The sequence below is a fragment of the Neoarius graeffei genome, chromosome 2, assembly GCF_027579695.1.
Source record: "Neoarius graeffei isolate fNeoGra1 chromosome 2, fNeoGra1.pri, whole genome shotgun sequence".
Classification (NCBI taxonomy): Eukaryota; Metazoa; Chordata; class Actinopteri; order Siluriformes; family Ariidae; genus Neoarius; species Neoarius graeffei.
Window position 1 is genome coordinate 23,367,692 of NC_083570.1, and position 72,089 is coordinate 23,439,780.

General features: G+C 42.1%; 1 protein-coding gene across 1 annotated transcript; it reads right to left on the bottom strand.

Annotated features, from left to right (window-relative positions):
- Positions 1-5,437: 5,437 nt before the first annotated feature.
- On the bottom strand, positions 5,438-40,928 carry LOC132869164 (polymeric immunoglobulin receptor-like). The gene is made up of 5 exons (XM_060902498.1): positions 40,763-40,928; positions 34,912-35,217; positions 9,910-10,224; positions 9,277-9,798; positions 5,438-8,684 (listed from the first exon to the last, which is right to left on the bottom strand). Exons 1-4 carry the CDS (start codon positions 40,926-40,928, stop codon positions 9,659-9,661), a joined length of 927 nt encoding a protein of 308 aa, XP_060758481.1. The 3' UTR covers positions 5,438-8,684; positions 9,277-9,658.
- Between the last annotated feature and the right edge of the window lie 31,161 nt (positions 40,929-72,089).

A 72,089-nucleotide genomic window follows, 5' to 3' on the forward strand; every position in this document is an offset into this window, starting at 1 on the left:
CAAAGTTTCTGTAGCCTACAAATAGTCAGTCTTCTCCTGTGCAAGTTTCTATGACCCGCTGGGGTTCACTTCCTGTGTGACGTTCGCTGATTGAATGGAGAGAGCGGGAAGGTGGACTGCCATCACGTCTCCATTACTGAGTGTCTGAGCAAAGAAGAGCCTGAACATTGCAACCTCCCTATTGGCTGTTTGTAAAAATGTATCAGTTGTTGCCCTTCCCACGGGAATCATCGCGGGCTCGAGAGACGAGACCTGACGAGTTAGTTCGTTGGTAGCAGAACAAAATGTCTGGACACAAATCGGGTTTTCAGAAAAGGAAAGAAAATAAACGGAGGGTCGAAAATACAAAACGAGTTTTAAGGTAGGACAAATGGTTAGTTTTCTGAGGCAGCCCGCCGTGGCTGCAGGCTTTCAGTTGCGTCATTGAATGGTTACTTTTCTGAGGCAGCCCGCCGTGGCTGCCTGCAGGCTTATTGATTATAGCCCATTTAGTTAAAATAGTTGATATAAAATGTTTATAGTTATAGTTATGTGATGGTTGTCCTGATTTAGACTGGGTTTTTTTTTGGGGGGGGGGTTGCGCGATGTTGCACCCGGGTCCAGATTAGGGCAGAACCGGCCCTGGCTACATTTCAGCTGTAGTTTATGAATGTATGTACTTGCATGGATGTGTACTTCCAATATGGCGCCTAACAAAATCTCGCGGCGCGGTGACGTCATGCGGTAGCCCTCTATAGGGCCTGACTAGCCTTTGGTAACACACTAAACGAATTCTCTTTCATTTTTGGCACTTTTTCTGTTTGTGTAGATGGGAAGACATACTGAGAATCCAAATCACCAACATTTGAAATAATAATTGTTTTGAATTATTTCTTGTCTTATTTAATGAAGGTTGTAATAGAATTAGCCTACATTTGGCTTAAGCTGGATGAGACAGAGACATAATTTTATAGCCATTTGTTAAACAGCTGACAGGGAACGTAATTAACCGTTCCGGGAACGAAATTTTTTTTGTTCTAACCGGTTCGGGAACGTCTATTTAATGGTGGAACCCAAAACCGGAAACGTTAAAATTCCGTTTCTGTTCGGAACGAACCAATAGGAAAAAAATTCCGGTTCAAAGCCCTGATTATAAGGCATTGTTGACAGTTTTACATGACTAATAATTACCACAGTTTGATATTTTCGCATGTTCACAAAGCACAGAAATGCCTGTCATAACACAAGCAGAATTTGTTTTACGTCAGAAATAATGCAGCAGTAACCTATTACATTTTCGGCAGTGGAAGGCTTTATGGACGAAACTTAAGGGAAGCAGCCCCTGCTCACTCAGGATTCTGATGTTGGGTCAAGTGTGTGCAAAGTGTAGGTTATTTCATTGTCTGTGTCAAGCTCTATGCAGCCCGATTCATTAGCATGTGGTATTCTACACTCACATTCATTCGTACTGTATGTTATAACCACACCTCTGAGTGTTCAGGCCAAAACAGTGACGTGGCTGTAATCAAGCTGTATTCACTGTGTATTTATTTATTTATTTATTTATTTGGTGTGGAAGATCTTAAACATAGAATCAACTTGGCTGCAGAACACTGAATTTTGAAAAACCCTGCAGAATGATACACAAAGCTGCTTTCGCTTCATATAAGGCGTAAGGGTGTTATCAAATGGGCTCTCTAACAAATATTAATACATAGGGGTTACATAAGAGTATATTGATTTTTTTAAATTATTTTTCCTTTTTTTTAATGTCAATAGAAAATACGAGGCTTTAGAAATATACTCCAGCATACATGTACATGAAAATACCATCAGGGAAAATATGTAATTAACCATACACAATTTCTGTTGTGGGGCGGCACGGTGGTGTAGTGGTTAGCGCTGTCGCCTCACAGCAAGAGGGTCCGAATTCGAGCCCCGTGGCCGGCGAGGGCCTTTCTGTGCGGAGTTTGCATTTTCTCCCCGTGTCCGTGTGGGTTTCCTCCGGGTGCTCTGGTTTCCCCCACAGTCCAAAGACATGCAGGTTAGGCTAATTGGTGGCTCTAAATTGACCGTAGGTGTGAATGGTTGTCTGCGTCTATGTGTCAGCCCTGTGATGACCTGGTGACTTGTCCAGGGTGTACCCCGCCTTTCGCCCGTAGTCAGCTGGGATAGGCTCCAGCTTGCCTGCGACCCTGTAGAACAGGATAAAGCGTCTAGAGATAATGAGATGAGATGGGTACATAGCCAATTCTAAGGGAATAACTGATTATTTTTAGAAGAGGTTCAATTGCTTCTTGTACTATCTGTCTGAAGAGTCTCGAAAGTCAGGGATCTTGTATACAAGTTGAAGATTTTGATGTGGAAATTAATGAAGTTAGTTCAATTTCTGTAGACTCTGTAGAACAGGATAAAGCGGCTAGAGATAATGAGATGAGATGAGAATTTCTATTGTGATTGTAAAAATGGTCATGACTTTCAGGGGGTGAACAGTTATACTTGACTTGTAGTTCTGCTATAATTATTATACGTAGTTGTCGCCTATTTACGCTCTGAAAAGGCATTGTTCTGAATATAGTTTGTTACATTCAAAACTGCAATTTACAAGCCTGGTCTGTTGGTTCTGTGCGTATGAACAAGAATGCCACACAGGATATAAGGGTCATTAGGCAGCTGGTGAAATAACGACAGAATACAATAAGACTAAAGACACAAGGTTGATTCAAACCGGGACCATAACCTGAGGCACAAGGCTAAAGCAGCACTGGAGTGGTTTTCTAAATGTTCAAAAAATACTTGACTTTAAATTATGCTAGAATTATTATATACAGGCCTAGTCGTAGCCCTTAAGTTAAAGAAAAAACATGGTTTAGAATATATTTTAGATTAAATCCTGCAATTTACAAGCCAAGTCTGTTGGCTGTGTGTGTTTGAGCAAGAATGCCACACCAGTAGGTGGTGCTAAAGCTCCATGGTCCAATCAGGTTTCCTCACAAGGACAGAATGCAAATGCACAGGTTCATGGAGCCTCAGTTTTTTGTTTTCCACAGTGTGCCAGCACAAACTGACATGTTAACTCATCATTTAAATTGCGTGGTAACACGTAATCGTGTTAACAGAACACTATAATTGGTTTTGGCCCCAATGGCCTTCCATACACAAGCAGTAACTCGAAAAGACGCGGTCAGCTGACGTCATGTGCCTCGGCGGAAGCACGTGATGCCCTTCGCCCTCTCTGGTTGGTCGCTGTCGTGTGATAAGGGAGACCTGTGTGGTGGGTGGGAATTGGCCACATCTAAATTAGGAAGAAAATTGTGGGGAAAAAATGATCACAGTGTGAAAACTGCAACATCACACCCTTTGGAATAATAATAATAATAAAAGTCCGTAGTGCATTCACAGTGAGAGTTCAGGATTACAGGGTGCAGTCCTTGGGAGGAAGGCAGGGATTAGAAAGGAAAAGTCAGTGAATGGGTAGATGGAGGTAAACACATCATGGTTGCTCTGAGAGTCTAACCACCTGGGGGAAAAGCTGTTTATTTACCTGGTGGTTCTTGTACGGATGCTCCTGGACCTTTTTCCAGATTGCATGGAGGAAAACAGACTATAGGAAGGGTGGGAGGGATCACTGGGATTGCTGGAGGCTCTGCAAATGCAGCATTGGTGTTAAATCTCCAGCAAAGATGGAAGAGGGGCACCAATAATCTTTTCAGCTGTCTTCACTCTCCTGTATAGCTGTTGTTGTTCTCTTCTGCTGTTACCAAACCAGGAAGTGATACAGTATTTCAGTATGAAATGGTGCCTCGATTAAAACTGGTGTGGACTGGAGTAGTTTCCTCTGGAGTCTCCGGTTTCCTCCCACAGTCTGGAGGAATGCAGATTTGGTCAACTGGTGACTGAATTGGCCATGGTTGTGAATGTGAGTGTGAAATGCTGTCTGTTTCTGCCCTGTGATAGATTGGTGACCTGTCCAGGGTGAACTGCACCTCTCGCTCAATGTCAGCTGGGATTGAGTCCAGCTCATGCGAGACCAGCAATGGATAAATGGCATAGAAAATGAATGAATTAATGAATGAATATTTCTGTCACTTGTATACACGCCTTGTATCTCATTACTAATATGATAGACCTTTGCTAATTACAGTTATTTCAGTTGTGTGATATCATTTGGATCACAACCTCAAGAAAAAAATATGATTTATTGTTCATATTCCGCGGCGGCACGGTGGTGTAGTGGTTAGCACTGTTGCCTCACAACAAGAAGGTCCTGGGTTCGAGCCCAGCAGCCGACGAGGGCCTTCCTATGTGGAGTTTGCATGCTCTCCCCATGTCTGTGTTGGTGTGCTCTGGTTTCCCCCACAGTCCAAAGACATGCAGGTTAAGATAATTGGCGGTGCCAAATTGACCGTAGGTGTGAATGGTTGTCTATGTGTCAGCCCTGCGATGACCTGGCGACTTGTGCAGGGTGTACCCCGTCTCTCGCCCATAGTCAGTCAGCTGGGATGGGTTCCAGCTTGCCTGCGACCCTGTAGAACAGGATACATGGCTACAGATAATGGATGGATGTTTATGTTCCAAAAACATTTTGTGCTGAGGTACACATGTTGCTTGAATGTGGAATTTATTTCAAATACTGACATACAGTACTGTGCAAATGTCTTAGGCACCCTAATTTTTTTCATACAAACTTTGTAGATTTCTATTTTTTTTTTTTTACTTCTACATTATTGAGTCAGTTAAAAAAGTTCCAAACATTCATTTTTCAGCACAAAATTAAATGCTGCAGAATTTTTTTTTTTTTTTATCTGAGCAGCATATTACATAAGAGACCACTTTTCAGGTTTTAAAAAACATCATGAAGGCTCCTGGGTTTTGCTGCAAAATTAAGAAGCAAGTGTGACAAAGTGTCCAGAAGAACTGTGGCTGGTTTTGCAAGATGCTCAGTAAAATCTACAGCTCATTTCCTTATAAAACTGCACTAATTGTCCCTGAGACAATTTATTTTAAGCAAAGGGTCGTCTCACACCAAATTGACTTTGTTCCATTTATTATGGCTTACTTATAGTATTTTTTTAATGTTAAAAATTAATTTTTAAGCCATTTTTGGTCTACAGTATTTCTTGACATGTGCCTCAGACTTTTGCACAGTACTGTACAGTTCATCATGTTGTGACATGCACAGGAAGGTATCCAGGTGATTCTCACCACCGCTGGAATTTATCTTGTGTTCACAGAACCACAGTTGTGCACATAACTCATGTTCTCATGGCACTTCAGAGCTACTGTGAGACACTCTAGTCAGAGTAACCACACGACTGTGGCCATGGCAACATGGGGACTGGTGGAAGAATGGCTACTTCCTCTTTCTTACAGCATCAGTTCACCAACGTTGTGCCATACACACAGAATATTGTGTAATACTCCACACTCATCAAGCACACTGTCACATCCCTTACAATATTTTTATTTTTTACAGCAGGTGACATAGACTACATTTCTCATTACTGAATTCACTTTTTCAAAATTCTTCACTTTATCAACTGTTGTTTCAAAAAACAACAAAATTTATCAAATTCTTCACTTTATCATTACAGCAGTTAACCTCACATCAAAGATGCACAACACACCTCAAAATCACCTTATCTACCAGAACACTAGCAAAGACTCTCTCTCTCTCAACATGAACACCTTATCATTCAGAACACAATGATCAAAAAAACCCACTAATATCAGCTAACATTAACATCAGCAACTTTTCAGAGAAGGCCTTGCTTGTTTCAGCAAGACAATGCCAAAACGCATTCTGCAGGTATTACAACTGCATGGCTCCATAGTAAAGAAAAAAAAAAAAGTCTGGGCGCTAAACTGGCCTGCCTTCAGTCCATGCCAGTTGAGCAACCGCTGAACAACTGAAATTATATATCGGGCACCAATGGGACAAAATTTCACTTTCAAAACTACAGCAATTGGTCTCCTCAGTTCCCGAACATGTTATTAAAAGTAGAGGTGATACAATACAGTGGTAACCGTGCCTCTGTCCCAATTTTTTTGAAATGTGTTGTTGGCATCAAATTCAAAATGAGCAGATACTTTTCAAAAAAACAATAAAAATTCTCAATTTCAACATTTATGATGTCGTACTATTTTCAATGACATCTAGGGTTTCCATGACTTGCAGGTCATCACATTCTCTTTTTATTGAGGTTTCAGACAGCGTCCCAACTTTTTTGGAATTGGGGGTTGTAGAAACACTGGAATATAGTCCACTAAAACAAAAATACACAAATTTCAGAGGGAATGTTCAAAAACACATGAAACCATGTTAATTCCAAGAATGTGACAAAAAGTATAAATATATTCGCCACATACTGTACATCGACACACTATGCATGTAAGGTATCGATCAAGCACACTGAAAAAAAAAAAAGACTAAAAAAAGTTTCACACGAACATTTACATGAATGCCATTTGGCCATAAATGTAAATGACCGACAGAAGTGCTTACAGAAGTCTCTCAAAAACACATCCTCATGTTATTTCACTAGGACAGGGACTAAGGGTCTCATCAGATTAAACACAGTGTTGAGAGGTTCGTTCCTCATGAAAAAGACAATACAAGTATTTGCTAATTTAAGTCCTCGGTGAACAGGTAGGTCTTTACACACTGATTCACACTTTCAAAAATATTTTGTTTCATTTTGAACCTGTATTCAATAGTTTTGAAAGTATTTTGCAGATGGGAAAAATAAGTTGGAGAGACACAAAGTTTTGCTGGAGTTTAAGACTGAAAGAAGAATTCATGAAATTTGATTGATTTGAAGTCAGGAGCTGTCAAACTTTCCATGAAAGTCACAAACCAGAACATGTATAGGAGTCTTCTTACACAAAACAGGATTATGCTTCTAGAACTTTCATTTCTTAACCTGCTATAAGAATGGGACACAAAAGATCTAAAATGACATGTACACTCAAATCATAACTTGCAAGATTGTCCATCAGCAATTTTTAAATGATTAACAGACAGAGACAATGCAGAACAATTCTTCGTTTGCATGTGACATCATAGCTAATTATGCATGAGGCTTTGAACCGGAAGTGGGCCATGTTGGAGGATATACACAAACTCACGTGGCGCACATTTAAGATAGAAGATATGCTTGAGAGGTTGTTACGCTCAAGAATTCCTTTTGTTTCTTCACTATGCCTACTCTTTGTGCTGTAATTGGATGCGGGCACAACTCTATTCGAGACAAGAGGACTTGTAAGTTCTTTAGAATTCCAGCAATTTTAAATAATCAAGGAAACAAAACAGGAGAGTTCTCCACGGAGCACAGACGTCAATGGCTGTCCAACATAAACTGGGCTGATCTAAGTGATGAGAAAGCAAAAGCCACATTAGTCTGCAGTGAACATTTTATCAATGGTAAGTGCTACGAACTAGTTATGAATAAAAGATCACAATATATAAGAAATATTGGATCGTTTAATAGCCTGGTCGTGCAGAAACTTGCCGCTGTCAAACGTGACAAAGCTGTGATCATCGAGTGCGTGAGCCGACAATCAAAGGCTTCTACGATTATTTCATTTTAAAAAGAGCTATATTTTTGATGACGCTGCTTTTATTTTACTTTTTCTTTTCATTAGGGTAACCAGCTGATCTCTACAATTTTACAGATCCAGACTGGGCTCCAACACAAAATATGAGCCACAACAAAATCAAAGATGGTACTAAAGCAGTAGCTCGAAATGCTAGGCTTACAGAGTGCAGAAAGAAATGCAAAATTATTGAACAATCTTCCCAAACGATCACAGAGTCAATCGAACAAGATTCATGTTAATCCACTACCTCAGATACTGCACTGCAAAAAATTGAAAACTGAATTTGAGGAGCAAATTACTTCATACTAGTGAAATTATCTTGCTGCATGGACAGATATTTTTACTTGATAAGACATCTTAGAATAAGTTGATTGCAATCTAGAACTAGGTTTAATAATCCCAGAATTGGTGTCTTGTATTCTTCTAATAGGAAATGCTAGAGCATGTCAACTATTTTCAAGATATTTTCACATGCTAAGACATCATTTTTTGCAGTGTGCAGCCTCCTCGCCCAGTGAGTGCTCTTTTATAACTAAATGTGATATAGTGTGTGAGATACCTCTCTTTAGAAGCAGTCAAAATTATTGTTTTTAAAATAGATTTGAGAAATGACTACACGCTTCGAAATGTAACTCCTCTTTACCTTCTAGTCTGCACTCTTACCACTGTATGTCTTACCACTGTGTATAGATGTGTATATTGTAGATCCTCCAACATGGCGGTGGTCAATGACGCAAGCAGTTTTGGTCACATGGTTGCAAACGAAGAATACGCTTAGCTAACATAAGTAAAGGTAACGCAATACTCTGGAAACCCCGCCCCCATCCCCCAAATCACACACAGGCATGTCCGTGAATATGATTTCTAACAGCAAAATAATAATCACAAAACAGCCAATATTGTGAAGCTGGTGCTTGAACCTTGTGTGTATTTAATATACGTTTTCAGCATTATTGTACAATATCTGAGAATGGATCGATATTTACTGTGGATTAGTTTGTTATAATGCTGGCGTATTCAGTTTTCTCTCCAGCGTTGATCTGAACCCGCGCTGCTCCAGCTGTGTTAATGTGGGTTACAGTGGAGTAAGTAGCATCTGGTCCAGTCTGTAGAAAGACAGCACATGAAAATTAGACATAAAAACAGTTATTTCTTTTATTGTTGCCCTCAAAAACCCAACTTATATTTATCCATCTGAGCAGGTGAGAGTTAAGGGCAGCAGGAGATACTTTCCTATAACTCACTATTCAATGAGAGCATGTGTGGTTCATGTGTGTTACCTGCAGTGTCTCACAAATACAACTAAATCCAACTAAAGTGAGAAACAAATCTGCTATAACTGTTATTGTTGTAACCATGCGGAATTGAAACGAGATCAAATTAAGAATACAGTAGGACTCTGATTGACAATGAGATGAAATTTTTTTGTTCCTTTTCAAAGATTTAAAGATGCCACACTGCGCAAAATATCCCAGAATCCAGAGATGGTTTTGCCTGGATATTTCAAACTATGACCCATATATGATAAATCCATGTTGGGTTTCTCTCATCACGGCATGGTCAAAAAAAAACCTCCAGATATGAACCAGATTCTTTCAAAAAAAAAAAAAAAAAAAGATCTCTAGATTATTGGGGTTTTGGCACAGTGCCACATAATAATAAAAATGCAGCTGAGCTGACGCCTGCATGTACACTAACCTGATCCTTCTGCTTTCTCTTCCAGTCTGGACGTTCTTCAGTCATCCTGTTCTCTCCACATCTTCCTCCTAAAGAGAAAAAACCTTTAGTTTTCCTTATCCAGAGTGACTTACAGGAGTGCTGCTGGTTTGATAGCTTCTGGTTCAAAAGGCTTTCAGTTAATCAATCTCAGCGTGTATGCATGTGTGTGTGTGTGTGTGTGTGTGTGTGTGTGTGTGTGTGTGTGTGTGTGTGTGCGCGCGCGTACCTCTACGTCTCCAACAAATAAATGTCACTACACCAGGTATCACCAACAATAAAACCGCCAGAATGCCAAAAACTGTCATAAAACACAACAAAGTTAATAAACGTAATAGGGATGTTTTTTTTTTTTACCTTTTCATTATTGAATAAAATGAAAAGTTTTGGCACCTATAGGGAGGCTGCTGTGTGTTTGCTGTTTATCTTGTTCCAGTGTTGTTGGTTCTGATGGAGGTGTTGTGTCTGTTTTGCTTGAGTGTGTTGAAGTTTCTCTTCTTCTGACTGAAAAGAACGATAAAACTTAAACAGGAATTAGTTTTAATATCACTGTGAGTAATATGGCCCATGACACTGGAGTAAAGCATGCTCACAGTCATTAATGAACAAATGTACCTTTAACAGATAGTCTGATATCTCTGTGATCAGCCTGTACAGAACATCTGTACTCTCCCTGATCCTCTTCAGTCAGGTCTGATATGAGTAGAGAGAGGTTTCCTGGAGGGTTTTTACTGACCAGTTTGACTCTGTTCCTGTGATGTCCAGTCTGTTCAGGGTAAATTTTCTGATAATCTGTTCCAGATTCTCTTCTAAACTCCCATTTTACAGACTTTGGTTTGTCCTGTAGGTCAGTGCAGACGCAGGGCAGAACTACAGACTCTCCTGTGAACCCAGTCACCGCCTCTAACCCTGCCTTCACCAGCTCACAGCCTGTAAACATCACATTTACAGTTAATAACAGAAGCACAGCAATTATTAATATTCCCTGCTTGTAAATCACATTTTTAAAAAGATGTACAAAAATTTGATTTTCACAAGGTATGAGGATGAAGGGGATTAATCATAACTTGTGCAAATGCTGTTTTGCTTTTCTTGTTTTCTGCTTATTTATTCATTGTTTGTTTACATGTTCGAAATAAACTATCACCACCATGAGCCAATCACCTGTTTAAATTCTCGATATGAATCCAATCTCAGGACTCTGATACCCAATACTGAACCACTACTGGCTTATTTTTATTTTAATAACTACTAAACCTTTAATAATCTTTCATATCAGTTTTAATTGAGTTCAACAAGTGATGCTCTTCCAATGGGAAATAATAATCCCAATTAAAGGTTCTGACTGCAAAGTTGAATTCTGGGTAAAATGTTCTGTGTCTACAGCTGCTGGAGTTTTGAGATGTTGTGATGCTGCACACACTGTGCACCCTGTGTGTCGCTGTTTCGTCGAGATAAAATGCGTCCTGCATTTTACGATTCCAAAAATGGCCAAAGCAAGCCAGCAACAATATCACGTGACCACCGTGGGCTGTGTTTGACCTACTTTTCACCAAAACAAGTCAGCGTGGGCAAACATGGTGGACTTTGCTCTCCCACGAACTAAAAGCCAGTGGAAAAGAAAAGGAAAGCCTGCCTCGTGAGTGCAACTGCAAGACAGAGCAAGGTTAGATGACGTCACTTTTCTGGACAGAGAACTAAATCATTCTAGCTAGCGCTTGGCTATCTTAGCCTTAGAATGCATGGGCTCGACTCTACAGTAGCGAGTATGGCGTTATCAGGGCCTTTCATGTGACATCATCTTAATTGTGGATTTGTTTATCCGGCCAAGCTTTGTGTTCAACGACCGGCACAAGTGCACACAAGTGACTGTAAGCCCAATTCAGTACATCTACAGATAAACTTGCAGAAGTTTCATCTAAAAGAACAATGCCAGAGACCTGTCGTGCTTTTGGATAACAGACATGGAGATAAGCTGGTTTAGCTTTTCACCACTTCCAAGCGAACCCAGAAAGCTGAGAAAAATGGCAAGCTGCAGTTAAACAGGAAGACAAAAACATGCCCGTGTGTGTGGAGAACATTTTATGTCAGATTAGTGCGAAAGCTCTGTGCAACGTTAAAATGTATATCTGGATGTGGGCTTTGGACACGATATATTTTATTAAACTTGATGCTTGGCGAGACGAGCAGCATGTTTGTTATGTCCTGATAATGTAGACGAGGCTAAACACCATAAAATATCTTAGATCTATACCCTGGCTTGTTTATTACTATTACAAGTCTACAATTGAGCTTACCTTTGTCACAATAAGGTATTTTTCTTTCTCGAGAATTTCCCATAACATTCTGGCACGAATCCTGCCTCAACATATTGGTAGGCATCTGTACTTTTGTAAACCTTTAGCATCTCTGGTGTATTTAGAAATCCCAAATACTAAATAGTTCAGGATGTTGTAGTGTCCCAAATCCGGTAGCTAGTTTGCTGAACACATTTCAAGTGGAATAAATAGATTTGTGGGAAAATTAAGAAGCTTTCATTTTTGTCATGTGTAAACTCAAGCGCAGCGAAATTCCTCCTTTGCATTTAAACCATCTGGAGCTGTGCACGTGCGCAGACACACACACAGACAGCAAGAGCACACCCACGAGAGAGAGTACAGTGAGAAGAATAAATAAATACATTTGTGGGTAAATTAAATGGATCTGTGATGCCTGCATCTTTCAGCTTTTCGAACTGCTGATAAAATATACATTTTTAATTGGCATGATGTTTTCTGTGCATCGCCATCTTGGTGTGACACAGGGCCATTCCATAGTTATGCTAATTAGTTAAAGCTCCTCACGGTTTAAAAAAAAAAAGGCAAGCTCCTCGCGTTCGCCTATTTCCTTAGGGACATACTGCTTACCTCAAAAGGTAGGAACACGGACCCAAAATGGAGAAAAGCACATCAAAATGATCACGTCTCATCTGCATCATATTGTTCTTGCAAGACATAGCAAAATGCCATGCAGAATAACAAATTTTGAAAATTTCAGATGACTTTGCAGTCAGCACCTTTCAGATACTTCACCTGGCATACAAACAATAAAATAGTTATTATCATCTGTGTTTATGGCATGTACCTCATCTTATAAAGGCAAGGTTACTGAAGGGACATCGTCTTAGGGCTACATGACACCTACATAAACCCTTCATTACAAATTAACTGAACCTAAAAGACGTGTTTAAAAAGACTTTCTAAAGTATCAGCTGATGTACAGACTGTGTTTATTAATGTTAAGTTACTATCACACCGAGTCTAGTGACAGATTTCTGTAGACATTAAATGATGTTATGGTGGACAGTGACAACTACTGAAGCCTTTTTTAATGTTTATTTCGGCTTTTGTCAGGTGTCATGTCGCTCTATAAGCACTACAGTGTTACAAATAAAATAGATTAGACTGAGAAATGTGTCAAATCCAATCTGATAGCATTCCAAAGTTCAGCTCAGTCTGATATCCATCATCACTATTTATTGCCATTTATTACTTGATACTGATGCGTCACAACATGAGATTATTTCCCCTTTTGTGATGGTAAACGGAGGAGACATTTTTGTTACATCTTTTTTGTGACCAAATGTTTATTTGAACAAGAACACGAGTTACAACCGAAAACAACTCGTTAATTGGACAATAAAGACAGTACAAGAATTGACAGTAACAAATAATTACTAGTGATAATAATAATAATAATAATAATAATAATAATAAACAATAACTTTGCATGTAAATAAGATGCAAACAAACGAAACCAAAAGGACATGAGTGGGGGGGGCAGCACCCCCTCCCACCCCAGCACTACACTCATTAGGTACGCTCACTCGAGTCTACTGGCATCCTATAGATTTTATATCTCTAACGCGCACACACACACGGGAAAAACAAGGAGATTACGAGTCTCACAAAAAGGCATCAAGTAAGGGAAGTGTTCATCCTATAAGTTCTTTCAGCGACTCAGCTACTGCGTGCCAATTGTTTATGGTAGCCTCACTAGCGCCATTAACTCTAGCAGTTGACAGTTCTAAATAAATTACATCCAGGAAAGTATGGGCCCAGTGTCTGATGGTGAGAGAATGGGGAGGTTTCCATCGCAAAGCAATCAACTTCTTGGCAGCTGTCAGGCCGGCGAGAACAACACGCTTTTTAAGATTTGTAATATTCATCTCTGACAGATCGTTTAGCAGAAGGACAAGTATAGTCACTGGTATGGTCACTGATACTAAGTCAGATAACTTAGCTGCCATTTTAGACCAGAACTGTGAGACAGGAGGGCAATTCCACATCATATGCAAAAAAGTGCCAGAGGCTTTCATAGAACATAGGCTACACAAGGGATCAGTTATCAACTTCATACAATGGAGCTTGCGAGGGGTTAAATATGTTCTGTGTATATAGTTAAAGTGGATCTGCTGGTGGTCTGGGTTGCGGGAAGCCTCCCTAATATTGGCCCAGACCTGTGACCATTCAAAATCAGAATTAAGATTGGGGCAGTCACACCTCCACATTCTGTCAAGTGGTAATTCATGATAAGAGGCCTCCAGGAAGAAGTGATATAATGCAGAGAGCGTACCTCTATTTTTAGTTTGTGTGATGAGTAACTTGTATAGTGGGTGGACTGGTAAAGATTGTTGCCCCGGGGCACCATGTGCCAGTAGAGATGATCTAAGCTACAGATAGAAAAAGAACGAGCATACAGGCACATTATACCCGTCTCTAATATCCTGAAAGGTACGCAGCCCAAAGTCACCATAAACATCGTCTAAAGTGCGAATATGACTATTACTCCAGGCAGAACATGAAATAGGTCTTCCTCCAATCAAAAGGCCTCGGTTGGTAAAGATCGGTGTAAAGGCCTCTGCATGCTCTTGTGACAAGGCTTTCGCAGATAGCTTTTCGCAGACAGTTGTAATTTATCGTTGAGCGGGGAGTAATAGGCGTGCGCGATGTTATTCACTGCCACAACGCAAGGGGGCGCGAAGTCGCGAAATCGCTAGGAGTAGTTGGTGGGTGTGGTTAGTGGAGTGTTTATCCTCCGGTTACTTATAATGACTAGAACTGGAGTCGTATAGATGTACGTACTTCCTCACTTCCTCGATCAACCGCTCTTCGTGCTGCTCCATCTTCGCTCGTGTTTTTAAAAATGGCGGTCGTGAAAACAAAACAAACCGGGAAAGTAGGGAAGCGGAAGTGCGTGTACAGCGGATGTAGAGTGGACCAATCAGAGCCCTCTTGTCTGCGACGCTGTCTGCGAGGCTTCTGCGGTGGTCACAATTTTTGGGAGGTGCGCGCAGAGCGTCTGCGAAGGTGGGGGGGCTACGCAGACACTGTCTGCGAGGCTATCTGCGAGGACTGGGTTGTCAGCATAAATTGGCCTTAAGTGTATGCCACTTGCAGGAGATCTTGCATTGAAGTTCAGCCGCACGCCATGTCTGAATAAGTTGTGAAACTATCGAGCCAAAATCCAACCGACATTGCTTATTGGATATATTAGCAAAGAGAACCTCCTGCAAGTTCCAGGGTCTCACACAATTTTCCTCTCACCTACGCCAGGAAACTGATACATTAGAGTCACACCATACAAGGAATGACCTAAGCACGAATGACCAGAAATAAAACTTACAGTTAGGTACTGAGGAGCCACCACTGGCCACTCCTCTTCGTATAGTTGACAGTTTGAGGTACGGACACGTCCTGTTCCAGATAAACCGTGAAATACTAGAATGTAATTTGTTCCAATAATTGACAGGAGGGGAGAGGGGGATCATTCAACTGATAAAATTTATTCTGGGCAAAATATTAATTTTGCCTATAGAGATACGGGCTCTGAGAGAGTTGGGGAGACTAATCCACCCGTCCAAGTCTGCTTTAATTTTATTCATTGTGTCTGAGTAGTTGTGCGTTACAATGCGATTCAAGGATGGGAAGATTTGTATCCAGAGATACTTAAAGTCCTGGACAACTGGAAGACCAGCTGCAAATTGCAACCTCCTAGCCGAATCATTAAGAGGAAGTAATGAGGACTTGGTCCAGTTGATCTTAAAACCAGAGAGACAACTAAATTCTTCACAAATGGATAGCAAGTTAGGTATAGATTGTAGTGGATTCTCCATAAAGACCAAAACGTCATCGGCATATCAAGACAAGTGGCGATGAGTGTCGTGAACTGAAATAGGATGCACATTGGAAGACTGACGAATCAGCTGAGCAAGTGGCTCAAAAGAAAGTGCAAAAAGTGCTGGACTCAGGGGACAACCCTGTCGGGATGATCTAGTGACTGGAAAGAGTGCAGAGGCTAGTTGGCCAGTGAGTACCAGGGCTGAGGGATTTGAGTACAGAACCTTAATCATATGAATAAAGTTTCCACCGAAACCCATTTCTTCTATAACCACCCACAGAAAGGACCACTCCAGCCTGTCAAAGGCTTTCATAGCATCAAGGGATAGAACTGCAGCTGGGGCTGTTTTGTCTACTGCAGCATTATATGGAGGAGTCGTCTGACATCGTCCGCAGCTAGCCTAGACTTTATAAATCCAGTTTGATCGTAGCTATGTCGGCATGTGATTCTGAATGCGTCGAGCCAGCACATTTGCATATATTTTAAGATCTGCAACAAGATCAACTGAGTGGTCTAGAACTACTGCAGTCTACAGGGTCCTTGTCTTTCTTTAAGAGTAAAGATATCAGGGCTATATTGACGTCACTTGAAAAACTGCCTTGTCTATAGATGTCATTATCATGTCTAGAAGTAGCAGGCCTAGCTTGTCCCAGAATTCCACGTCTACTTCGGGTGGTATTCCATCAAACCCTGGTGATTTATTTCTTTGCATGACGAGAGCCGCTGACTTAAACTCTTCCAGCGATATGGGTGCGTTAAGTTGCATAGAATCAGTTGCGGCCATCTGTGGTAGATCTAGCTGATCAAGGAAATTGAGACACCTACGGTATCTCTAACTGTATCTCTGATTGGTATAAATTAGAGTAAAACGTGCGAAAGGTCTCATTCACCTGCTTTAGATCAGTTACAATTTTGCCTGCCGCGGACCTGATAGAAGCGATGTCAGCAAAGTATTCATTTGTCCTGATTTTGGCGGCTAGAAGGTGACTGGGTCTCGACCCCTGAAAATAGTAACGCTGCTTAGACCTATGTATTAGGAATTCTGACTGTTGCTTTAAAAAAGAAATTAATAATATTTTAATGATGTCACATTGTAATTCAATCTGTTGGGAGTCGTTACTTTGTAAGGTCAAATCTATTCTGGCCAAGTCAGCTTCCAGAGTTTGCAATTTAGCTGTTCTAGGCTTACGCAAATTTGAGGCGAATTGCTGTGTATAAATCCTTTGACGGCATCCCACAAAATTCTGGGGTCATCAACCTAGCCTAAATTAAAGTCCAAAAAAATCCTCTAATTGGTGCAGAAACTGGGATTTATAATCATTGTTTTTTAACAAGGTGGTATTGAAGCGCCATCTCGTAGCACGCTTTGAAAAACAGCCCAAGGTTGCACAACAAACTACCCCTTTATGGTCTAATAAAGCAATAGGCAGCCGAAATGTCTGGCCAAAAAAAAAAAAAAAAGAGTAGTTCTTTCACTGTAGGGTTAAAAGAACGCCACGCGTCTATTAAACCGAGAGTCTCCACCTGGGATCGTAGAGCTGCAGTTGCTAGCTCCTGATCCCTGGAGGCACTCATGCTAGATCGAGCGTCTGTATGCCACACTGCATTCATGTCGGCCCCCACGATGAAAGAATATGCACATACTGTAATTATTACATTCTCTTTGTAAGCGTGTCATAGAAAATCTTATCAAATTTGTTTGGCGTATAAGCAGAGATAATAGCTACCTTCCTCCCATACAGTTCCACCTTGGCCATTACTATCCTTCCCGCAGTGTCCGCCCATATATCCAGCACCTTAATTTTGAGATTACATTTACATACGACAGCCACTCCTTTATTTTTTGATTCAGCTGAAGAGGAAGCAACTGTGTGGTAAAACCTGTTCGCCATGTGACCAGAGTCTCTGCTTAACAGGTGTGTCTCCTGTAGAAGAGCCAGGCCAATTTTCCAGCAACGCATAAAAGTAAGGACACTGGTCCTCTTATGTGGTGTATTTAACCCGTCACAATTCCAAACCAAAATAGACAAATCACCCATTATTGCGTGGTGGTCTGAAAGTAATCCACCATGTACCTAATGATAAAATATAGTGCCAGCAGCTGTGGCAAACCGACTCGCCGATATGAACACAAAATGAACAGACCTCTCCCCCAATGAGAAGTTTAAGCTTCCATTCCTGTTTCCCAGAATATGATAGAAGCCAAGACAACAATTTCCCCTGCAATATCCCCTGGTGATGCCCAATAAACAACAACAAAACACATAAAACCCAATAAACAGTCAAGCAAAAAATAACTAAACCAAAAGATAATGAAACACTCATATGTTGAGCCGTGATCTAGAATGGATATGGGGCCACAAAGGATCAAACTTAACCTCAAACCTGGCACTTAATAAACTGAACCGTTGAGTCGGGCTGCTAGAATGTAGTTACGCTACAATGACCTGCATAGCGCTTGTATTGTTTCTGCCTACCGCTAGCGGCCTGCGATGGCTACTCACGCGTCGCGTTTTGGTCTTTGCTTTCTACATTATTGATTCCCGTGCGGATTTCCCCAGTACACAAATACTGATGACGTAGTCAGTATTCTCAGTAACCTCGTGGTTCTCGAATTTTCGCGATGTGACAACGGGAAGTGGAAAAAAATTGTTTATGAAGTAGACCCTCATCTTCCGACTTCTGCTACCATCAATGGTGAGTAGGTTGTATTTTCTAAACATATAGAAATGATCGCTTAAGTATTTTTCTTGATTACTGCCAAGTTTCATCATAATCAAAAGACTAGCACATAGTTTTCTAACAATAGCAAAACCAATGGGTCCAAGTGCTGCTGGCAGATGGGCGGCCATGATTGATTTCTACTGCTGACTTGGGAGGACGAGGGCTTTATAAATCCATTGTTTCATTTAGAATTCATGATAAAACAACTCCTAATTCATCTTAGACAGTATCTTGAACGAATAAATAAAGTTTACTTGCAGTTATACTGTATGTATTCCACATAAAATGTCGATTTTAGGGTAGGCCCAAGTGAATTTTGTGCAAGAGCACAAAACTGAAGAAAAAGGGTGGGGGTACCTATATAATAAGTAACTGGGCAGAAAATGAAACCTATGACGACGCAATCGAATTCGACCTTACTAAGTTTGCCCTCACTGCTGACCACATATGTGACCCCTCACCGAATCCAGGGACACATGTCGGCCGAAACGAATCCGAGATAATCGCAAAAGAAGCATTTTTTTTTTTTTATTTGTGATTTTTGTCTGTGGGTGGTAGAAATGGGCAACTGGACTTGCTTGAAGATTCTTGAAAACGTTTCACCTCTCGTCCAAAAGGCTTCCTCAGTTCTGTCTGACTAATAGGGAGTATCAGATATTTATCCTCTCCTGGATCAGAATCAGAATCCTGATGACCAGCTCATCTAAGGCCCTGTCCACACGGCAACGGATTCAGGTGACTCCGATACAATTGCTTATCGTTTAGGCCTGGGGTCCACACGGCGCCGCCGTTTTGGGTGCCCAAAACGCAATCTTTGAGAACGGGTTCCAGAGTGGAAAGATCTGGCAACGTTGCCGTTGTGAAGTCGTCTGGATGAGTAGAACGGATTTGTTTACGATGACGTCACAACCACATGACTGTGAGTGCTTCACGCCGGGTAGAAGTGTAACGAACTCGATGCGAGTTATCAACAAATCCTATAACTTGGTTCATGAAACGCGCTTACAAAATATTTTCACTCTGAATATTTGTGTAATGGTGCAAAGTGAGAGAGAGAGACTCTGCCCTTAGGGCAGAGTCAATCCCGCCAGCAAAAATAGGGGAAAAAAAAGGAGCTCTCTCACCTCTTCAGATGTTGGTTTAAGTCCTACAATACATTCCTTAAAAAGGGCGTAGAAGAGCAAATTAATCCATCAACGTGTAGTATTCAATTTATTCCGGACCATTAAAGACGCCGCCTTCCGCGTAGAATCATACGTCATCCTCGCCGCCATATTGGATAGGTCAAAGCGGAGAATAAAGATTAGCTGCATTTAACTGTACCAACAGGTTTGCCATCCAAACGAGATCACATGGGATTACCTTTCACAGGTGAGACTGGAAAAATACTTTTCATTGTATTTGGTCATTATAATGTAATTTTACGAACAGATTTTCCTGACTTTGTAGCTAATATGAAGTCTCGTGCATAATAGTTTATGCACATGCATCCTTACTTCTTCTATTGTTCTGGGGTCTCCGAAGGGACCGTCTTACAGCGCCCCTAGAGGTGTGGCATGTGTATTGCATCGTTTTCAGCAAGCGTTGCGTTGCCATATGGACCTGATATTTTACTGATCGTTGCCCATTTGGACGCGATATATTTTTAAATAACATCTCGTTGCCGTTGTCGTGTGGATGTAGCCTAAGGTGTCATTGAAGCATCATGTTGGTGTGGGTCACTGGAGGCTGGGTGTGAACGGCGAGTCATTAGGGTGATCAAAGGATTGTCCGTTAGGATAATCACCCTAATGTGATCACCCTAATGTGATCACCCTAATGACTCGCCGTTCACAGCCAGCCTCCAGTGACCCACACCAACATGATGCCTCAATGACACCTTAGATGAGCTGGTCATCAGAATTCTGATTCTGATCCAGGAGAGGATAAATATCTGATACCCCCTATTAGTCAGACAGAACTGAGGAAGCCTTTTGGACGAGAGGTGAAACGTTTTCAAGAATCTTCAAGCAAGTCCAGTTGCCCATTTCTACCACCCACAGTTTACTATGACCTGGATGATTGAGAATCTTCACAGACTTGTGATTTTTGTTTTTTTCCATCATGTGCAAGTTGAGATCTTGAAGAATGCAATCAGTATTTCAGATAATAGATTGTTTTGTTGGAAAAGCATACATTTTTTGTTGCAAATTGTCTCGTTTTTGTCAGGACTGTAGCCTGCTGGGGGGTGTGGGTAAATTACCATATGGGCCATTCACGTGACGATTTAAGGTGGGGTTTACATTAGACCGTATCAGCGGATCATCAGATTAACGTTTTTAAAAACGATTCGCGTGCACACAGCAACGCCAATACACGATTCGCGTGCACACAGCAACGCCAATACACGGATACGCTAATCACATGACTAATTCGGCACGCAAGTTGAAATGTGTCAGTGCGGCTCATCGCTTCCTCCTCAGCGGCTGCGCTCCAAATCACTCCGCCCTGAACAGCGAGTGCCCTCTGGAGGGTGCGCACTCCGGCCCTGCGCAGCTCACAGAGCGCGCGAGTGTAGTGCACGAGCAGTGATTCGGGACTGAGCCGCTGTGCGCAAGTCACTCACCACTTGCAAGTGGAAGGATGGCAAGCCTAAAGACCATCATAACCAGCGCTCGAAACTAACGGTGTCCCGATGTCCCGGGGACCATAAAAAATGTCATCGGGACACAAAATTATCATATCTGGGACAATCCCGGGACAATGGAAAAAAATAGATCTAGAAAAAAAGGTCTACATTAATATTATTTACAAAGCCGTAACACATACGTAGACATTCACCTAATTTGTCAATTTTAATTTTAAAACGTTAACAGCGAAAAATACATAGTAGCTACACTTTCGATGCACCTGCATCCGTAGGCTACAGAGCAGCGCATTATCTTCGGCCGGAGTCCGCATTATATGGGCTTGGAATGGAATTGCTACCGCACACGCTGCGCCGACTCTTGCCAGAACAAAAATGCTGAAGTGGTTGAAGCGGACCGACCGCGGGGAAGAAACTGAAAGCCCAGACATAACGTCTCCGGGACCTTCAGGATCCAAAGTGTCATCGCCTGGTCTGCAGGCAACGCTAGCAACTGAATGAACACTGTTAGACACGTTATAAAATATAACAGGAATGATGTGGATGATATTGACGGAAGATACCGTTCAACAGAATAAGTGAGTTTTCTTGGTGTCTTTCTAGTTCAGAAAGTTTAGTCAGTCAGCAGCACAGCTAGGCTCGGACCTGCCACTATGTTGATGTTGCTAACATTTGCACCCGGCAGCGAAAGTTCATAAAATGGATAACGGAAAGTTCATAAAAATGGATAACGGAAAGTTCATAAAAATGGATAACGGAAAGTTCATAAAAATGGATAACGGTAATGGATAACGGAAAGTTCATAAAAATGGATAACGGTAATGGATAACGGAAAGTTCATAAAAATGGATAACGGTAATGGATAACGGAAAGTTCATAAAAATGGATAACGGTAATGGATAACGGAAAGTTCATAAAAATGGATAACGGTAATGGTGAAAATTATAAGTTGGCCTTATAAGTGCCAACAGATATTCAAGGTATAAGTAGATGAAATGAACATAAAAGGGGTCTTATTTTCAACTAAAGTGTACTGCAGATGTAGGGAGTTGAAACATTTTCTGAATGAGCTAGTTGGTCCCGTTAAATAAACGGGTATCTATTCATACAGTGAGATCGCCAAAGTTTAATAAACTGAAAATGCAATAACTGTAATTTTGAAGTAGATGATGTATTGGACATGTGTCGCTTGTGTCTTGTGACTTAATATAAAAATGATATAAAGGGTTCAAAATTGCATAGTTACAAATATAATAGTAACTTCATATGATAATATTAACCACTGGTTATTTCAGAGAGGAAAAAAATGGGGACACTATTGCTTCCATTCGGGACAATACAACACAGAATTCGGGACCACTGGGGGACACAAAGAAAAAAAGTTAATTTCGAGCCCTGATCATAACTACACAATGGGCAGTATTTGCATCAGTATTTGCAGTATTTTCATACTTTTATACTCTTTAATGAAAGGTGATACAAGGCGGAAGTCCGCGCCGTTTTTCAGCAGTACGTCACATGACCAACGCCAGCGAATCAGGAAGGTGGATGTCACAGTGACGTTGTCCAATGACGACGCCAGCTAGAGCTCAGCACAGCGTATCCGCGTATTCTCAATGTTTACACAGCACCGGATCAGACACGATCTGGATTGAATACGTGGACCCTGGCGGATTCCCGTTTCCCGGCGTTTTAATGTAAACGGACAGTGCATCCGCGAAGAAAACGAGACAGATACGGTCTAATGTAAACTTGGCCTAAGTCTTTTGGGGGTTTTTTTTGCGAATCAGCTGCATGATGCGAGTTGAGCTCGTGGCTACTTAACCTGCATACAGGCGTGTGATTTCACTATGGAATGAGGAAGCTAAACAGAGCGCAGAGGAGCAAACACCGCGAAGCAAACAGACTAGGGCTTTGACTTCGAACTTCGATATTCGAATACAATTCGAATGTTGTGAAAAAAAGTGATGTTCGAACGAATATTAGGCAGCTCTAAATATTCGAACCTGTATATGGTATCATTAGGCATAATTCTTTTATTTTTGTGAATGTGGTTGTAAACGTTTTCAGTTCAGGTCGCAGGTTTTTTTTTTTTTTAACGTCTGTGGAATTTATGTGAATCGCGAAGGTCATTGTCTTTTGTCTTATCTGGGCATCTGTAGACGTTAGCGTCAAGCTGGCACGCATTGAACAATGGAGTCAGATGCTAGCATGTTGGAGATTTGCACTCCGGAGAATTTAAAAAGTGATGCGTGGTGCTATTTTGGATTCGAAAAAAAAGATGGAGAATGCGATAAAAAAAAAGGTTACCTGTAAAATATGTGGAAACAAATTGGCCTATCAATCAACAACTTCAAACTTGAGGGCCCACTTGAAGACATTGCACGCGGGAGCGCTAGAAGGTGAGAGGGGGCTGCGAGAGGGGTCTGTGATACGCCGGCAGGTGAAGATAGACACTCTAATTCCTAATATTAACTCTAATATTTTTCATTTCCTCATCAGAAGTCAGTCATTTTTGCGAGATTGGACAGAGTCTGACTTTATTAAGTACAACATAGGCCTACAATAAATGAAGTGTAATGTAACTGCTGATGTGATTAAATGCAATATAAAATGTGACTTTTTCTTCTGAAAATATCGGTGTTTGTTTTTTTTCTGCAGATATTTGGTTGGTTTTTGTACACCTGATGTTATAACAGAAATGAAATTACTAACGTAGATTATGCGACACTGCGCAGTAATGCTTTCATGTGCTGTTATTTTTGTCAACTTTGGATAGTTGCTAAAAAAAATTTAAAAAAATTATTAGCTTACTTGCGCAAGTAGCCTATAGGCCTAAATTAATTTAGCCTACACATGGTGGAATTTACATACCATGAAGTTCATAAGTTAGCGAAGTGAGCACGTAAAACTAATCTGTGATCTTATAACATATCGTGTCCGTGTTTGTTTGAATTGTGAATCAGAGACGCGAGCAGGAAGCAGTGACATGACAGCTGACACCGGTCTCATTCAAAACAAACATTATCAAAAGCCAACACGAATGGGCTCGGAACGGCAGTGTTATAAACGCACAGATTAGGTGTAGGCCTAGCAGTACCTGCTCATTTTGTAAACGTTCCCCTTTGATTGTCAGTGAGGCTACAGTTTAGAGGCTTTCAGTACAAGCAACCAGGAAACCGAAGGAACAGCGTTTCACACAAAAAAGGCAACGGACAAACGACGAAGTTTGTGGATTATGTAACGTTAAAAGTGTCAGCTGGTATAATGCCAATTACTACGACACTGCACGTTTCATTAGTAGTGGTTGTAAAAACACGCCTGAATATTTCATATTTCCTGCACGTAATCTTATTGACATTGACTGAACACTGCCCCCTGGTGGACTGAATATCATATTTAATTTTGATGCCGAGGTGTTAGTGAGGCATTTAAGAATAATATAATTAATAAAAGTTCGAATACTATTCGAATGTCTAGATTAATTTCCAAACGAACTTCGAATATGATTTTTGGGCCAAGGTCAAAGCCCTAAAACAGACACACGGTATTTACATCGGAGATAACCATTTCTAGCAAAAAAAAAAAAACGCAACCTCGTTTTCCAGATTGAATGGAATACTTGAATGATCGGATGATACACGGACCGTTCTAGGATTACATTCCATCGGAGGCATTGGTGTGTGCAAGGCGCCGTTTCTCTTTCTGATGGGGTGAGTTTATTAATCTAAGGCTGTGTGGTTATTTTTGCATGTAACGGAGAGTGTTGTGGTTTGGTTAAGCCTAGGTCACAACCGGACGTACAATTTTTTGGCCGTGCGATCTTTGGCGTTTCCCAAATCGCTGCGTTTTTTTTTTGTTCACGGAGAAAGACGCGCGTTGGCCGTAAGTTTGTCTTGCAACCTGAAAAAAACGCAAGCGCCCGTAGAGTTTGTTTGACATGACAAAGAACCTCTGCGGCCGGTCTGCGGCTCGAAAATCAGCACGTCACACGCGCGCTCTCGTGCGTTTCATGCGCACTCTCCGTGTGTTTCTTGCGTTTTTTGCATGTAGACTGGCCGTAGGAGCGCGTACTGTACGGCCGGTTGTGACCGAGGCTTTACATGAAACTAGTGTTGTGTTAGTTGTGTCATCATCGTGCTCTCTTTCTTTCTTACGGTGTGAGTAATTTTTCAACCACAAAACGTTAAAGTATACTTTAGGACTTTGTGTTGGGCATACTTTGCATGGAAGGAAAATTGACGTGGTGATCTTTGTTTACATGAAAGTAGTATCGTGCTAGCTCATAGGGGGTAGAGCTTTCCTTAATGTCATGCAAATGAGCAGCATTATGTGCCCGCCCTACACCCAGAGTAGCTGAGATGGAAAACTCTGAGGGCGATTTTCTCCCTTTTCTGTTTTAAGAAGTATACACTTTCAAAAGGCCACACATTCTTCAAATATTGTCAGATTTCCACATGGAAGGCATCATTGGAAAGCTTAGAAACTGTACTTTCTGAATCTGTCAATAACTCAAAATGCCCCCGGGCAGACATGTGTCCCTGGATTCTGTGATCTGACACATATGTGAGGACTTGACTATCTCCTAAATTTAACGATTTCCATAATTTGACAAAGAAATGTGAACATTAGCTTTGAATATCACTGGTTAGATTGTTCTAATTGGGTCATTCCGTGCCAACTCACCTAAGGGTCCCCACATCACCGTCTCAGATTTTGCTCAAAAAATTCTATAATCAAGAATCATATGGGCGGCACGGTGGTGTAGTGGTTAGCGCTGTCGCCTCACAGCAAGAAGGTCCTGGGTTCGAGCCCCGGGGCCGGCGAGGGCCTTTCTGTGTGGAGTTTGCATGTTCTCCCCGTGTCCGCGTGGGTTTCCTCCAGGTGCTCCGGTTTCCCCCACAGTCCAAAGACATGCAGGTTAGGTTAACTGGTGACTCTAAATTGACCGTAGGTGTGAATGTGAGTGTGAATGGTTGTCTGTGTCTATGTGTCAGCCCTGTGATGACCTGGCGACTTGTCCAGGGTGTACCCCGCCTTTCGCCCATAGTCAGCTGGGATAGGCTCCAGCTTGCCTGCGACCCTGTAGAAGGATAAAGCGGCTACAGATAATGAGATGAGATGAGAAGAATCATATGTTTGTACCACACATGCAAAATATTAGCTCCCAATTCATTGTAGTTTTGGAACTACAGGCCTTTGAAATTTTGATGTCAAAATACCACATGACGAAATGGCTCTTTCCCCAACTTCAGAGACCCATAACTTTTTATTGCAGCTATCTAGACAGTTGTGTTTGCAGATTCTTACTGAATGATACCCACTCTTTTCAAATCTGTTGCCACAAAGCCTCTGAAGGACATACGTTTTGCATAATGGGAAGCCAAAAATGACGTTTTGGCCAAAATCACTTAAAATTCATTAAAACTCTAGGGGGCATAGTAGAAATATGAAGCTAGTTAGATTTTTTTCCTCACTACATAGTAATTGTAGGGTTGTTATCTGTTCACAGAAACATATTTTGCCATGAAATTTCAATTCCTGAATTTAAAAAAATTTTTTTAACATCTTACGTCCTTTCCGAGGGGGCTAAAATAGGGCATTTTTGCCATCTTATTTGGTCATGTGGCTAGGGGTTTAGGATCTTCTAATTTTTTGTGAAGATGCTCTCATATAAGATGTAACTACTCCCTGATTTTTTTTAACAAAACACCCCTTGCTTCATATTTTAATAATTTGTTTTGTACATGGACAGTTTCATCATTTTTCACTTTTTTCCACATTCAGAACTCTGTAACTCTAAATTGGAAGATTCCTACTAGCAGCTATTTCAGATTTACATACACTGACACACAAATTTTCATATTTTAGTAGTAGTATGCCCAAGAAATTCATATTTTTCTTTCTATTGGGACCTAAAAACAGCTATTTGGCCAAAAATGACAAAAACACTGGGCAGCTTTTAATAAACAAGGGAATAATGAAGGGGTGCTTTGCACACAAATTAAGGCTTATAAGAACCTAATCTAGGCATACACATTTCCTGAACAACTTTTACTGTATTGTATAGTATTTTTTGCAATTAGAAAATTTTAGGTATAATTGCAATTTTTGTTGACTATCCTTGGAAAATATAGAAAAATAACAACAAAATTCTGGAGTAGTATTTTTAATATACTTCAAGGTTGTGTAAGCACAAAACATTTAGCAATGAGGTTTTATTTACATATTAACACATTCAATGATCCATGATCATGATGTTGAAAAACATCACAAGATTTGTACATAATTTAAAGTCAAATATGGGCATCCGTGATAATGGGTAATTCATTCACAGGCAGTACAGTTTCATGTGATGTGCTAAGACACTCATAAACTGTCATCTAGTAGTACATAAGTTAAAACTTAAGTCTTTCACAAGTTTGAAGTCATCCTCTGTTAATTGGTATTGGCGTCCCCCACTTTTTATGTTTGGGGCCTCTACCACACAAAGGACATGAAGCAAAGGCACCCAACATTCATCTTTCCTGCTTTGTGGTGGCCATGAGAATGTGTTGCCTCGTCCTTGTCTCATGAAATTGACATACACATCATTTTCTTCTTCATTTCTGGTGACAATATTTCCAATGTACCATTTTCTGTCATAAACACAGGCAATATATTTGCCCGGATGGTACATATTTGGTGCAGATTGGGACATTTGGCTTGGGGCCTGTAACTGGGACTGTAAAACTGGTGTGGTTTCAGGTCCTATGTCCACTACCGATGATGGTACCACATCAGAAGAAACCCTTCTCATCTCCAGCTGAGTGGGTGCAATTGGGCTAAGGATATCATTGCTAATATATATATATATATATGGATAGAAAAAGTCACCACATCTTTAATTTATGAGGAAAATAGCCCATTCCCTCCAGAACTTGAAAAATATCAAGTCAACATTTTTGTCATTTTTGGCCAAATAGCTGTTTTTAGGTCCCAATAGAAAGAAAAATATGAATTTCTTGGGCATACTACTACTAAAATATGAAAATTTGTATGTCAGTGTATGTAAATCTGAAATAGCTGCTAGTAGGAATTTTCCAATGTAGAGTTACAGAGTTCTGAATGTGGAAAAAAGTGAAAAATGATGAAACTGTCCATGTACAAAACAAATTATTAAAATATGAAGCAAGGGGCGTTTGTTAAAAAAAATCAGGGAGTAGTTACATCTTATATGAGAGCATCTTCACAAAAAATTAGAAGATCCTAAACCCCTAGCCACATTACCAAATAAGATGGCAAAAATGCCCTATTTTAGCCCCCTCGGAAAGGACGTAAGATGTTAAAAAAAAATTTTAAAATTCAGGAATATAATTTTCATCGCAAAATATGTTTCTGTGAACAGATAACAACCCTACAATTACTATGTAATGAGGAAAAAAATCTAACTTGTTTCATATTTCTACTAGGCCCCTTAGAGTTTTAATGAATTTTAAGCGATTTTGGCCAAAATGCCATTTTTGGCTTCCTATTATGCAAAAAGTATGTCCTTCAGAGGCTTTCTGGCAACAGATTTGAAAAGAGTGGGTATCATTCAGTAAGAATCTGCACACACAACTTTCTAGATAGCTGCAATAAAAAGTTATGGGTCTCTGAAGTTGGGGAAAGAGCCAATTTCGACATGTGGTGTTTTGACATCAATATTTCAAAGGCCTGTAGTTCCAAAACTACAACATAATTGGGGGCTAATATTTTGCATGTGTGGTACAAACATATGATTCTTGATTAGAGAATTTTTTGAGTAAAATCTGAGACGGTGATGTGGGGGAGTTCCTGAAATTTAGGTGAGTTGGCACGGAATGACCCAATTGGTACATTAATTTTTGGAGATGAAAGTGGAGCAAAGAAAAAAACCATGAACTATTGAAAGTCAAACTAAGATGGGGGGGGGACGTCCCCCGAAAATATTTTAATAAAATAACATGCAAAACCCTTCATTCTAGTGCATTTTAGTACTTATTTTAACTAAAACAAGTTATAACTTTTAAGCCTTTTTCTTTCATGTACATTAATGATTAACATGTCAAAAATATCAAATTTAATTCCCCTAGTTAATGAGTAATTTTCAGGAGTGCGTTTAGAAAACGTGGTGATTTTCCTGCTACACAGTTCATTACTTTGAAAAAAATCAGACAGTTGAAGGTAAACTCAGCAAAATCCCAAAACAGTCCTGTTAAAAAGTAAAGGTCTGTTATGGCCCTTTTCCACTACCCTTTTTCAGCTCGCTTCAGCCCGACACGGCTCGCGTTTCGACTATCTAAGAACAGCACGACTCAGCTCGCTTCAGCTCTGCTCAGCCCCCAAAACTCGCACGGTTTTGGAGTGGGGCTGAAGCGAGCCAAACCGAGCTGAGTGAGGCTAGGGGCGTGAGGAGACACTCCCCTGTGCACTGATTGGTGAGGAGGAGTGTCCTCACATGCCCACACATGCCCCGCGAGCACGCTGGGATCTGTAAACACCGTAAACCCGGAAGAAGGAGAATTACGAATTACGAGAATTTCTGAAGCCTTATGCGCCTCGCCTCATCTATACGCTCTTGCCAGTATCTGTTGGCGTTGTCGGTGACAACAAGCCACAGCATCAAGACCAGCAACACTAACGACTCCATGTCCTCCATGTTTATTGTTTACTATCCGGGTCGTGAGACTACCGCTTAAAAGGTCACTGATGTCACTGTTTGCGCCGCATAACGACATCACGTGACGTCCACCCACTTTCGCTAACTCCACCCAATGTGTCCACCCACTTCCAGCCAGCACGGTTCAGCGCGGTTGTAGTCGAAATGCAACTCCAACAGCCCCGCTCAGCTCGACTCAGCCAACTCAGCACGGCACGGCTCAGCCCGACTCAGCCGCGTTTGTAGTGGAAAAGTGGCATTAGAGTTTCTAAAGCTTTCAGGTTTCAATGTTGGGGACATTGAGCCTCGTTTATCAATCTTTTAGTAGAGTTGTGCGTTTGCAGAAGCTAAAGTGAACTAAACATTTCCAATTCATATTTATGAGAGTTGAAGCCAATTGTTTACATTAGTTCGTATTGTCTGTAAATTTCAGTGGCGGCTGCTGGTTTTTAAAACAGGGGAAGCCCATTTTACGCATTCATCGTAAAACCTGTAGGCCGGATATCAAAGCATAGAAAGGTGTGCCCCATTAGCATAGTGAACTAGACAACCCCACCTAGTGGCAGAAAGTATTTTTGCTTGTACATTTCATGTTATAGTCTGGCTTGCCCCCCCCCCTCCTTGAACTGCCACCTTATTATGGTGGAGGGGTTTGTGTGCTTGAATGATCCTAGGAGCTATGTTGTCGGGGGCATTATGCCCCTGTCAGGGTTTCCCAAGGCAGACAGGTCCTAGGTGACAGGCCAGACTAAGAGCAGTTCACCAAAACCCCTATGGAGAAAAATCCGAGGACCGTGACGTCGCCCGGGATGACGCAGCCGGGGCCCCACCCTGGAGCCAGGCCCGGGGTTGGGGCTCGTATGCGAGCGCTTGGTGGCCGGGCCTTTGCCCATGGGGCCCGGCCGGGCTCAGCCCGAAGAGGTGACGTGGGCCCGACCTCCTGTGGGTTCACCACCCACAGAGGTAGCAGTAGGGGACTGGTGCAATGTGGATTGGGTGGCAGTCGAAGGCAGGGGCCTCGACGGCCTGATCCCCGGACACAGCGGCTGGCTGTTGGGACATGGAATGTCACTTCGCCTCATATCCTTAATCAAAAATATCAAACATCCAAAAATCACTGGCTATTCAACGAAGAGCCTTGAACATCATACCCTGATATGCAACACAGAGTCTTTAACACAACACCCAGCTGTGCAACACATCCTTGAACATCTTCTGCAACACAGTCTGGAAATTCATAACCAGGTAGGCTATGCAACACACAGAACCTTGAATATTATACCCAGGTATAACCAATAACACAGAGCCCACCATTCTCTTAACATTACTGAACAAGATACACACTTCAGATTCATGAACATTATATGATGCACACTATTTATACACAAATTCTGCCCTCCGCTCCTTTTCCAGAAAATGGTCTGTGACCCTGTCATACCAGCTGGTTGTGCTTTCCAGAGACTTCACCAATTTCTGTTAGCAGCTAGCACTGCAGATCCCAATAAGGCTCAAGCTAGCCTACAACCAGATTGAACTACAAATGAAATAAACAAATGAATTCGCGAATGATCAAACTGATAGAATGGATGAAAGTTAACGGAGCACAACAAGTAATATTTACATTTATTTACAGAGTAATGTACAGAGACATCAATGAGAAGAAACGTTTATATGAAAAGAAAGTCGGACAGCACTTTGGCACACGACTACACTTTCTCGACATCCGCTGGGGACTGACTGATCATACTTCCGTGTTCCTCGCCGAAGTACCACCCTCCTCATGTCTTTCAAACACTACCTCCAATAATCCTTCATCAGCCCCTCCCACTGTCTCGTTTAGTCCCAGAGAAGCCCGGCTTCCCTGGAAGTGACGATTTTGTCGATTTTAACCAATAACAACTAGCCGAAATTGGCTGTTCAGAGCCCTCTCATAGACTGCAACGGATACCCGGCTGCCAGCCATAGAGCCCATTGAAATAAGAAAGGTTACAGCCAGTGTTGCCAGATTGGGCAGTTTTAAGTGCATTTTGGCGGGTTTTGAACATATTTTGGCTGGAAAACGTCAGCAGTATCTGGCAACGCTGGTTACAGCCTGGCAGCAAAGGTGATTCTCGTAGCGAACTGCAAGTTCATCAGACATCACTCAAATAAGTTACAGGATAGTTATGAACGTAAATACAATCTTGGGCATATATTATGTTATGCAAGTTATTGTTTTAATGAGAATTCAACGTCGTAGATGCCGCAGTTTGGGGAGAGAATTTTAGGGGAAGCTCGGCTTCCCTTGTTGTCTCTGAGAAATCGCCCCTGGTAAATTTAAACACATGAATGAATACCAAATTTCTCATATAAATCAGGGGCGTAGGGTGTGTGTGTGTGTGTGTGTGTGTGTGTGTGTGTGTGTGTGTCACACACTGACTGGCAGCCTGAGTGCATTATGTAACAAAAAATAATTACCATTGCTAGTTTTAAGTAGCTTAGAAACCGGCTCTTCCACTACTGCTGTTTCTTCCACGTTTTCTTGATGTTGTGTTCTAGAAACGGCACTAAAACTCAGCTTCGAAACAACAAAATGCAACTTTGATAGAAAAATAATGTATAATAAATTGCTTACCTCTCATCACGTCGAAAGAAGGAGGAAAGTTTTGCTTGTTTTGACATGGCGAATTATTAACACGAGGAAATACTTGTAATTTGCAACTAAAAAGACTGCAGCTACACTGGCAGCTTGAACACGCTTTCTAGCGCGATTGTGTTGCGCTTGTGCAGAACAGTGTCAGTCCTGCGCGCCTTAGCACGTGCACCTGAAGGCGCCGGCACGCGCGCCGTTAACAAAGAACACCTGCTTTTAATCAATGAACTGTGTTTGGGCTATTTAAGGACCGCGCCCATGCAAGGACGATGCGAAGTATTACACCGCGTTTAGGAACGCGAAAAATAAATTTCTCCATTCGGAAAACCGGAGATTTTCAAGAGTTTTGTCAAATATCTGCATTTCCGGGTAAATCCAGAAGACTTTCATCCCTGAGTTTTGAAGGGTAAATGGTGGCAGTATACGGTTATGTGTCACACTCACGCCATAAATGTTTTTAAAAGATGTTAATTACCATGGTAATTAAAATAAAAATAATAGTATATGACATTGTAGTTTGGATATATTTTATTTTCTTGTTCCCCTTATCATAAGCTTTCAGCTGATACCTTACTTTTTGAAGTAGGACAAAAATTAAACAAGTTATGGTCATTTACAGGTGGAAGTTGTTGATATCGGTCACAGTTCTTCTATTGTTTTAGTGTGTAATTAAGGGCTGAAAATCCTCTCGATTTTTCAAAATTAAAAAATTCATAACTTTCTTAATATTTGTCATAGATAGCTGATTCATGCATCATTTTAAAGGTCTTTTCTAGTGTAGTAGAAATATTCTTAATCTAAAAACTTGGATTTTTATTGTCACATGCCTATAGAATGAGCTGCATCTAGCAGAAGTAACTGTGAGTTTAGGGCTCAGGAAGAAAAACAGGAATCAGCTCTCCTCTCTGGATGCCCCGGCACACACACACACACACATCTTAAACAGGTGAGCAGAGAACAGTGAGGCCGGGAGAAGAGCTATGGGCATCAGATCAAATATGGATCGTCATTGAGCAATAAAGATGGTCTGTGTCGGTTATGAACAGAAAGACAGAAATGAGAAAGTGCGACGGTTAGTCTCCAATTAATGGCCTTAACATTGCCACATCTTTTCTGGCCACAGTGATTAACTAGTTAACTGCCGGCTAACCAGGTACCCGAGCAAACAAACAAGCTCAGCGTCACAGTCAAACCCTCCAGATTATAGTAGTGGTATGCTCAGTTCTGTCCTTAGAGAAAGCTAAGGGAGCCCACAAAGCGCCAGCAAATAAATATATATGTTATTTACCAACTTAAGGTCGGTCCGTATCGTGAAATACCGTGACCGAGGTCTTGAAAGTACTGACCGAGGCCTCCCTCACGGTATTTCACCATACGGACCGACCTTCAGCTGGTCAATAATATATTTATTTTTTTCTTTACCAAATTCTAACAGGAAACGAGAGCGCCCGAAAGGGAAAACCGAGCGAGCCGCCATTTTGAATCCTCATTCACGGCTGTAATGCAAATTGCTTTCTCTTCGGTTTACAAGTGCACTTCCATGGCAGGAAAACAACTACATTTTGCCGCCTATGTAGTCCCCTATTTATACAAATAGGAGTCATTCAGGATTCAGCCATGTGTTTGCTCGGCGTTAGCAAGTTAGGTTTTTAGCTTTCTCTGGAAATGTTTTATTTTATTTCTTCTTCCTCAGGGCAGTAAAACTCGCTTTCGCTGTGAACACTGTCGTTATCGCTATCCATGCTGTAAAATTAATGCTATTCTCCTGAGAAATGCGAAAATAAATGTTGACAAAAAATGCTGCTATGTTTGTTGTTGTGAACGAGCGAGTCGCCAGAGGTCCGTAACCGGGGTCCGTAGCGTAGGATACAGAGCCGCTCGCCAGCCAATCAGAGCGCAGGATTTGGACTGCGGAAAAAAAAAAACTAATTCTGGGCCAAAAGGATTGTAAAATAACTGCTAATGCAGGCCAGGCTAAAGTCAGCCACTTCTCTCTAATCATAATCAGAAGAACAAAGAAAAAAAACCCTAATAAACACATTATATTAACAAACCAGTGGTGTGTCAGAGACTCCGGCTGATGTTCAACAGTGTAATCTGGGCACCGTGTAGAATAATTCAGTTTCAAAGAGCCGGAGTTCGCCGACAGCTTCGCCCGATTGTTCGGGCACCGAGTCGTCATTCCCGGCCGCAGGTGGAGCTCGCGATGCCGGGAGGGATCTGATGAAATCCTCGGCCTTATCCGGGCGCTGGAAAACCTCCGCTTTGCCGGCAGCTTTGCCTTTCAGCGTGGCGGGGTAGAGCAGGAAGAACTCCGCTCCTTTTGCTCGGGCCATATTCATAGCTTGGGAGAAAGCTGAGCGCCGCTTGATGGTGAAGCCGCTGTAGTCGGGTGAAAAGCGACCCGTCCGTCCGTTCACTATGAGCGGGGATTTCTTGGCGGTGCGAGGAATCAGCTGGCGCGTTGTGTAGCGGAGCGGATTAAAGATTAGGGTGCGAGGAGCGGATTTGTTTCTCTTGTTGTTATCCCTCTTGTCTTTACAGCAAGGCCTGCCTCAGATTTCTTGCTCGAATCGGACATGGCGTATTTACAATCAGTAGTACCGTCAAATAAGAAAAATAATAGTTGTCACAACGGGAAATAAAAGTAAAAATGGCAACGCCGGGTTGAGCGGATTCGACCGAAGCTGCCATCTTGTCCAGCTGATCACGTGACTCCCCCACATTTTTGTTACATCTGTGACTGTAATTCATTTAAAGACAAATCAAGCCTGCTTTCACAGTGATCAACTTTTATTGTGTATTTAAATGCTTTACCTTTAACATAAAGCGTGATGTCTCTGTGTTCCCTCTCAGTTCTGCACCTGTAGACTCCCTCATCCTCTTCTCTCAGGTCAGATAGGAGCAGAGACAGATTAGCAGGAGAAATGTTATTAAACAGCTGAAGTCTGCCACGGTAGTGCTCATCATTTAACATTTCTGTGAAATGTCCTTTTCTGCTGGTCTCCCAGGTGAATGTCTGAGGTTTGGTGTTGAGGTCAGAGCAGGAGCAGGGTAACAGCACTGAACCACCTCTGTGTCGTGTGATTTCTGTCTGTTTATTATCACCAGAGAGAGCACAGCCTACAGAAACAAACACACAAAAACTCAGAATCTACTGAATACAGTATGAAGTACAGCATTTCAAACAAGAACACCTGGGTCAGGCTGTGGAAGTCAGTTGTGATTAAATATCTATTATTATTATTATTATTATTATTATTATTATTATTGCAGATCTGTGGCTACCACCAGTGACCCGACCTCCCTGAGGTTTTATCCAAAATCTCAGAATAACCCCACTTCAAAACAGTCCGATGAATTGTCATCCCAATTCAGGCCATTCAATCAAATGAATGAGAGAGCTGCAGGCTTCCTCAAATGTATTTAAGAAAATAATTTATTGATTTAATAATTTATTGATTTCACTGTAGCCATAAAAGGTAAAAACAAGTTAAGAGAGCACACGGACTCCAGTATGAGGGCGCTAACAAATAGGTCTTGGAAGGCAGCAGTGCAGCAATGGCCTGTACACAGTTTTCATCCCACCAGATAGAAAACCAAGAAAAAATTTTCCCAATCATAAACAAACTGTCTTCAAATCTTTGTGGGAACCACACAAACAATCAAATCACAACTCAAATAAAGAGCAATGCTCAAAACAAACCCAAAGAAAACTAAGAGCCCCCCTGCCCCAAGCCAATACAGAGATTTTACAGTGCTATTAGAAGATTAATTTTAGAAAATCTAAAATTAATAGAAAGTTAGACAACAGCCATGAAAACAATTGGGAGCATGCCGTTCATACATACCCTCTTAACACCATTCAACCCACACAGACATGCAACATACACTCCGCTAGGGGCGCCACTAGAAGTTTTGGGCCCTATGAAAGAATATAATATAACACCCACCCACCCCACAGGTGACAGTATTTAGTTAGGGACCCAGGCTGTAGCTAGTAGATAAACTAGCAGATAAGTATAAACTTAATGTAGACTGGCCTGGCTGTCGCAAGCAGACTTCCAAATTCATCCTTATGTCTCCGTCATGTACTGACTCATTATATGCAGTTAAATTTCTAGGTTGATGAATAACTATTTAATTGATAGAAAATTACTTGGTGCGCTGCAAGAAATCCACGGAGTGTTCTTTCTTTCTGTCTGTCTTTTTTTGGCTGTGCCAATTTAATAGAAAACAGAGTCAATACAATTCAGCAGTGCAGTGAGAAAAACTCTACATTCATCAACTTATTCAAGTCTTTATTTAATAACAGCAAATATAAATGTGAACAATGGCAAAACATCGAAACATACAAAGAGTTCAAATGGTAGAGAATAAATTTCTCAACCTCAAATATTTAGTATCTCAATGTTCAACAGCCCCAAATGAGCTAGATAACCACTGTACATACTCTACATACAGTTTTAAAGTCACTTACATATGAGCTTTGTTATGCAACAGAGCAGAACATTTTTGAACACAATAATGAATTTTACATCAAAAAATTGGTCATACCATGCTCCCTGCAAATGCACATATCAAAAACAGAAAAAGTGGATTTCTTTCACATGCCTGTAAAGGTATTCTTAATTTCAACATGGTTCTATTTTATATACAGAGATTATGTTTCTCACCAAGCATCCATCCATCCATTATCCATAACCGCTTATCCTGTGCAGGGTCGAAGACAAGCTGGAGCCTACCCCAGCTGACTATGGGCAAGAGGTGGGGTACACCCTGGACAAGTCAGCAGGTCATCGCAGGGCATCACCAGTAATTAAAATGCGAAAAGACAAATGCTGAACCTTCTTGGTAGCAAAATCGTTGATCAAATCTTCTCCTGAGCCATTGTTGATTTCAGATAGCTCTTGATCAGTTTCAGCTTACTGAATACCCTTTCCCCATCAGCAACAGTAACTGGGAGTGTGCAAAAATATCCTAAGGGCAATGCAAATGTCTCCAAAAATGCTCTGGATTTGCAGTTTGTAAATTGCATTTAGGAGAGCAAGGCAGGTGCAGTCAGAGGGGAAAGTGGCAGAAAATATTGAATTAAGATGCCTGATTTCACTCTCAGACTGAGGTGTGAGGTCAATTGTGTACTTAATTATCAGTGGCTGACACACAGAAGCAATAGTACTGTCACTTAACTGCCCAACTTTTAGTATGGCTGCAAATTCTTCAATAATATTTGCTATGGTTTGGAACAGAGTATCCAAGTCACTTATTATCTGGTCCATGGCAGTCAAAAAAACCCAGTGTTTCGAAATGTTGTTTCTGCACTGTCTTCCTGACCTGTTTCTTCTGAGGTCTCATCATGGAACCTCTTCCTCTTCTTCTCACGGCTGAGTTCTTTTCTAAATTGAGGTGGAACCCCCGTTTGATGAGCAATCAATGATAACTCAGAGAGGAAAGAATCCCATCCATTTCTAAGAGCCTGCATCTCATCTTTGAGTGCATTTACATTAACTGCCTCCACCTCAAGTGATATTTTCCCTGACTGGAGTATCACATTTCAGTCATCAGTACACTGCAATACTTTCATCCAAATGATGAGAACAGTGGTGGTTCTAGACCAAAATTACTAGGGGGGCCGAGGTGGGGCCAGTGTTTTTTCAGGGGGGCACATAAGGAAAAAACATGGCAATATTTAAGCGTTCAAAATGTTTTGTTTAGTTTATTTAAAACCAAAACAAAATACATTGAGCATAAATACAATGAGATAAACATTCTGTCTCAATAGCCTAAACATAAATTGTGCTCAATAAATCTTAAAACCATGTTTCTCTTTTTTGTAAAAAAAGATTTCTATTTTTGCATACAATGAACCTTTTATCTGTCCAATGACACTTTTTAAATTCACAGCATGAATGAATTTTCTTTTTCACAGCATGAGACTTGAATGTACAATCACTATCTTTATCTAAATCACACTGTCATCATCTCACTCTTTCTTTATGTACAGTAGGGGGGAAATAGAAAGAAAAAATAAATTCACATACAGTGGTCTCAGAATCACCCTATAGCATTCACAGCAGGCTGAAACACTACAACAAGATTCTGCGATTGTGACTCCTTGAGAAACGGTCTACAAATGCATCAAGGTTCAAAGCCTTGGACCTTCTGGATTCAATGCTGAGCACACCAAGATTGCTTAGACGCTCCTTACTAATGGTGGATCGGAGGTACCATAGGTCTTCACCAGTTTCAAAGTGGAGAAACTCCGCTCACAAGAGGCAGAGCTCACTGGGAGTGCCACAGCTATTTTGCATAGTCTAAAGAGCTCAAAAAATACTTCTTTATATGGCTCAGTGAAACGTGTCAGCGCTACTGTATCTGATGGCTTTTCAATCAAAAAACTTCGGACGTGACAGCTGTTATCTTTCACGTCCGAAGTTTACAATTCGCGCTGCTGCGGGTCTTTCTGCTGCAGGTAACAGTGTGCGTGTAGCGCTTTAAGGAGTCCGTGTAGAACACTCCGTCATGTCAGTTCCGATCTTCGAGCCAGCGCACGTCAAAATTAATAAATCTTATTATCTGTTCAGCACAGGGGCCACAACAGGGGCCAGGAGCAATTTTACAGGGGCACTGGCCCCCTCTGGCCCCCGTTTAAAACCGCCTATGGATGAGAAGTAAAATGGCAACAAACGACAAAGTACTTCTTCAGACCAACAGCTTCAGCCTCACTTGTGAGACTGCATGAGCTGAGTATGGAAACAAGAGCCTCCATGACATCAGGTAATGCCCAGGTCAGACGGCAGGCTGCAACTAGTTTTCAGCTACTTTTATCTACCTGCGATAAAAAAAAAAATCGATGCATGATGAAGCAGATAATGGCAGAGTGTTGCAGAAGGTCTTTAGTAGAGGCAAGTGGATCATGATCTGTTCGCTTTTTAGCTGTGATTTGCTTTCAATCAGTGCAAGTAGCAGGTTGACGCATGTAGAGACAGGCTGTTGTGCAATGCTTGAGCGACCAATCGCAGGTTAAAGCAACTAGTCGCAGCTAGACGCAGGCTGACGCAGGGGAAGACAAGTCTTTAGAGATGGCTGCGATGCATCGCAGGTAGACACAGACTGCACATGCAAATAGTTTAAAACAACATGCAAGCAGTCTTATGGCCTTTTATTTTTAAAGGTTTTCTGTGTGCTGCATCAACCTGTGTGTAGCTACATCTGCTTCCGACTGGTTGATTCAGCTTAAAAACTCTGCGTCTTGCAATACGTCTGACCACAATGGAAGGATTTGACGCAAAACGCCTGCATGCGTCTTTCTGCCTTCTGACCTGGGCATAAGTGTTTTGCTACAGGTTTAACGGCATCAATCTGCGCATTCCAGTGAGTGCCAGATAGGCTATGCAGAGAGCAGCCTGTAGTATCTTTGTATATAGCCCATCGATCTGGACTGGCACTTACAAATGTGTAAAGGCAATTAATGAAGCCAAAAAATGTTGACACTTCAACACTTGACCCTCCAGCATGCACACCAACAAGATTTAATGTGTGGGAGGCACACGGTGAAAATGTGGCCAGATTATTTTTAATATTTGCACTTGTACTCCCTTGACTTTCCCTGACATATTTGCACCACTGTCATACCCTTGTCCCCTGCAGTTATTGATGTCTATCCCTAGGTCCTCAAGCACGCACACCATCATCCCTGCTTTTTCACTTCCTATTTTTCTGTAGAAATGTTTTAACTCAATGAATCTTCTTTATTAACTTCTTTATTAAAAGGGGTATATTGTATGAGCACAACATTTTTCTCAGTGTGGGAAATATCTGGTGTGGTATCACAAATAATGCCATAATAGAGGTCATCCTCCCTTTCCCTAAGAATTGTTTTAAGGACTCTTTTCCCCCCACAATTCAATTAACTCATTTTGGATGTCTAAGCTCAAATAATGAGTTAGTCTGCTTTCTTTTTTTGAAGTCCTCACTTTTTCTAGGTGGTCTTTCCAAAGTGGGTCATAGTGGGACAAGTGTTCTAGTGTGCTCAAGAAATTCCCACTGTGAACATCACCCAAGTCTTTTCTTTTGCCTCTGAAAGGTAACTTTATTGATGCCAAGTGCAAAGTAACATGAAGTAGTCTTGGCAAGAGAGCTTTATTTCTTTCGATCTCTGACTGCATCCGTCATTGCAGCTGATGGTCAGTGCCACTTTGAGCCATAACAGAACACTGCAGGTTTTTTCCATTTCAAATAGCAGTCCCTGAGTGCCTTGTTATTTTTATGATTTGGAAGTTTATCATACATGCGGCGCCACTTAACGTCACACATCTTGTACCTGTGGTCACTATTCAGAGTGCTACGAGAAGGCCTTTTTAATCCATGTGAAAAACGAACACACGGAATGCAAAAATGAGCATTTGCACTGTCACTATGAACTAACCAGTCCCTTTTCACCTTTTCTCTGCCATGCGATGCCTCAAGTAGTCTGGAAATGGCTTTCCCTCTGAATCTTTGGACATTTCTTTGTCTTCCCTTGTTGCCAACTTTCTAACAATAATTGCCCTGTCACTGACGCTTAACTTTGCTGACCACAAGCCTGGGTCAACTGACAGCAGATCATCTGGTTCTGAAAGCAGTCTATGTGACTCAGTGCCTGAAATGTCCCTCATCTCCATCTCACATTGTTCCTTGCTCTTCACTGCTTCCTCCTCCTCATCTGTGCTGCTGTCACTACGTGCACTGTCATCCTTAGCCTCTTCTTCTATTTGAATATCTCTGGCCTCCTCTCTGGCTGCATCATGACTTGAAGAGGGCCCTGGCTCTAAAGTATCCGTAACCTTAACCATAAGGTACATAATTCAGAATCGGTCATATAATCGTGCTAAAACAGTGTGTTGTGAGAACTATGTGTATGTATGACTAACACTTGGATGGAATGAGCTGCATGCTTGGTTAGTAACATTAGTTGATCATAAAGGGAAACAGATATCTGAAAAGGGGGACCTTAAAAGTGGCAATGGCATTATCCCCATTACAGCTTAAGTCAAGCTATCTAACAATCTTTTTAGTCAGTTTTTGTCCATTTCATATGCCGGTTATCCATTTCATTATTGGAATGTCTATATGAACGTTGTCAGCTAAAATTGTACTTGCTTGCTATAACTAACTGCTCACATGGTTAATGCAGCATAAATACTAAAAATTGGTCTGCATGAGCCTTAACCCCAAAGCCCTCCCAGATAGCAGAGGGACGTTGAAACGGCGCCGATTCTTGGTCAGAATGGTCGGTTTCTGTCGTAAGTCAGAAAATCAACGCTGAAACGGTGCCGTGAAACGTCGATTTCTCTGCCGTCGGAGGTCGATTTATCACTGTTGAATCACCGTGGGTAAAGGTTGATCTGTCGACCATCAGAGAAGGTCGATTTATCACTGTTGAATCACCGTGGGTAAAGGTTGATCTGTCGACCGTCAGAGAAGGTCGAATATACGATGTTGAACCATCGTCACTTTTGCCGGCTATAAATATCCATTAGAGAAGGGAGAGAGACATCAGTGATCCTCTCAGCTGCTTTCACGATGCGCTGCAGAGACTTGCAGCAGGACACGGTGCAGGCGCCGTACCACACGGTGATGCAGCTGGTCAGGATGTTCTCGATGGTGCCTCTGTAGAAAGTGTGCATGATGGGGGCCGGGGCTCTTGCTCTCCTCAGTTTGCGGAGGAAGTACAGACGCTGTTGGGCTTTTTTGGCCAGTGATGCGGTGTTGTTGCTCCAGGACAGGTCTTCAGAGATGTGCACGCCCAGAAATTTGGTGCTGCTCACCCTCTCCACTGCAGCACCGTCGATAGATAGTGGAGCATGCTGGGTGTGCTCTCTCCTGAAGTCCACAACAATCTCCTTCGTCTTCTCCACATTCAGATGGAGATTGTTGTCCTTGCACCACATGGCCAAGCAGCTCACCTCACTCCTGTAGATTGTCTCATCGCCACTGTTGATGAGACCCACCACAGTCGTGTCATCCACAAACTTAATGAAGAGATTTGAGCAAGAACCCTTTATCACTTGCAAACAATGACTTTTTGCAGGGAGTAAATCCAAAGTACAAAAAAAGAAAAAGAAACTACTGAAATTCCAAGAAATATCAAAAGTATGTACATTTGTGATACATACAGACACATATACACACACATCACATAATCACCAAATGCTAAAGATATCCTTTAGCTGTATAATACAGTAAAAAGTCCTGCACTGAGTTGATTCAGACGAGTACATCGTTCACACATGAACAGGAAATGCACAGTGGAAGTGGTAGATCAGTGGTTAAGGCACATTGAGCTACTGCTCAGAAGGGTGTCATTTTTTCAGATTTTGATAGTTCTTTTTTATTGTTTGGTTAGAATTGTTTTGATCAGTTTTGTAAAGTGTGTCAACATGTGAAAAATAAGCTGTAGACAGAGCTTTGTTGGAGGTTGTGTTTGTGCAACAAAAGAATTTATGAATTTTGAAAGCTGAGGTTCTTCAATCATTTTCATGTCAAAGCAATAAAAAGTAATACACAGTGATGGACATTCAGTCCAAATGGACAACTGTTGTGAGGTTTGAAAATATGAACACAGTCTTGACAGATTAATGTAAGTAATAAAAAACCCTATAAATAAGGTGTAATGCAGGAAGTGAAGATGGTGGTCACTGACAGAGATACAGCAGAAAAAGGTGTGAAATTCGCACAAGTCTATTTACAGCCAAAAAGTGACATGCTTCATATGAGTTCTTATAGAAGCATTCAAGAAGACAGAGATGATGAGAGATGTAATTCAGTAAATATGGAAAAACATACAGGGTAAGTAAAATAATCGAACTGTAGAAACCTCCTTATTCATTCGCCCACCTCTCTTCATCAGGACATTTAGACTGAAGTTAATCAGGAAGAAAAAAGCTGAACAGGTCGATGTGCATGTTTGCCTTGTGTATAAAGATTACTGCTGTCTTTGGAAAATGTAACAATCGTACATGCTGGTCTTGAAATTCTGCATTTTCATAACATTACATAAAGCCATCGTCAAATATTTCCACTGAATGTGTTCATCTCTGTTGGCCCAATTAATATTATAACACTTTAGTAAGTAAAGCTATTGTGAATTAAAACTCTAAATGATAAACATTTGACAGTGTAGGGTTTGGTTGTTCAGGAACAGGGCTGAACTATGGCGGACTGTAACCCAGTCTGGACAGAAACCACATTAACTAAACACAAAGCAGATGAACTAAGAACTGGCTAATATTCTCTCTCCTTTCTCATCTCATCTCATTATCTCTAGCCGCTTTATCCTGTTCTACAGGGTCGCAGGCAAGCTGGAGCCTATCCCAGCTGACTATGCGCGAAAGGCGGGGTACACCCTGGACAAGTCGCCAGGTCATCACAGGGCTGACACATAGACACAGACAACCATTCACACTCACATTCACACCTACGGTCAATTTACAGTCACCAGTTAACCTAACCTGCATGTCTTTGAACTGTGGGGGAAACCGGAGCACCCGGAGGAAACCCACGCAGACACGGGGAGAACATGCAAACTCCGCACAGAAAGGCCCTCGCCGGCCACAGGGCTCAAACCCGGACCTTCTTGCTGTGAGGCGACAGCGCTAACCACTACACCACCGTGCCGCCTCTCTCATTTCTGTCCTAGAAAATAGAAAATATCTTCACTCACCTGCAGCGACGTGAAGCACAACAGACAGAAGATACAAGCATTTTATCATTACTGATTCTTCTGCACACACAGTATAAGTTACGTGTTAATTTAAATGCAGGTAAACAACGAGTGTTGTTGTTTTTGTTGTTTTGTATCCAAATGAGAGTCGCAGCTTACCCGTCTGTGTTCTTGCTTCTTGAAGGCTGATCTTGTGGCCGATTGTTTTGAAACAATCTGACTTTCAGTTGTTTGTTCAGTTCTCCATTCATTCGCTTCTTCCACACAAGGGTGAGATATTACTGCTGAGGCAAGCATATCCAGCGGAGAAATCGGATGGCTAGTCCACTCATTCTCCATTTTCTCCATACTGAGTACTCCGCGGTGGCACTGTAGTGTAGTGGTTAGCGCTGTCGCCTCACAGCAAGAAGGTCTGAGTTCGAGCATCCTGTAGAACAGGATAAAGCGGCTAGAGATGATGAGATGAGATGAGTACTCTGCCATTACTGCTCAGCTCAGGCAATTACTAAAACCCGGGACAGAACGGGACGGGATGTCACTGGTTTTAGCAACAACCGCAGGGAGGTCACTGCCCGAGTGATAATATATCCCGTTCCATCCCGGGTTTTAGCAACAACCCTCGGCTCACACTCCGGGAGAACTGGTGCAACTGAACTGACTTTCCTCTTCTTGTAGTTTTATTTTCCTTTAATTGTTGGTACTGCACCCTCTTTCAATATGGGCTTGTAGCCAATGCTCCTCAACAGATCAGAGGTCTCGTACGAGTCTTCACTAAAATGTGCAGAGCAGAGGAGAGACCACTTCATAGGTGCCCAAAGTGCCTGTGAACTTCTCACAAAACGCATCCAAATCTTTGCAGTTTGAACATTCTTGGGCCATGAATGCAATGTAAATCCACCTACTGTCATGTTGCTGCACCCGCCAGCAACACATCAACGTGGCATGGTGATAAATTAGCTCAAAATGGAGGATCGGAGTTGCAATCAGCTCTGAGTTTTAGTATAGTGGAAATGGTGATGAAACCGATAGACTTCCTGCTGTGACGTCACGGATGTCAAGGTCATTCACTCAGACCGCTACCTACTGTATATGAATTACTTTAATCCTAAAAATTACTATATTAGATTTATTGTTAACACTTAAAACTATTCCTATGCCATTCTTGAGGTCTCAAGGCATTTATGAACAAAAAGTGAGACCATGGTTCTGCGTATATCCTTTAAAACAGGCCACTCAAAAATTAGAATGTAAATGGTGTCAAACTAAATTGGTAGTATTCCAAATAGCATGGCAAGAGAGCCTCCTGAAGCATAGAAAAGCTCTTAGTGCTGCTAGATCAACATATCTCTCCACCCTAATTGAGGATAACAAAAATAATCCTAGATTCTTATTTAATACTGGAGTAAAATTAACAAGGAAAAAGACCACAACAGAGACATGCACACCTGCAATATCAATAATGCAATCATGAAGTGTCACAACAACTTCATGATTTTTTTCACTGACAAAATTGACAATATCCAACAAAAAAAATCGAGCTCCTAATTTAAGGCCAGACAATTTAAGTAACCCTGTAGTTAACAATATAACTGTATCAGACTAGCAATTAGAATGTTTTACTCCCCTCAGAGAAATTGAACTAACTTCATAAATTTCCACATCAAAATCTTCAACTTGTATACAAGATCCCTGACTTTCAAGACTCTTCAAACAGATAATACATGAAGCAATTGAACCTCTTCTAAAAATAATCAGTTATTCCCTTACAATTGGCTATGTACCCAAATCCTTTAAATGAGCGGTTATCAAACCCCTAATTAAAAATCCTAACTTTGACCCCTGTCAGCTGTCCAATGATAGGCCAATATCAAACCTCCCCTTTATCTCCACGATCCTAGAAAAAGCTGTGGCACAACAGTTATGCTCAAGTCTACATAAGAATAACATCCATGAAATGTATCAGTCAGGATTTCGACCTCATCATTGCACAGAGACAGCACTGGTTAAAGAAGTAAATTACCTACTGTTGGCATCTGATCAGGGCTGTGTCTCCCTGCTTGTATTGTTTGACCTTAGTGCACCCTTTGACACCACTGATCATTCCATTCTCCTTGATAGACAAGAAAATGTTGTGGGAATCAAGGGAACAGCCCTCTCCTGGCTCAGGTCTTATTTAACTGATCGCTCTCAGTTTATTGATGTAAATGGTGATTTTTCAATGCATACTAAGGTAAAGTTTGGTGTTCCACAAAGTTCTGCGTTAGGCCCACTGCTTTTTTCTTTATATATGCCACCTCTGGGTAATATTATTTATAAGCATGGGATGAGCTTTCACTGTTATGCTGATGACACACAGTTGTACATTTCTGCAAAGCCAGATGAGAGACACCAGCTTCATAAAACTGAGGAATGTGTAAAGGACATCAGTCACTGGATCCTTATTAACTTCCTTCTACTTAACTCTGACAAGACAGAAGTACTTGTACTTAGCTAGAAGTAGGTTTTTTGATTACATAGTAACTCTGTTTCCTTCCTGTTTCTTCATGTGCAGCAGTAAAAGACCGAAGTGTGATCATTGACTCCAGTCTTTTGTTTGAAACTCATATCAATAACATTATGATGATAGCTTAGTTTCATCTCAGAAATATTGCTAAGGTAAGAAATATTATATTACTACATCTCATCTCATTATCTCTAGCCGCTTTATCCTTCTACAGGGTCGCAGGCAAGCTGGAGCCTATCCCAGCTGACTACAGGCGAAAGGCGGGGTACACCCTGGACAAGTCGCCAGGTCATCACAGGGCTGACACATAGACACAGACAACCATTCACACTCACGGTCAATTTAGAGTCACCAGTTAACCTAACCTGCATGTCTTTGGACTGTGGGGGAAACCGGAGCAAACCCAGGCGGACACAGGGAGAACATGCAAACTCCACACAGAAAGGCCTTCGCCGGCCCCGGGGCTCGAACCCAGGACCTTCTTGCTGTGAGGCGACAGCGCTAACCACTACACCACCATGCTGCCTATATCACTACATGATGCAGAAAAACTAGTTCATGCTTTTGTTACTTTTTAGGTTGGATTATTGTAATGCCGGGGCGGCACGGTGGTGTAGTGGTTAGCGCTGTCGCCTCACAGCAAGAAGGTCCTGGGTTCGAGCCCCGGGGCCGGCGAGGGCCTTTCTGTGTGGAGTTTGCATGTTCTCCCCGTGTCCGCGTGGGTTTCCTCCGGGTGCTCCGGTTTCCCCCACAGTCCAAAGACATGCAGGTTAGGTTAACTGGTGACTCTAAATTGACCGTAGGTGTGAGTGTGAATGGTTGTCTGTGTCTATGTGTCAGCCCTGTGATGACCTGGCGACTTGTCCAGGGTGTACCCCGCCTTTCGCCCGTAGTCAGCTGGGATAGGCTCCAGCTTGCCTGCGACCCTGTAGAAGGATAAAGCGGCTAGAGATAATGTGATGTGATGTGATATTGTAATGCCTTACTGTCTGGATGTTCCAATAAATGCATAAACAAGCTTTAGTTAGTTCAAAATACAGTAGCAAGAGTCCTTACTAGAACTAGAAGATATGACCACCCCTATCTTATCCACTTTGCATTGGCTCCCAATCAAATTTCGTATTGATTATAAAGTACTACTATTGACCTTGAAAGCACTGAATAGTTTTGGCCACAGTACTTGAGCAAACTTCTGGTCCTATATACAGTGGCGATCCTAGAGTGATTTACTCCCCGGGCGAAACCCTCTGCTGGTGCCCCCCCCCCCCCGTCTTGGTTTTTTTTTTCGGGGGGTTTTTTTTGGGGACCTTTTTTTTTTTTTGGGACCGTTTTTTTTTTTTTTGCGCCCGTGCTCGTGCTGCTCCCCCCCCCCCCCCCCCGCGTTGGGCTCTGTATTAGCCAACAGAATGTTAACAGCTTTACATGGTCGTTTAAACATTTCTCGTCGTGTGTTGTACGTCACGGACACGGCCCGTTATAAATTTGCTGTTACCAGAATGGCAATGATCAAGTCGTAATGTATTACTTAAGACTCTGTGTAATGTCATAATAGTGTAATACTATGGTAGTAAAGTCTTTTTGATGACTAGTACAACGTTCCGCTGGCGGGATTGTGCATATTATGGGGCTACGACAAGTTAGGCACACACACACACTGATGACGTCACCTGCGCAACTTTGGTATTGGGCTTCCCCATCCAAAATGTTCACACACAACCCCCCCCCCTGCCCGTCTTGTTTTTTTTTTTTCGGGGTTTTTTTTTGGGGGGGGACCTTTTTTTTTTTTTTTGGGGACCGTTTTTTTTTTTTCGCGCCCGCGCTCGTGCCGCCCCCCGCAATGCCGCCCCGGGCGGCTGCCCGGTCGGACCGCCCCAAGGACCGCCCCTGCCTATATAACCTGCCACGCCTACTTAGATCAAAAGGTGTGGGCTGTTGGTACCTCATATAGTGAAGGCTACATCAGGGGGCAGAGCCTTTTTTTACAAAGCTCCACAATTATGGAATAGCCTTCCAAGTAGTGTCAGACACAGTCTCAGTCTTTAAGTCTAGGCTGAGAAATATTTGGTAAATGAGTAGATCTGGAGGGTCCTTGGGCATAGAGTGTTTCAGGAAACTGGGATGTATGGATGCTGTCGCCAGGCCCCCCATACACACGCGCGCGCACACACACACACACACATGTTCACTCGGGTTTGTTGACGGTGGAGTGGCTGATTGCTTTATTTCCCAGGGCTCCCTCATGTCTGTGTTACCTTCTGGCTCTCCCCTTTTAGTTATGCTGTCATAGTTAGTCTTGCCAGAGTCCCTGCTTGCACTTAGTGCAAAATGTATACTGTTCTTAACTGTGAGGTAACACTGGGCATACCTTACATCCTGTGTCCCCCCCCATCTCTCCCTCTGTCTATCTCTCTGCTGAGTTACATGTCAATACTGAGACACCAGTGATGCTGGCCTCTTCTGCTTTTCGGACCTGCCTGCTCCATCCTGATGCCCTACATCTGTCTCATGTCTCATCACATTGCTCCTGTGGAGGATGGCCCCATATGGACAGTTGAAAGTTGCACTTGGAAGATGGCTCTGAACACTTACAGTTTTGCTATGATGGCTGAGGACTACAATTGCCATTATAACTTTAGGACTGCAGTTGTCATGAACAGTTTTGCAGTCAAGTCTCCATCAATGAACAGTTGATAATTTCAGCAAAACTGAGTTCATGCTTAAACTATATTGAATTTCCTGGTTACACAGTTGTACTTTGTGATGATATAGGGCACAGTAATAAAAGCAAGTTACTAATAATTATGCTATCTGTTATCACCCAGATGAGGACGGGTTCCCTTTTGAGTCTGGTTCCTCTTGAGGTTTCTTCTTCATGTCATCTGAGGGAGTGTTTCCCTTGCCCCCATTGCCATAGGTTTGCTCATCAGGGATAGATAGATAAATAAATTTATTAGGGATAAAAATAGCACATGTTTAAAGTCTTTAATGTTCTGTAAAGTTGCTTTGCAACAATGTCCATTGTAAAAAAAATGCAATACAAATAAAGTTGACTTGTCTTGACTTTACAAGAAGGTATCCTCTGGCAGTTATCTGAATGTTCATAAAACCATACTTGCATACATATCGAGCACTCTCACAGTACTTCAGACCCACTGTGAGACACTCAGCATGTCACAATAACCACATGACTGTGGCCAGGGTAGTATGGGGACTGATGGGAGAATAGCGACTTCCACTTTCTCACAGCATCATTTAACCAACATTGTGCCATGCAATGGGTATACTGTGTAATATTTCTGTGAAGATTCTCAGTCATCCAGGTCATAGTAACTGTGGGTGGTAAAAGAGAGCAACTGGACTTGCTTGAAGATCCTTGAAGACGTTTCACCTCTCATCCGAAAGGCTTCTTCAGTTCTGTCTGACTGGTAGGGAGTATCAGGTATTTATCCTCTCATGGATGAAAAGCTCATCTAAGGTGTCGTTGAGTCATCCTGTTGGTGTGGGTCACTCAGTACGTTTACATGCACATCCAAATCGAGCTACTGTCAGTAATCGAGCAAAGGGTCCCAGCAGGGGTGCCAGAGAAATCCAATCCTACATGCACAGTGTTTAAATCGAGCTATTATGAGGTGCATTGTGCACCCGAGCCACAGGTGGCGCTACACGCCCCATCGTGTTGGTACACTTCCGGTTGTCGTCATGAAGAAGAGCTATTCAAGAGTATAAACAAAGGGACTACAGGCGGAAATTAGCATGTACTGCTATAACCTGGTATAGACATCTGTCCTTACCACAAGGATAATGTTTAATTTGTACACTGTCCCTTTTAAAAATAAAATAAACTCTAAGAAGAGTGTTTGTAGTTTGTATGTACGAACACAAGTGTTCCTAATAAAGTGGGCGGCTAAGGTGAAGTGAGAGACACCATAATATGAGAGACACCAGCTTAATAAAATTGAGGAATGTGTTAAGGACATTAGACACTGGATGCTTATAAATTTCCTTCTGCTTAACTCTGACAAGACTGAAGTACTTGTGCTAGGACCACATACAGCTAGAAGTAAGTTTTCTGATTACACAGTAACTCTGGATGGCCTTTCTGTTTCTTCACGTGCAGCAGTAAAAGACCTCGGAGTGATTATTGACCCCAGCCTTTCATTCGAAACTCACATTGATAACATCACCCGGATAGCTTTCTTTCATCTCAGAAATATTGCAAAGATAAGAAATTTAATGTCATTGCATGATGCAGAAAAACTAGTCCATGCTTTCGTTACCTCCAGGTTGGATTATTGTAATGCCTTACTGTCTGGATGTTCCAATAAGTGCATAAACAAGCTCCAGTTAGTTCAAAATGCCGCAGCAAGAGTCCTTACTAGAACTAGAAAATATGACCACATCACGCCTGTCTTATCCACACTGCATTGGCTCCCAATCAAATTTCGTATTGATTATAAAATACTACTATTGACCTTTAAAGCACTAAATGGTCTCGCACCACAGTACCTGAGTGAACTTCTGCTCCTCTATGACCCGCCACGCCTACTTAGATCAAAAGGTGCAGGCTATCTGCTGGTACCTCGTATAGTGAAGGCTACATCAGGGGGCAGAGCCTTTTCTTACAAAGCCCCACTGTTATGGAACAGCCTTCCAAGTAATGTTCGGGAATCAGACACAGTCTCAGCATTTAAGTCTAGGCTGAAAACATATCTGTTTAGTCAAGCCTTTTGTTAATGGTGTTTATGAGGTAAAGGAGTAGATCTGGAGGGTCCTCAGACATAGAGTGTTTTGGTAAACTGGGATGTATGGATGCTGTCAGTCCCCACTCGCTTGCTCACTCGAGTTTGTTGACGGTGTAGTGGCTGGCTGCGTTATGTCCCGGGGCTCCCTCATGCCTGTGTTACCTTCTGGCTCTCTCCTTTTAGTTATGCTGTCATAGTTAGTTGCCGGAGTCCCTGCTTGTACTCGGTGCAATATGTATACTGTTCCTACTTATTCAGGTGACATTGGGCATACCTAACCACCTGTGTTTTCTTTCTCTCCCCCCCACCCCAAATCTGTCCCTCTGAGTTACATGGAGTCAACAGGAAATCTTTTGGTGGAGACGGTGGGGACCTCGACTGGCTATCGTAGCCTGCAGGGAATCGGCCGTCAGACATTCTGTCGCATGTTCCAGACCCGGTGAAATGTAACTGAATTGTCTTGGCCAGGCCTAAGGGTCCCATCTGCATCTCATCATTGCTGAGGAGTGTGCTCCCATCACCCAATCAAGCATCCAGCCAGAGCAGGTCATGATATATTTTTTACCATATTAACATGCCATTGTGTGTTATGCCTGATGTAAAGACTCTCGTCTCTGCGAGCCTACCACACAGATTTAATACTTGTCATTTTTAGGGCATACCTAACAACGTGTTTTCTTTCTCTCCCCCCCCCCCCCCATCTGTCCCTCTGAGTTACATGTTGATCCTGGGATTGAGATGCTGGCCTCTTCTGCCCCTCGGACCTGCTTGATCCATCCTGGTGCCCTGTGTCTGGTCGGAGTTTTATCGCCCCACTCCTGTGAAGGACGGCCCCATGAGGACAGTTGATGGTTATACCTGTTAAAACTGTTAATATTATAGTCAGGCTGTCTGTTGTTGCCCAAATGAGGATGGGTTCCCTTTTGAGTCTGGTTCCTCTCGAGGTTTCTTCCTCATGTCGTCTGAGGGAGTTTTTCCTTGCCACCGTCGCCACAGGCTTGCTCATTAGGGATAGATTAGGGATAAAATTAGCTCATGTTTTAAGTCGTTCAAATTCTGTAAAGCTGCTTTGCGACAATGTTTATTGTTAAAAGCGCTGTACAAATAAACTGGATTTGATTTGATTTGAAGTGTCATGCCGACCGAGGCTGTTTTTTTTTTTTTTTTTTTTTTTTTGGTCGACCGAGGCTGTTGTGTTTCCCGCTTGTGGTCTCGTCACTTGTCACTTCCGGAAGGGGCAGTGCTGAAGTAAGTAGCTGGACTGCGTGGCTCGATAGGGTATACATGCACTAAGTAGCTCGGCAAAAATCGCATAATCTAGGTCGTGTAGCTCGATTGCGAGAAATCAAGTTCGATTCAATTTCAGCCTAGCTAAGATGTTTACATGCCATTTAGAGCTTCGATTTTAGACAAGCTACGGCAGAAATTCGATTTTCTCTATGTGCATGTAAACGCACTGACTGGGGGCTGAATGTGAATGGCCTCGAGAGTCGTTAGGGTGATCAATGGATTGCCCGTTAAGGTGATCAATGGAATACTGATTCTCTCTGTCCTCCTGTGAGCCACTGAAAACAGCTGGGTTTTGGTGTGCATTCAGTTGTCTGGGAAGTGCGCCAAGGACTGCATTGTAGGTGGCTGATAAATTATGTCTTAGACCCCCACCTCTGTTCAGTGATGGCCATTCCAGGTTAACAAAAATGGCTTCTTTAACTCCTCGCTCATACCAACGATCCTCTCTGGCTAAAATACGTATGTTGCAATCCTGAAATGAGTGTCCTTTGTTGTTAAGATGAAGGTAGACAGCAGAGTCCTGGCCTGAGGAACTGGCTCTCCTGTGTTGAGCCATACGCCTGTGAAGCGGTTGCTTGGTTTCACCAATATACGAGTCTGTGCATTGCTCACTGCACTGAATTGCATACACCACGTTGTCCTGTTTGTGTCTGGGTATTCTGTCCTTAGGGTGGACCAGTTTCTGCTTCAGGGTGTTACTGGGTCTGAAACATACTGGAATGTTGTGTTTGTAGAAGATCCTCCTGAGTTTCTCAGATAGACCAGAAATGTAGGGAATGACAATTTTCTTGCGTTTGTTCCTGTTATCCTCCTTGTCCGTTATGTTCCTTTTTCTGCTCTTGAAGAAAGACCAGTTGGGATACCCACAGTTCTGAAGTGCTTTCCTGATGTGATTCTGCTCCTTCTCTTTTCCCTCTACCATTGTAGGGATGTTCTGAGCCCTGTGTTGCAAGGTCCTAATGACCCCCAATTTGTGTTCCAGTGGGTGGTGAGGGTCGAAAAGTAGGTACTGGTCCGTGTGTGTGGGTTTCCGGTAGACCTCGATGCTAAGGCTTCTGTCTTGTCTAATGTGTAAATCACAATCCAAGAAGACTAGATTATTCCCACATACGTCCTCCCGAGTGAAATTGATGTTGATATCCACTGCATTGATGTGTTTAGAGAAAGCTTCCACTTCATGGGCTTTGATTTTAACCCAGGTGTCATCCACATATCTGAACCAGTGGCTGGGAGCAACTCCTGAAAAAGTGGTCAAAGCTTTATGTTCCATTTCCTCCATGTAAAGATTGGCCACAATAGGGGACACCGGTGAGCCCATGGCACATCCATGCTTCTGTCTGTAGAAACTTTCATTAAACTGGAAATCAGTGGTAGTCAGGCAGAGGTCAAGCAGGGTGCAAATCTGGTCCGTGATGAGGTTCGTTCTATCCAGTAAGGTGTTGTCTTGAAGGAGTCGTTTTCTAACAGATTCAACTGCTTCTGTGGTGGGAATGCAGGTGAAAAGAGAAGTGACATCGTAAGAAACCATGGTTTCATCTAAGTCTAGTTTGAGGTCTGCAACTTTAGTAGCAAAATCTTGGGAGTTTTTGATGTGATGTAATGTATTCCCAACAAGAGGAGCCAGGATGGTGGCTAGGTGTTTGGCAATGTTATAGGTGACAGAGTTTATACTGCTGATGATAGGTCTGAGTGGAGCTCCTTCCTTGTGAATCTTGGGGAGTCCGTATATGAGAGGAACGGCTTCCCCAGGGTACAATCTGTAGTACAGAGATCGGTTGATGGCTTGGTCCTTTTCTAGTTGTTGCAGGCAGCTAACACCTTTCTTTTTGTAACAACTGGTGGGGTCCCGCCTTAAGGTGATGGCGGGATGGCCTTACTCCCAAGATTTTGCTACTAAAGGTGCAGACCTCAAACTAGACTTAGATGAAACCATGGTTTCTTATGATGTCACTTCTCTTTTCACCTGCATTCCCACCACAGAAGGGATAAATACCTGATACTCCCTACCAGTCAGACAGAACTGAAGAAGCCTTTCGGATGAGGGGTGAAACGTCTTCAAGAATCTTCAAGCAAGTCCAGTTGCTCTCTTTTACCACCCACAGTTACTGTGTAATATTCCATGCTCAATGATATACGGTCTTATTTATTGACAGTTGGTAACATTTTATACACACACACACACACACACACACACACACACACACACACACACATTATCTATCTATCTATCTATCTATCTATCTATCTATCTATCTATGAGAAAGAGACAGGATATTACATGGTGGCATGAAGATATTCTTTGAGGGGTAAATACATTTCACGAATGATGCCACAGTTGTGTGTTCTCATGTTCGAGCCACTGTGAGACATTCAGCCTGCCAGAGTGACTACATGACTGCGTCCACGGCAGCATAAGGACGGAACAGCTACTTCCTCTTTCTCACAGTGCCAGTTAACATATGTTGTGGCATGCACAGAATATATATTTAAAAAAAAAAAAAAGACAGATCCTCACAGAGACACAGTTGGCCCCAGAGGAATAGGTTTATTGTCATTTACAGCCAGGAAGAATACTCCAATGACCAATGTTTGAATGCCATTAAATAGGTCCCTGCACAGGGCTAGTTCTTGCTGAGTGGTTACAGCTAAATAAAGAACTTCATGCTTATTTGTCAAATAAAGATACAAGGTTTCCTAAGCCTGTAACAGCTTCCCCAGACAAAAAAACATTCACAGCTATCAGCAATTTCGAGTAGTCCGTTAACTGAACTGCATGTCTTTGGACTGTGGTGGAAACCAGAGGACCCCCATGCAAATACAAGTACAAAGTCCACACAGAAAGGCCCCCATCAGCCATTGGGCTCAAACCCAGACACTTCTTGCTGTGAGGCAACAGTGCTAATCACTGCACCACCGTGTCACCTAACTCATTAATAAAAGGACAAAATTAAATGATTCCCCATACAGCATCATTCTATAATGTGTTATGATGCTTTCCATGTTGACTTCCTTTAGATTATTATGTCAAGTGCATTATGTAGATTTTCTCTCACTGCATATTTGAATGAGTTTGGTTTTTATTATTATTATTATTATTAAGTAACACTGGTTTTAAACTTGTATTGATCAGTTTTGAAAACAGGATGTAAACATGTAAAAAATTATCTGGAGATACACAGTTCTGCTGAAGGTTGAGTTTGAGTGAAAAAAAATTGAAACCTGCGGTTCTTCAATCCGTTTTGTGTGAAAGCAGTGAAAAATTATACACAGTTCAGTCCATATAGACTACTGTTGTGCAATTTGTGTGAAGAGTTTTGAAAATGTGAACACATTATTGAGTTATGCATTTCAGTAAATATAAAAAATATACTGCAGGCGTAATGCAGGAAGTGAAGATGGTGGTCACTGACAGAAGAACAGCAGAAATAGGTGTGAAATTCACACAAGTCTGTTTACAGTCCAGAAGAGAATGAAGAAGTGACATACAAGATACAGGAAAATAACTTTTCTTACACTAATATGTATTCTTGAAGATAAATTCAATAATATCATGACTGTAAGAGTTCTGTAAAATGTACAATAATTCGAGAAACACTTCATACATGCCTCAAAACCAACTCATTCTACCAGAACACAAGCAAAGGTCCTCTCTCTCAACAAGAACCCTTTATCACTTGCAACCAATGACTTTTTGCAGGGAGTAAATACAAAAAACAGAAACTATAGAAATTCTAAGAAATTATCAAAACTACATACATTTGCTATCCATACAGACACACAGACACAGGACCGGGGCGGAGCTAAAGGGGGGTGGGTGGGGCCATTGCCCCTGGGCCTTGGGCCCTCCCGCTAGCCATACAGGGCCCCACTCTGACATTCAGGCCCTCCCAATAAATGTGCCTTATGCAATTTCATTGGAAATTCCTTGAAACCTACAAGTTTTCACATGATTACAGACTAGTTGACCTATATATCTCTCATTTTTGCTACACATTCTTATCATGGTTAAAAAAAATAAAATAAAAAAAACCTCTGTGAAAATCAGGATAGTTGAGGCTTTTCTTGGATTCGAGATAACTGTGAACACATCCACTTCTGAACTGGAGGGCCGAATTATTAGCTGCATTGAAGGGAATGGCTTAGATCTCTCCAGATGCCGTGGACAGGGTTATGACGGCACAGCGAACATGAGCGGAATTTATTCTGGTGTTCAAGTGAGAATAGCGGAGCGGGAGCCCCTTGCTTTGTACGTGCGCTGTGCAGCTCATTGTCTGAATTTGGTACTGAATGATTCTGTCAAAACTATCCCAGAGATTAGACAGTTTTATGATGTGGTTGCCAACAGTGTTAAGAGATGGGCATTACTTGGCGACTTATTGAGCCCAGAGAGCAGGGACATAACCTTGAAACGCCTCTGCCCAACCTGCTGATCCTCCCGCTACGATGCGCTTGTTGCGTTAAAGTACAGATATGGAGACGTCATTAAAGCTCTCACTTACAAGCGAGAAAACGAATGAACGAGATGAGGCAGATGCACTTAAAAAGGCCATTACTAAATTTCAGTTCATATTTTTAATCAGCCTTCAGACAAAGATTTTGGAGTGCACTAATGCCATCTCAAAGTTACTGCAGGAGAAAACCATTGATCTCCTCAAAGCGTCTGCATTATTGCAGAATACTGTACGAACTCTACAAGAGTACAGGGAGCAGTTTGATGAGGCAAAGGCTTCCACTCTAGCATTGGCTGTGAAATGGGGCAGTCAAACGCAACTTGTAGCCATCAGGTTGAAAAAAGTGAAGCGCTGCTTTGATCACCTTAGCGAAGACAGTCGGCTTTCCAATGCAGAACATTATTTTCGGGTGAATGTGTTCTATGCATGCCTTGATGTAATCATTCAGCAGCTGTCACAAAGGTTTGTCAGTTTAAATCGGACTGCTTATTTGTTTGAGGCTATTCATCCAAATACGCTCCAGCATGCCAAGGACGAGGAGCTATACGAAGTGGCCCATCGACTGTGTGATCACTATAGTTGGGATATTGACTCCAGCTTTCCTGGTCAACTAGTGTCATTTAGGGCTTGTTTCAAGGAGCAGATAGCGAGACACACATCTGTGCTTAGCCTGGCTAGGTTGCTGGTAGTAGATCATCCCAGCAGTAACTTCTATATTTAGGCCCTGTCCACACGGCAACGGATTCAGGTGACTCCGATACAATTGCTTATCGTTTAGGCCTGGCGTCCACATGGCACCGGCGTTTTGGGTGCCCCAAAACGCAATCTTTTTGAGAACAGGTTCCAGAGTGGAAAGATCTGGCAACGTTGCCATTGCGAAGTCGTCTGGATGAGTAGAACGGATTTGTTTACGATGACGTCACAACCACATGACTGTGAGTGCTTCACACCGGGTAGAAGTGTAACGAACTCGATGCGAGTTGTCAACAAATCCTATAATTTGGTTCATGAAACGCGCTTACAAAATATTTTCACTGTGAATATTTATTGTGTAATGGTGCAAAGTGAGAGAGAGAGAGAAAATAGCCCTTAGGGCAGAGTCAATCCCGCCAGCAAAAATAGGGAAAAAAAGGAGCGATCTCACCTCTTCAGATGTTGGTTTAAGTCCTACAATACATTCCTCAAAAAGGGCATAGAACAACAAATTAATCCATCAACGTGTAGCATTCAATTTATTCCGGACCATTAAAGACGCCGCCTTCCGCGTAGAATCATACGTCATCCTCGCCGCCATATTGGATAGGTCAAAGCGGAGAATAAAGATGCCTCATTCATGTGCTGCGTTTAACTGTACCAACAGGTTTACCGTACAAACGAGATCACATGGGATTACCTTTCACAGGTGACACTGGAAAAATACTTTTCATTGTATTTGGTCATTATAATGTAATTTTACGAACAGATTTTCCTGACTTTGTGGCTAATATGAAGTCTCGCGCATAATAGTTAATGCGCATGCGTCCTTACTTCTTCTATTGTTCTGGTGTCTCCGAAGGGACCGTCTTACAGCACCCCTAGAGGTGTGGCATGTGTATTGCATCGTTTTCAGCAAGCATTGTGTTGCCATATGGACCTGATATTTTACTGATCGTTGCCCATTTGGACGCGATATATTTTTAAATAACATCTTGTTGCCGTTGTCGTGTGGATGTAGCCTTAGTGAGGTGTGCACGGCCTTCTTGCTTTTTCTCACTCTCCTCGTCTCAGTTGCAACAGCAGAGCGCTCTTTCTCCAAATGAAAATTGATTAAAAATTATCTCAGGAGCGCAATGGGTGAAGAGAGACTCTGTGGATTGGCCATTTTATCAATTGAGAATGAGCGAGCAAGAGCGCTTAACATCCCTCAAATAGTTGACAACTTTGCGGAGCGCAAGGCACGTCGAATGCCTTTTTAATGACGAACGCAGGTTTCCGTGTCGGCTTTGTAGTTGAAGACGTGCTTAGACAATGAGGGTGTATCATTCATGATTGCTGGATTTTTGTTGTTGTTGTTTAGTGTCTATTTGGAACATAATAAAAAATGAATGGAAAATACAGGCTATTTAGGCCTATTAAAAAATAATAATAAAATAATAATAATAAAAAAAACTTTGAGCAAGTTCTGTTCTAATATAGCCTGATTACAGGTGCGCAGATAGGATTTTTGAACTGGGGGGGACTGAGCTGTCAGCAAATGATTCCATTTTGTGTAAATGCATACACTATATATATATATATATATATATATATATATAAAGTATATATAAAAAAGTGTGTATATATATATATATATATATATATATATATATATATATATATATATATATATATACACACACACTTTTATATATATATATATATATATATATATATATATATATATATATATATATATAAAATGTATGTGTGTGTGTGTGTGTGTGTGTACTGAAGCTTCAATATACATTCGAATTGTGAGTTTTCTAACTGAATGAACATTGGTAGACAAAGGCCTACCTGGTCAACATTGCTCGGTTTTTGAAAAAACGCTGTAATTGTTTTTTGTTTTTTCATTGTTTACCCCACCAGGGATTGCCTGCAGGCCAGGAGGACAATGTTAACATCTTGAATCTCATAATTTCAGTTAACAGTTGCTGCTTACTAAAATAACATTATACATAAAAATAACAACATTAAAAGATATTCACCTACAGCCTAGAATGCTGTTATTTTACATTTAGCCTACTTCAGGTAAGTCCAAATTCCTTCTTATTATTATCAGACTAGCTACTCAACATTACAAAACAAGTATTTGTCACATCTGGGAAAGGCATCAGGCAACAGGCAGAGGATATTTACATCTTTTGGTTCTTGAAACAAACGCTGTGATTTTTTTCCCTCTTCTCTGGCTTAATGTGGCAGAAAGATCACCAGCTCGGTCATTAGACAGTTGTTTATGATCACTATGGTTACCACGACAGGCAAAGTCCCCAGCTCCCCTTAGGACCCCGGGGTCGAGATGGTGCGTTACATTTACATTGGAAGTCGGAACTTGGAGCTCCAAACAACATAACCTCAGAACTGAGCACTTCCCAGTTTAAAAACTGGGACATCATGTAACATGGAATTCGAAAAAAATGGACAGTTAATGAAATGAAACGAAAACCCCAACGTTTATGCTGGTAGATGTTAGATTTCAATGCTTTTCCGACTTCAAACTTCCAACTTACGAGTACAACTGAACGCACCATTAGTCGCAGCAGAAACACCGCTGCTATCAAATGGATGAGCTGTGCAGTGTTATTAACCGAGAATTACATGGAAAATGAACACCTTGCTTTCCCAACTCTGCAAGGATCTGCTCCAGCCTACACCGATTCAAGAAGGGGAAAATGTGGATTGATCACTGACAAGGCTGCTGCTGCTGCCATTTCAACTTTGTGCTGCAGTGTAAGTTAGTCTAACTAACGGAACATTAATCCTCACTTTTTCTACCTATGTGTGGCGCCTTACGTAGGGATGGTGGGTGGGGGGGCAGATGGGGGTCACTATAAATCTGGGGGGGACATGTCCCCCCCCGTCCTCCGTGCCATCTGCGCCCTTGCCTGATTATATGCCACAGGCCTTCTGTTTGTTTGCAATTTCACCATGGCTAGGTCCAAAGGCTATGTTCTGAAAAACTGCTTTTTGTTAGATATAGCCTGAGTCGGCCTATATGCCGCAAGCCTTTTAATTTGTTTGTTTGCAATTTCGCCATGGGGGGCCCTGATTGGTGTTTTGCACCAGGGCCTTGTGTGCAGTTGTTCCGCCACTGCACAGGACATATCACATATCACCAAGTGCGAAAGATGTCCTTTAAATATATAATACAATAGAAAGTCATTGTAGCAGCAGGGGTGTGGTCAAGCGCCGGTTTCTGAATGGAGAGTAAGGTGAGGGAAGGGGAGTGGCCAAATGATCACACCTGTGTAATCAGGTGTACATGTTTGTGTATCCTGCAGTGACAACCAAGGGCTGAGATGGAGGGAGGAAGTTGAGAAGAGGAAAAAAGCTTCCCTGCGTGCTGTGTTTGTATGTATGTGCGCACATGTGTAAAAGCATGTGTTGACAGCTGAAAAAAATAATTGTCCTGCTATTAACCTGTCTGTCCCAGTGCTCCGCCCCACACCAGAGACTGTTACACTGGTGCCAAAACCCGGGAACACTGAAGGGAACTGACTGTATGGAATCCTCACCCTTCAAGGACCTTGTCCATGCTTTCGCCACTGCCCAGCAAAACCAGCACCAAGTACTGCTCACCCTCCGCCAAGTACAGGAGCAATGCTTTGAAGCCCTGCTGCAGGACAAGCAGCAGGATCATCAGGCATTCCAGAACCTGCTCACATTGGTAGGCACACATTGGTGTCCCTCTCCCTCCCCCTCCTTGTGTTTCTGTGTTTTCCCCCTCCCAGGTGAGTGATCCCTGAACCGTCAGTGCAGAAGTGAAGCCTGGGCTGGTGTGCTGGCACTGTGGAGAACCTGAGCATTTCCAGGATCAGTGCCACGCAATGGAGATGGGGGCAGTGGTTCGGATCCCCGATGCACCAGATACCACCCTCGATTGGGCCAGAGTGGCTCATGGACAAAATCCTCTGTCCTCCTACTGCCTATGCCGTGGCCTATTTAGACAATATCATTATACCTAGCAATGACTGGCTGCAGCATCTAAAACACCTCATGACCTTTCTAGAGTGGTTGAGGCATGCACAGCTCACGGCTAACCTGAAAAAGTGTGCGATTGGGCAGGTGGAAGTATGATATTTGGACTTCCAGTTGGGTCATGGGCAGGTGCGTCCCCAAATTGACAAGGCCGCCGCCATTGGGACCTGCCCATGGCCCAAGGCCAAAAAAATAGTTCCTGTGGCTGGCGACTACTGTAGGTTTGTGCCTAACTATTCAGATGTCTCTGGCCTGCTGACTGATCTCACTAAAAAGGGGACACCAGATCTGGTCCAGTGGACGGAGCAGTGCCAACAGGCATTCACTAAGGTAAAGAATGTACTGTGCAGGCAGCCACTTTTACACTCCCCTGACTTCTCTCTCACTTTAATTTTGCAGACAGACATGTCAGACAGAGAGCTGGGGGCTGTTCTGTCACAGGTGGTGGAGGGGGAGGAGCACCCGGTGCTGTACATAAGTTGCAAGCTCTCTGTGTGGGAGATGAAGTACAGCGCCATTGAGAAGGAGTGTCTGGCCGTCCTCACCCTCCGGTACTACCACCCTCTGCTTGGATTACGTCCCACTCCAGTGGCTCCACCATATGAAGGATGCCAACATGTGGATCACCTGCTGGAATCTGGCCTTCCTGCCTTTCGAGTTCAAGGTGGTCAACAGCTCAGGGGTGCAGATGGTGGTGGTGGACTCTCTTCCCCGTGGAGGTGGGAGTCTGCTGCAGGTTAGATGGCTCCCCGGCCTGAGTCAGGTGGTAGGGATATGAGGCAGCGGGGGTATGGTCAGGCACCGGTTTGTGAATAGAGAGCGAGGCCAGGAAGGTGAATGGCAAAACAATCACACCTGTGTCATCAATGGTGCATGTATGCATGTGTCTTGCACCCGAAGGCTTATATGGAGGGAGGAAGCAGAGAGGAGGAGAGAGCTTCCCTAAGTGCCATGTGAGAAAGAGAGAGAGAGAGAGAGAGAGAGAATGTGTGTGCACGTGTAAATGTATAAAAGGTGTGTAAAAGCAAGTGTTGAAACCTGAAAAGCTTAAATAAAACCCAGCATCACCAAGCTGACACTTCCCCTTCATCTGCTCAGGTGTATCCTGCTGCTTTGGACAACTGCATCAGGTAAATGTACACAAAACACAATTTTGGCTTTCAGTTTAGTTACTTTAGTAGTGAATCTGGGGAATATCCTGGAAGCACTGGATGCAAAATACACAGAAATACACCCTGGATGGTATGTCGGTTGCAGGGATCCAGCCACCCACCCCCACACACAAAATAATAACTAGAGGCCAGTTATCTTAGGCCCTCCATCTACTGGTGGGGTTTTGGGATTTTGGAATCTATTTCATTTAATCCTTTTTTTTTTTACAATTTTTTTATTGATTGGTTTAAACTTATTTTGATCACTTTTGAAAACAGTGTAAACATGTGAATAATAAGCTGTAGACACACAGGGCTTTGTTGGAGGTTGTGTTCAAGCAAGAAAATAATTTATGAATTTTGAAAACTGAGGTTATTCAATCATTTTTGTGTCAAGGCAGTAAAAGTGGTACACAGTGATGGACATTCAGTCTACATGGACCATTGTTGTGAGTTTTGAAAACATGAACACAGTTTTGATAAATGCATGGAAGTAATTTAAAAAAAAACAATAAATAAGGTGTAACGCAAGAAGTAAAGATGGTGGTCACTGACAGAGATACAGCAGAAAAAGGCGTGAAGTTCACACAAGTCTCTTTACAGCCAAGAAGTGACATGCTTCATATGAGTTCTTATAGAAGCATTCAATAAGACAGAGATTGTAATTCAGTAAATGTGTAAAAACATACACTGTAAGTATTATAGAGATGTAAAATAATCTGACTGTAGAATCCTCCTTATTCATTTGCCCACCTCTCTTCATCATTACATTTAGACTGAAGTTAATCAGGAAGAAAAAAGCTGAACAGGTCAACGTGTGTAAAATTTACTGCTGTTTTTGAACAATTTAACTAGAACTACATGCTGGTCTTGAAATTCTGCATTTTACTAACATTACATAAAGCCATAGTCAAATATTTCCATTGACTGTGTTCATCTCTGTTGGCCCAATTAATATTATAACACTGTAGTACGTAAAGCTGGTGTTAATTAAAACTCTCAAAGATAAACATTTTGCAGTGTTGGGTTTGGATGTTCAGGAACAGGGCTGAACTACGGCCGACTGTAAACCCAGTCTGAACAGAAACCACATTAACTAAACACAAAGCAGCTGAACTAAGAACTGGCCAATATTCTCTCTCCTTCCTGTCATAGAAAATAGAAAATATCTTCACTCACCTGCAGCGACATGAAACACAACAGACACTAGATACAAGCACTTCATCATGACTGATTCTTCTGCACACACACCAGTCCCTCAAAGTCAAACACACACTCTGTCACACTGCCTGAGTGTCTCTCTTACATATAGTTTGGTTTTCAGGAAACCACAACCACCACTATGTCATTTCTCCTTTTGAAAATCTCCTTCATCACTCTTTCCACAATTCAATTTACCTTTAATATATAGTATTGATACTTATTCAGTTATTTTCTCATGCGGTGTTTTTTTCTCACTTCATAGTATATTGTACTGTAACTAAACAGGGAAACAGGAAGCAATCGGGGAAACACAAGACAGGTGCGGACTGGAAAGATGCACAGTGGATCACAGACAGAAAACACTACTTCAGGGAGTCTTTGAGAAAGGCGACCTGAGGTCGTGTTTGAGGTCAACCAATCAGAGCATGTGCCATAAATAACTCTGCGTACTACGTCACACCGCGAGAAAACCGAACTTACAGTATCTCAGGTTTGAATTTTAAAAAATAGTGAAAGTGCAAATAAAAATACAAATAAATTTCATCGATAATTAATGTATTGATTCAACAATATCAAAAGCTGTTGTCGGTATATTTCATGTGACAATGTGTTGATGTTCAAATAAAATGTTTGATGATAATTATATATCTATATGTTTTTCTTAATTCAATTATAGCACATGCTCTGATTGGTTGACCTCAAACACTACCTCAGGTAACCTCTCTCAAAGGCTGCCTGAGGTAGTGCTTCCTGTCTGCAATCGACCGTGCTGAGGACGGGAAATCAGTGGAACAACCAAGGAAGAAATTCTAGTGTGAGAAGCCTGCCCTCTGCTGGTCTGGCAAGGAATTATTCACGGTGACAAATATCGTGATCTTTTTATTTTTAATGCTTTCATGCTAGAGTTCCTTTTACTGTCATTTTGTGTATTTCCAGACATTAAAACAAAATAACATTTCTCCTTAAACCAAGGGGGAAAAAAGCAAAATTGGTCTGTGCTCTCAGGGAGGGAGGGGTAGCGTACTCTCTCAACCCTGTCAATTCCAGTGACGCTCACTAATCATGTGTGTCTATGAATTCAGGCCTACGGCAGGAGTCAGATAGCTCTTTCCTCTGAGTGCAGTGGGGGAAATAAGGCCGGGCTGGTGGACACTGACTGGTAATTTTTGCATTTGCCCGTCTATATTTCAGAAGCATCAAACCGGATGATCCACAAAAATTGTAAAGATATGGGTCTAATCTATTTCTAATTTTCTTCCAAATTTTACACTGGTTGAATACATTATGTTGTAACACGGCCTGTGATTGGCTGATCGCAGACGCTCTCGAAGAATGACAAGTCACTTCTCATCAGCGAATAGGAGTGCATTCTGGCGTGACAACACACGATACTTTTATTAGCTGGGTAGGTTTACCACTAAACGTTAAAAGAAAATAGCCCAGCAAACACACAACGCATATACGACTTAGTGGTTTGGTAATGTCAGGGAAATACGTCGTCGTTACGTAGTAGGCACGTCCTAATACAACGTAGTGGTAATACGTAATGGACTGGCGACCATCCAGTGACGTATGTCCATGAGCGTCGCCACCATTGAATGTGAAGGGGGCATGTCCCCTTCACATTTCATAATTCTTTGTTTGGACCCCCCACATTTAACATAAAATATTAGTTCACCCAGTGCCGTTTCTATTGCTTCGTGAAAGAATCCATTCCACTTGATCGATAAGAGAATACACAGACAACTGAAAATCCACTCAGGGTTTTCCGGGCGTTACCTACAACAACTCACCGCGCGCAGTTTTCTGGAAAGTAAGATGGGAAATCAGTGTATGGGGAAGGAATAGTAGAAAGGAAAGCAATGGAGAGAGATGGATGTTATTCCAGGTGGATTGTGAAGGAAAGGGGGATAAAAGTTATGAAGTGGTAGAAATTGTGATGGCACCAATGTAAGGAGTTATATCTATAAATCTGTTTGTTATACTAATCTGTAAATGTTACTGTAGTACCACCATTGCATGTAGGTTGACAAAACTGCACTTGTTCATTGTGTGAAGTTCTCTTTTATGTGTTGTTGCTTGACACAGTGTGATTTTGTGTAATGAAGACTGCATGATGCCATGGCATTTTTGTTATGAGTATCACTAAATCGGAAAAAAGTAAAATGCACCCACTAAAGTCACTGTTGGTGGTTAACAAAATTGCACCTGTTCATTGTGCGAAGTTATTTTTTGTGTCACCGTTGCTTGACACAGTGTGATTTTGTGTTATGAAGTTTGCATGATGCCATGTCATGCCTGTTCACTGTGCGAAATTATGAATATTCTTATTTTTAAGCATACAGTTGAGTGTCACTATTGTTTGGCACAGTGGCATGTTGTGTTACATCGAAAACTAAATAAAAAAGGAAACACAAAATAAAAAGTACAATGCACCCATAAAGTCATTGTTGGTGGTAAATTGTCACATTCATCTCATTATCTTGGGCAGAGCAGTGGGTTTAAAAACAGGCTGATGAATATATGGATTAGTTGAATGAGGACTTACTCTTGAGTCTCTAAAATAGTCATTGAATTAAGTGACTTTTGTAGGTAAAATTAGGTGTTTAACAACCTGTTAAAAATACACCAGAATGCAGGAAATGGCATCTAATTAATTAAAAATTTTCTGGGGGAGGACCCGCCAGTGTGTCCCCCCAGAACCCCCTGCCAGTGTGTCCCCCCCCCCCCCCCATTAAAAATGCTTCTTACGCCCCTGTGTATGTCCTACTACGTAGTCTACATGTTGTGTGTATTTTCTATTTGATGATCGATGTATTAATAAATTGCTTTCGTACATTTTGTTGTATGTCTATGAATAACATTAACAATGTGATCTTGGTCTATTGATGAATTGATCGTATTTTAACTTTAAAATAGCACTGAATGAGGCCATTTCAATGAAATAAAAGTTCATAAATTCATGATTTTGCAGTTTGTCTTATCAGTTTATCTGCACTGTAACCCTCTAATATAACTATTAGTGAGGTTTTTTTAATCCAAAATCATGTTCATTACACGCAAAACTTTAACTGAAGGGGAGGACTTTCACATGATCCGTGCTTGCCAACAAATTATTTCCGTGACCCGTGATTTGAGCCTGTTTCTCTTCCTGTGATGCGTGATTGAGAATGTTTATGTTTGTGGCCCCCAGGGGTGGATCCGGGGGAGGGGTTTAACCCCCCACCCCCCCTTCAGCGACCAGGGGAGGGGGGTGGGGTATAAAAGAGTAAACACAACAGAAAGCTTGAAGCAAGCAAAATTATTCAAAATATGCTCAAATTCACTGAATGAACATGTACAGCTTCATTTTCCAGCGCGCTGCCTTCGGGCCGCTTGCCGACGCTTTTTGTAGAAATTATCAATATCCCCCCACTTTCTTTCCAAATCCAATCCCCGCCCCATCCTGTGAGCCCCTCCACCACATCACCCTGTTAACTTGGTGGGAAAAGGGCATATGCTGGCTGACCTCTATCCCATCATGCTTTGCGGCTCCGGATCGCGTCGGTCTTTCAAAACCCGTTGAAGGAGTGACTTCCGGCCTCCCAGTTGTTTTTATTGGTGCGAAGGGAAGGTGTTTGGTTATAATTGGAGAGCTTTGATCGACAGAATCTTTCAAGGTAAGAATGTTACCCTTGCTATTGTTGTCACTATGTGAATGTAAGGTGATTAAGTCTGACGATATATTTTATATGCAGATGTTATCGTTACATGCTTATTTTAATGAATGTTAGTGTCTGAGTCTCCACCGCAGGAAAGCCGCAGCGCCATGTTGTTTGCGGGGGATGATGAGCGCGTGGGGTCGGAGTCCCGCCTCCCAGTGATAACCCTGTTACTGAATGTTAGTGTGGATCCTTGATGGGGAATTTCATTCACTTTTTAAAACTATGGTTTAAAGCTGTGAAGGTTTAACTGCCTCCTGATTTCAATCAAAAGATGACTTTGGTCAGTTATTTAGTACTGTGACAAGATAAACTGATAAACATGCATCCTAATATGAATGTTTGGTGAAATTTAAAAACTAAATTGTCCACGTTCTATTTCAAGGGGAGAAATTTAGTGTTTCTCTGAGGTAAAGGCTGCACTGTGTGGGGGGCCACTGTTACACTCCCCTGACTTTTCTGTCCCCTTTATGTTGCAGTCGGATGCGTCGGACAGAGGGCTGGGGGCTGTTCTGTCCCAGAAGGTGGAGGGGGAGGATCGCCCAGTGCTGTACATCAGCAGAAAGCTGTCGGTGCATGAGGGCCGCTACAGCATGATAGAGAAGGAGTGCATTTAATCCAGAGGGAGAGAAACATCACAGCAACACGACAAGCAATGCGAACTTTGTTGTGTGTTAGTGTTCGTGTATTTAGTCAGAGAGATAGGAAGATGAATTTACTATCTCTGGTTTAGTGTTCGTTTTCATTTAGTTTTATTCATTTGATATCATCGGATGTTACTGAGCTGTTAGCCCATTGTTACCTTAATTTTGTGACGTTTCATGATTAAAAAAAAAACATCCCCCCTTCTGGTTTTTTGACAAATCGCACCCTGAGTAGACCTATTAAATTTTCGGCAGTGGAAGGCTCATCTCATCTCATTATCTCTAGCCGCTTTATCCTTCTACAGGGTCGCAGGCAAGCTGGAGCCTATCCCAGCTGACTACGGGCGAAAGGCGGGGTACACCCTGGACAAGTCGCCAGGTCATCACAGGGCTGACACATAGACACAGACAACCATTCACACCTACGGTCAATTTTAGAGTCACCAGTTAACCTAACCTGCATGTCTTTGGACTGTGGGGGAAACCGGAGCACCCGGAGGAAACCCACGCGGACACGGGGAGAACATGCAAACTCCACACAGAAAGGCCCTCGCCGGCCCCGGGGCTTGAACCCAGGACCTTCTTGCTGTGAGGCGACAGCGCTAACCACTACACCACCGTGCCGCCCCAGTGGAAGGCTTTATGGATGAAACTTAAGGGAAGCAGCCCCTGCTCACTCAGGATTCTGATGTTGGGTCAAGTGTGTGCAAAGTGTAGGTTATTTTATTGTCTGTGTCAAGCTCTATGCAGCCCGATTCATTAGCATGTGGTATTCTACACTCACATTCATTCGTACTTAGTGTTGCCACACGTCCAGGTTTTTCCGGGATTGTCCCGGTTTTTTGTGGAAAATGGAAAATGTCCAGGAAAATGGAATAACCTTCCCGGGACACGTTTTGTCCCGGTTTTTTACTTCCTCACATTATCCCCCATTGAAATAAACACAAATCATTAATGTTTCTCGCAGCCACTTAACATATTAATAGTTTTCACGTAAGCGGGCATATTGTAGGCAGCTACTTGTGTGGCCTCACCGAATGTTTGCGCACGCAGCCAGTCGCCGTTGCTAGGTGATACAACGGCGGCCGCGCGAAATCAAAGATACTGGAATACCGTAATACCAAACAATAGGTGAGAGTTCCCTTGGTCGGTGAGCGAGTAGGCTGGCTGTCTACTTCCTATGTTCTGATTCTGATAAAGGCTGGTTCTAAAGCCTGGGCCAATTTCATCAATAAATGAATCATTAAATAAATAATTAAATATATCAAAAAAGAATGCCTGAACACTGGCGTGAGAAATGAATAAATCAGTTGTCCCAATAACATAGCTACGGAGCCGTAGAGGGGACATGGTGAATAAAAAAATAAGAAAGCGTGGGAACGACTTATAAGGCGTGTGCACGAGATATTAATGCGCGCGCACGAGTTATAACCCGTGCGCACGCTTTGCGTTAAGGCTTGCGCTCGGGTAGTTAGCACCTCTCTCTTGTGATTAAAACAAAGGATTAGGGCTATTTGGTATGATACGGTAGTCTAACTTTTAAAGTTCAGTTCTCCAGAGAAAAGGCTAAAACAACAACGAAGCAGACTGAGAGAAATTATATTGATTATATTTGCATTATTTTGATTTGGAAACAGAATGGGAGGAGAGACAGACGATGAGGGCAGAGGACAGAATGAAGTAGAAGATCCGGTACCTGTCAAAAAGAAAAAATATATATTGTTAAAAAAAATATTGGCGTCCAAATAAGATCATTCCTATATGAAATTATTTTTTTGTAATAATATTTGTGGCAGTGCCCATTTAAGGGTTAAGAAGACAAAATGAATTTTAACTAAACGCCTAACTGCACCAGTTGAACTGTTTTATTTTTAAACGTGAACATTCACATAAGGCATCGTAGATGTGCGTGTCCGCAGCCCTCAACCCCCGCGCTCGTACGTGCGCGCAGGCGCGGCCGCCGACCGATGTGTCCCGGTTTTTTACAACTCAGATGTGGCAACCCTATTCGTACTGTATGTTATAACCACACCTCTGAGTGTTCAGGCCAAAACAGTGACGTGGCTGTAATCAAGCTGTATTCACTGTGTATTTATTTATTTATTTGGTGTGGAAGATCTTAAACATAGAATCAACTTGGCTGCAGAACAATGAACTTTGAAAAACCCTGCAGAATGATACACAAAGCTGCCTTCGCTTCATATAAGGCGTAAGGGTGTTATCAAATGGGCTCTCTAACAAATATTAATACATAGGGGTTACATAAGAGTATATTGATTTTTTAAATTATTTTTCCTTTTTTTAATGTCAATAGAAAATACTAGGCTTTAGAAATATACTCCAGCATACATGTACATGAAAATACCGTCAGGGAAAATATGTAATTAACCATACACAATTTCTGTTGTGGGGTGGCACGGTGGTGTAGTGGTTAGCGCTGTCGCCTCACAGCAAGAGGGTCCGAATTCGAGCCCCGTGGCCGGCGAGGGCCTTTCTGTGCGGAGTTTGCATTTTCTCCCCGTGTCCGTGTGGGTTTCCTCCGGGTGCTCTGGTTTCCCCCACAGTCCAAAGACATGCAAGTTAGGCTAATTGGTGGCTCTAAATTGACCGTAGGTGTGAATGGTTGTCTGTGTCTATGTGTCAGCCCTGTGATGACCTGGTGACTTGTCCAGGGTGTACCCCGCCTTACGCCCGTAGTCAGCTGGGATAGGCTCCAGCTTGCCTGCGACCCTGTAGAACAGGATAAAGCGTCTAGAGATAATGAGATGAGATGGGTACATAGCCAATTCTAAGGGAATAACTGATTATTTTTAGAAGAGGTTCAATTGCTTCTTGTACTATCTGTCTGAAGAGTCTCGAAAGTCAGGGATCTTGTATACAAGTTGAAGATTTTGATGTGGAAATTAATGAAGTTAGTTCAATTTCTGTAGACTCTGTAGAACAGGATAAAGCGGCTAGAGATAATGAGATGAGATGAGAATTTCTATTGTGATTGTAAAAATGGTCATGACTTTCAGGGGGTGAACAGTTATACTTGACTTGTAGTTCTGCTATAATTATTAGACGTAGTTGTCGCCTATTTATGCTCTGAAAAGGCATTGTTCTGAATATAGTTTGTTACATTCAAAACTGCAATTTACAAGCCTGGTCTGTTGGTTCTGTGCGTATGAACAAGAATGCCACACAGGATATAAGGGTCATAAGGCAGCTGGTGAAATAACGACAGCATACAATAAGACTAAAGACACAAGGTTGATTCAAACCGGGACCATAACCTGAGGCACAAGGCTAAAGCAGCACTGGAGTGGTTTTCTAAATGTTCAAAAAATACTTGACTTTAAATTATGCTAGAAATATTATATACAGGCCTAGTCGTAGCCCTTAAGTTAAAGAAAAAACATGGTTTAGAATATATTTTAGATTAAATCCTGCAATTTACAAGCCAAGTCTGCTGGCTGTGTGTGTTTGAGCAAGAATGCCACACCAGTAGGTGGTGCTAAAGCTCCATGGTCCAATCAGGTTTCCTCACAAGGACAGAATGCAAATGCACAGATTCATGGAGCCCCAGTTTGTTTGTTTTCCACAGTGTGCCAGCACAAACTGACATGTTAACTCATCATTTAAATTGCGTGGTAACACGTAATCGTGTTAACAGAACACTATAATTGGTTTTGGCCCAAATGGCCTTCCATACACAAGCAGTAACTCGAAAAGACGCGGTCAGCTGACGTCATGTGCCTCGGCGGAAGCACGTGATGCCCTTCGCCCTCTCTGGTTGGTCGCTGTCGTGTGATAAGGGAGACCTGTGTGGTGGGTGGGAATTGGCCACATCTAAATTAGGAAGAAAATTGTGGGGAAAAAATGATCACAGTGTGAAAACTGCAACATCA

Bases quoted from the DNA above. Each gene is read 5' to 3' on its own strand.
- LOC132869164 (XM_060902498.1), bottom strand. From the start codon at position 40,928: ATGGTTAAGGTTACGGATACTTTAGAGCCAGGGCCCTCTTCAAGTCAT. The intron at 35,218-40,762 runs GTGAGATGGAGA...TTGTTTCTGTAG, and splicing joins AGTGAAGAGCAAGGAACAAT to GCTGTGCTCTCTCTGGTGAT. The intron at 10,225-34,911 runs GTAAAGCATTTA...TGATGTTTACAG, and splicing joins CATCACGCTTTATGTTAAAG to GCTGTGAGCTGGTGAAGGCA.